General features: G+C 42.0%; 2 protein-coding genes across 8 annotated transcripts; one reads left to right on the plus strand and one right to left on the minus strand.

The window, feature by feature from the left end:
* Window positions 1–1,862: 1,862 nt before the first annotated feature.
* Window positions 1,863–22,074, plus strand: HCFC2 (host cell factor C2). 5 transcript variants are annotated; one of them, XM_082309416.1, is made up of 16 exons: window positions 1,863–2,062; window positions 4,252–4,400; window positions 4,781–4,941; window positions 5,989–6,197; window positions 6,598–6,682; window positions 7,758–7,861; window positions 8,429–8,617; window positions 9,870–10,055; window positions 10,481–10,584; window positions 11,636–11,798; window positions 12,818–13,018; window positions 14,266–14,336; window positions 15,576–15,713; window positions 17,058–17,243; window positions 17,765–18,050; window positions 19,119–22,074. In XM_082309416.1, the coding sequence occupies exons 1-16, from the start codon at window positions 1,897–1,899 to the stop codon at window positions 19,142–19,144; spliced, it is 2,424 nt and encodes an 807-aa protein (XP_082165542.1). In that variant the 5' UTR covers window positions 1,863–1,896; the 3' UTR covers window positions 19,145–22,074. The 5 variants fall into 5 exon arrangements, with proteins under 5 accessions (XP_082165542.1, XP_082165541.1, XP_082165543.1 ...); XM_082309415.1 differs by having other exon boundaries at window positions 17,765–22,074; XM_082309417.1 differs by lacking the exon at window positions 19,119–22,074 and having other exon boundaries at window positions 17,058–17,256; window positions 17,765–18,020.
* Window positions 22,075–28,912: 6,838 nt separating this feature from the next.
* NFYB (nuclear transcription factor Y subunit beta) lies at window positions 28,913–48,639 on the minus strand. 3 transcript variants are annotated; one of them, XM_082308082.1, is made up of 7 exons: window positions 48,482–48,639; window positions 38,757–38,850; window positions 38,137–38,267; window positions 36,084–36,281; window positions 33,980–34,061; window positions 30,785–30,864; window positions 28,921–30,573 (listed from the first exon to the last, which is right to left on the minus strand). In XM_082308082.1, exons 2-7 carry the CDS (start codon window positions 38,848–38,850, stop codon window positions 30,541–30,543), a joined length of 618 nt encoding a protein of 205 aa, XP_082164208.1. In that variant the 5' UTR covers window positions 48,482–48,639; the 3' UTR covers window positions 28,921–30,540. The 3 variants fall into 3 exon arrangements, with proteins under 3 accessions (XP_082164209.1, XP_082164208.1, XP_082164207.1); XM_082308081.1 differs by having other exon boundaries at window positions 28,922–30,573; window positions 48,510–48,639; XM_082308083.1 differs by lacking the exons at window positions 38,137–38,267; window positions 48,482–48,639 and having other exon boundaries at window positions 28,913–30,573; window positions 38,757–38,844.
* Window positions 48,640–55,369: the final 6,730 nt, after the last annotated feature.

Raw genomic sequence — 55,369 nt, forward strand, 5'->3', positions numbered from 1 at the left:
TTTTGCAGTTTTATTTCTACACCACTTTTATTCAAATTCTCTCCCTCCCTTCTATATGACAAAACACTGTTTTGTCACAAGACTTTCACAAGTATGGAAGGGAATAGTAATAATAATCTTCAGTTCGAAACTATTTTTCATATTTTTAGCATGAGGCAGTACAAAACTTGTGAGTATTCAGTCAGGGTCTTAAATATCCTAAGTGTTTTAAAGGAAGATTGTTGTTCCACTTGCAGGAACTGAAAAAGTGGGGTTTCAACTGTATGTCTCAAAACACGCCGAAACTGTATTATGTGTCTGATTTTGTACAGAAATCCATCTTTTGCAGAGCTGCTTGAAGGAAAAAGAAATGAAGAGCTATACATACAGTTATGCGCTTCACACAGATGGCCACTACTTTTTCTGTACTATGGGTTTTTTTTTAAGCAGTATTAAGCTCATGTTGATGCTCGTCGTTTCTGCAACTTTTTTTTTTTTTTTCCCAGGAGGAGGTAGTTGGCCTCCTGCCCAACCCCCATGACTCGGAGAGCCAGTGGTTTTTCTGTCAGGGTGGCCTTCCCTTAGGCTGCGTTGGTTCGCAGCACCTTCTTCAATTTTATCTGGTGCACCCTCCAGAGAGGGATCCCCTATCCACCACCCAGGGGACGCGCCTTCTAGCCGTGCGGCCCCAGCCGAAGGAGGAGGAGGAGATGGAACTGGATTGGTCATGTCCTGAGGAAAAAAACAACAGAAGACTGCGCTGTGGCCCTTGGACTCCAGAGCACGCAGCCGCAGACCGATCGAAGTGGAAGAACGATGTTCGCGCCTTGTGTGCCTCCTGGCACTGAGAGAATTCAGATTCAGATTAAGCTCATGTTCATCAAAATCCATCCGTGTTCTTTTCATCTCCCTTCCATTTCTGTGTGCATCCTGAACAGATCTGAGAAGCACGCAGCTGTACGAGCCCGCAGCATTGGGACCATCTGCTTCACCTGGCAGCAACCCCTGCATTACTGGCAAGCCAGCAGCACCTTCTCTGCATTTCCCTCAGCCTCACGTGTTTATAGTCTCACTTAACACCCCCCTCACACAGGAAAGGCAGCAGCCTCTGTCCTGCAGCATGAGATCTTCGGGTTTACTCAGAACACCCGCTGTTAGCTGCAGACCTGAAACCCGCGTCTCTAATCTCAACCTTCGGGGTTTAAACAGCAACTCATTTCTTTCTCAGGTGCATACCTCGCAGGCAGCACACCTCGCCTACCACTAGCAAGTTAAAAAAGAAAAAAAAAATAAAAAAAAGGAAAAAACCCAAACCCGCTACACGTCTCTGAGGGCCTAAACGCAGAGCTGGGTGCTCTCAGCTGAACAGCGCACCCCACACCCGCGGTGGCCCGAGCCCCGCGGCGGCCCAGGGCGGCGGGCAGCAGCCCCCCGCAGCCGGGGCGCGGTGCGGGCAGGCTCGCCGCCGCCAGGCGCCCCTGACAGGACTCCCGCCGAAGCAAGGCCGAGACCGGGGCTCCTGGGGGGCGGAGGGAGCCGTGCGGAGAGAGGCCTGCGCCAGAGGCGGCCGTGGCACGGCCCAGGGGGTGCGCCCGGGGCCGCCGAGACGGCGGCCTCCGAGTCCCCGCCCTGGCCGGGGACAAGACGCGGCTCCCTCGCTGCGTCTCTACGGCCGGGCCCCGCCACCGAAGGGGAGCCGGCCAGCACCCAGCAGGCGACCGCCGCCTCCCCCGGCCGCCGCCCGGAGGAGACCGGCGGAGGGAACCGCCCGTCAGGGAGGAGGGGTAACCGGTACTGCGGGGCACGGGCCCGCGCTGCGCCGCCGCCGCCACGTGACCCGCGGCGGCGCCCCGCCGCTGCCCCTTCCCCCGCCGGCCTGCCCCGGCCGCGCGGTGCATTGTGGGAGTGGCGGTAAAGATGGCGGCGGCCGCCGCTGGCCTGAGCTGGAGGCGGGTGTCTTCCTTCACGGGGCCGGTGCCGCGCTCCCGCCACGGGCACCGCGCGGTCGCCATCCGCGAGCTGGTCATCATCTTCGGGGGCGGCAACGAGGGCATCGCCGATGAGCTGCACGTCTACAACACGGGTGCGCGGGGCGGGGCGGCGGGCGCGGCCCGCCGCGGGCGGGCGAGGGAGGGGGCGCGTAGGGCGGGGCCGGGCCGGGGCGGGGGCGACCGGGGCTGTGAGGCGGGGGGGGGGGGGGGGGGGGGGGGCGCGGTGGCGGGGCTGTCATGTCGCCAGCCGCCGGTGGCACCAGCCAGCCACTGCTGGGTACCGGCCTCCTCACGGTGAGCCCCCCGCCCGAGCCTCCTGCCCTCCCCCGGGGCTGCCCGCGGGGGGCTCGGCCGAGCCGCTGGCGCTGGGGGGGGGGGGAGCGGGCCGTCCCCCGGCTGAAAGGAGCCGAAATGGGGACGGGGGGCGGGGAATAAGCCTGGTCGAGGGCTCCCCCCGGGGCTGTGCTGCGCCCTGGCTGGTGTTGCGGGGTTAACGCTCCTCTGCGGGGAAAAAGGAACCTGGAAAATCCCCTTGTGCGCCTGGCGTCTGCCCGGCTTTCCCAGCCCCTCGTCCTGGGGTGCGGGGTCCCCCCCGGCAGGTCTGGGCTGAGCGGCTGCGGGCCGGGTTACCCCCCTCCAGCGTCCGCATCCCCCCGCTTCCCTCTGGCGGCGGCTCCCGGGAGCTGAGCGCGCCCAGGCAGAGGTCTCCGCTAGAAAAGTGAGCGTGCTGGCACTGGGAGCTTTTCCAAACAGGAAGCTGCCCAAGACCGGTTTTATTCGTGAAAGATTAGATGCCTGAAGAGTTACTGTACGGGATGCTGCGTGAGGCTGGGAAACTTCTCTGTAATTTCAGAGCTTGGGCTGAGGCGGGGGGGTGCGGGTGACTGCTCTGTGCTGCTCGCTCGGCCGCTGCTGGCTGCTTGTGCAACATAGCAGAGGCATGGAAGTGAGAGCGTGTTGACTAGCCGTTTAACTTGCCAACTTTTAAGAATAATTCAAAAATTATTCTTATCGTGCCCTGCCCCTCCCCGCCCCAAAAGGTGATGGTATTTTTGCAGAGTGTTTTTGAGATAAAATCTGGGAGCACAAACATGTTTTGGAGGTTTGGGGAGTTTATTAAGAGGAAAATGCTTACTGTTAGAGTTCTTCCAAGCAGATTTTTCCATGGTAGCTTAAAGATCTGCTGTACTCAATCACATTTATTGGGGGGGGGGGGGAATATCTCTTAACCGTTCTGTTTTGGTGAGTAATCTAAAGAAAGATTTTTGGTTAGTACAGTTATACTATCTTTCAGAACAGAGGTTCTGATGGGTGCCTTTTGAGTGAGTCTTAACATCACTTTTTTTTTATTTTTCTGCCCAGCGTTCCTGCTAAAGGTGTTTACCCTTTGCAGCAGTGACAAAAAGGATCACAACTCAGTTGTTCCAGTTCCCAGATGGGTGTTTGGCCCAAACCGACCTTTCTTTTTTTCTGGGGACTATGATGCAGGGTTGTGACCTGGGCTGCCTGAGTTTGGGATGTCAACCATTGCTCTTGCTATGAGTGTGATGACTTCTGAGGAGCTGGAACACAGTGAGGGCATCTTAATCTCCTGCAGCAACATTGACGTGAAGCTTCTAATTTCACACTTTTCATGCTCATGAAAAAAGCTTAGGAAAAAGGAGACGATATCTCCTGTAATTCTTTCAGTCCAGAACAGCTTAAACACCAATATGCTGCTGCAGGATCAGGCAGTCTCAGTTGCTTTTTCTTGCCTCTGTGCCTCTCCTCTCCCATGTATTAGTGCAGCGCTCTGTAGATATTAACATTGGTCCCAGAACAGCGTAATTAGTTTTTCAATAGGGCTATTAAGTCCAGGCACACTGCCATGCTGCTGTAGCTCTAATAATTCTGTTTCTAGGGCTAGCTCCCTCTGAGTTAACGTAGTTCTCTCTTTTGTGTGGAACTGCACTTATGTTCCTCATTAGCCTCTTTTTTTGGCAAGTCTATTAAATTGCTGAGTGACCCTTGGTAACTGACTTAGTTACAGTGACCTCATGTGCTCATTCATATATTGAGTAACATTGGTTTGATAGAGGTGTTTGCTTTTCTTTTTATTAAAAAAAAAGTTTAAGTTCAATGAAAACTTCATGTTAAACAAACAGCCCATTCACAGTTATCTACAGGTAAAAGGTAATTCTTTAGAAAGCAGAGGTGTTTAAAAATACAATTTCCTTCTCAGTGTTTGAAATATCTCTTTTTTTTTTTTTTTTTTTTTTTTCTTCCCCTTCCCCCCCCATAGCTACAAATCAGTGGTTCCTTCCTGCTGTAAGGGGAGATATTCCTCCAGGCTGTGCAGCACATGGATTTGTTTGTGATGGTACCAGAATACTAGTTTTTGGAGGAATGGTTGAATATGGAAGATACAGTAATGATTTATATGAATTACAGGTAGGAAATGTATCAAGATGTTTCAGTTTTGAGGACTACTTTATTTATCTATTTATGAGCAAACACATTTTATATTATTGACTGCAGAGGAAAGTTAGATGAGCTTTGCTCTGCTCCAGGAAAAATAAACTCTTTAAATAGATTCTGAAGATGGAGAAAATCTAAATAACTTTGAAAAAGATACTTCCATCTAGTGTAAATAAAATGTAAAATATTTAATGTTTTATGAAGGTTAGCTCTTACGTGTCCCTTTTAATGTATTTCCTAAGAAAAGCCCAGCATACCCTTAAAAATAATTCAGAAAATATACGAGTTAATTCTATTGACTATGAACAACTATAAATGAATATATTTCTGAATATATATTTCTTGTCTTTAAGGCAAGTCGATGGCTCTGGAAAAAAGTAAAACCTCAAGCTCCTTCCACTGGATCACCACCTTGTCCTCGACTTGGTCACAGCTTTTCTTTATATGGTAACAAGTGCTATTTATTTGGTGGCCTGGCAAATGAAAGTGAGGATTCAAATAATAACATTCCCAGGTATGCTGATTTGGTTTGAATTCAATGTCTTTAAAAAGAAATTAGATATGACAGCTTTGAAGAGGAACATTCTAGGGAGGCTGTCCTGCATACCAAGTACTCACATATGGATTATTTGTGCAGTGGAGGGGTTACAGGCTAAGAAGCTTAAATATTTCTTCCGCTAATCCCACAATATGTAACACTGACTGACAGCTCTAACACTTTTGGAGGGAAACCTGAGTAGACTTTGGTATTATCCTAGTATTTTGGATGATGTTTTTAAGAATGGCTTGTTTGTTAGAATTACTTAAATCAGCAAAGTTTCACGAGTCATTGGGGAATTCACAATGGAAGTTTCCTCTATAATGCTATGGAAAACAGTTATGAATTCATCTGGATATTTTTTAAAGTAACAGCTGAAGTTGTCTTTATTATCGGCAAGCAGTGCTATAATGCTGAAATTTTATACCCACATTCACCTGCAGTTCAGAGCACTTCTATCCACTGAGCTGTAAACTGGCTGTAAATTTTAAGCTCAGTAAAGAGGTATCTGGTGTGAATTCAAAGACCGTTATCTAAAAATAACTTGCCAATAGATTAAGCAACAAGTGGCTTAATTGTCTGTTGGTCAGCCAGGAGACATCAGAAAAGAAACAGCTTCTTTTCACCTTTGTTGCCTTAGAGTTGCAGAAATTCATCTCTAATGTCCCATGTCATCGTGTATTTCTCACAACTTTGCAGTTTATTCCAAGTTTGTCCATATGTAGAAATTTCTGCCAAGAATGTTGTTTACCAATTGTCAGTGTTTCTTTCATGTAATATAGTGTATCAAGTATGATATGAAAGCATGTTTCCTTAGAGGCAACAAGTTACAATAGTTCATTTTTTGTTTTAAATCCATTTAGTTTTGGTACTCTCCACAATGCCATCAAATGGTTTGGGATTTTAAAATTCTGCACTCTTTCAAGACAGAAGTCTGTAATACTTGGAAGTGGTCAGGGTTTAAAGCTCCCTTGTAATCTTCCTTATAAGCAAATTTTTCATACTTTGTCAATAATACCGTAGATATTTAAATGATTTCTATGAACTGGAGCTGCAACACGGTTCTGGAGTTGTCGGCTGGAGTATTCCTGTGACCAAAGGGATCTTGCCGTCTCCCCGAGAATCTCACACAGCCATCGTATACTGCAGAAAAGATTTGGGAAGTCCAAAGATGTATATTTTTGGAGGGATGTGTGGCTGTCGGCTTAATGATCTCTGGGAACTTGACATAGGTGAGTTGATTTGCCGGAAAAAGTCAGTGCAGAGGCCTCACTGAATTAAATAGATACATCATTGTTTGCATATATTATCCTCACTGATTTTGGTTACACTGTGAGGTTGTTTCTTTAGAGTGGTTTAAAGACTGTCAAAATGATAACCAAGTTGAATAACTATAATGAAACCATGATATATCTTTTTGATAAACTGATAAACATTTAGTTTGTCAGTACTTCCTGTGAATTTTAAAAGAAGCTTTAAGTGCCTGTTATTGTACCTTCTTTCTTAAAGTGGCCATCTTAAAAAGGTGAAATTCTGTTTTGTTGAATGTTAGAGGTATGTTCCCTCCTAAAATCCAGGTAGTGAAATACACAGTAATAAGTTGCTTAAGGGTTTTTGTTCTTTTTCTTTTAGAAACCATGACCTGGTCAAGACCAGAAACTAAAGGGACAGTACCACTTCCTCGCAGTCTCCATACGGCCAATGTAATAGGAAACAAGTATGTCTGTTGTTAAAAGCTCAACTCTAGAAAGGTACACCTAGTAGGAGAATGATGATGCTTGTCCACTACTGCTCAGTATAAACCCTCAGCCCTGTAGAGTACTTTTCTGCTTCTGTTACCCTACCTCAGTGGAAATTAAAAAGTACCATTGTTAATTTAAGGGTATCAAACTCTCAGTGTTTCCATCCAGCAGGACAATCTGCCCAACCCACGAGCAGCTTTCCAGGCTTCTTAATGCACCTTGTACATTCTGGGGCGGTCTCAGCGGGACCTGAGCTGGCTCTGTCAGGAGCCAACTTGAGTGCCTCTGTGTCTGTGACACAACGAACTAGCTACACAAAGAAACTGCCCAAAGAGTAGAACTAGTTCTAGGCAAAACCATTCCACATTTTTGTGGTCCAGTGTTTCTGTAGTCTGTTCCTCATTACTTTGCTTCTTGCCAGTATGATTTGTTTTGGCAGATAGCATTGATAAAACGGACTTTTAAACATGGGTTTCAGTCCATTTTATATCCGTTTATAAGCTGGCGTGAGAAGAAAGAGGCAAGGGGGGAAAGAAGTGTGAAAGCTTTGTATCTTATGATCCAAGAGCTTAGCTTTTTATTATTTACATAAAATAGTATTAGTTTGTAGTCTGCATTATGCTTTTAAATTTTGATATCTGACTTAGATACCAGTCTTCTAATTTTAGAATGGTTTATTGAGAGGTCTGCAGTAAAGGGCTGTAGAAATTCTGTGCAAGTGTGTGATTTCTGGAGAGTATTAGCAGATTGGCTGTTTGTAAAAAGACACATTATTAACTTCTGTTCTGGGAAGTTGTTTGAGGAGTTTGGGGGGGGGTTTGTTTGTTTGTTTTTTTAATCAGTTAACTTACTAAAAAAATTCAGAAGGTAGAGGTCTGCAACAATACTTTCTAAAGAGACTAGACACAAATAAAATCTGTTGTAAGCCAGAACTGTAAAGCACTGGAAATTTTCTGTTTTGTCCTAGTTTGAGACAGCACATGCAGCAGATCTGGATGTTAATTGGCTTTTCTTTTCTTTTTCCCTCTTCCCTCTTTTCCTGTATTTCAGAATGTATGTTTTTGGTGGATGGGTTCCACAGTCAGCAGGAGGTGAAATTTCTGCTCATGATGGTGAATGGAAATGTACCGGTTCATTTTCTTATCTTAATTTGGGTCAGTGTTTCTGCCTTTATGGGAGCGGGCATTTTGAATTAATACTTTCGTAACAGAGTAGAATAAATATTTTGAAGACCCTGAGAAAAGTTGTAGGATACTCAGTTGTAATCCTAGCTGACTAAAGAAGATGGCAGTTTTTTACATCTTTCTTAAGAGTGATTTTTTTATTATTATTTTCTTTGAACATTCAGCAGGTTTGCTGATGCAAATCTTTGTTCATACAACTTTAATGCTAAGTAACATAGATACTCCTTCTTCATTTATAGTAGAACACGAGACAGATCCTGAAATGATTTTTTTTCTAAATGTGATAGTACTATCCCTCAATCTTGTATTTGCCTGAGAGAGAAAACCAGAGGCCAGAAAATTCATCCTGTATTAATTGATCGTATCTTGTAAACTAATTGGAAATCAACCTTCTCTTTGTAATATTGCAAATTTAAATGCAATTGTCTATAAAAACAGAGGTGATGCATTTTCTCTGAGCAGTAAAGTGTATTAACATCTGTATTGCTTGTTTTGGAAAACATCTAGAAACTAAATTTTTTGAGTTTCATTTACTAGATACCACAGAATGGATAGGTCTGATCTCAGATTGCCAGGAGGACAAAAGTAACTTGTTACCAGGGCCAAGAGCAGGACACTGTGCTGTAGCAGTTGGCACTCGTCTCTATATCTGGAGTGGTAGAGATGGTTACAGGAAAGCTTGGAACAATCAAGTTTGCTGCAAAGATCTTTGGTACCTTGATACTGGTGAGTCAGAAATAAATAAGAGACTTGTACTATGTTCCGTATTTTATTAACATATGGGAAGCTGGCATCATTGATGATCAGAACATCTGAAGCTGTAGCAAACTCCAAGATTATTTAAATTTTAAAGCTTATTTAAATAAACCACACTTCACTGTTGCTTGTTTGAAGGCTACAGCTGTAACTTAAACTGAAAAAAATTAGGAAGGCTTGTTTAAAGCCTCTGAAAGAACTTTGTGGCTAGATTTTTGCATTGCATGACATAGTCAGTAGATACAAGGTGCTAAAGGGTGTTGTACCTAAACCCAAGGTTCCTGGCCTCTCTTCTCAGTGATCTTTTCTGCTGCTACTTACTCTTTTTTACCAACCCCCTCCTTCTCCTGGGATCATTGCTGCTGCTGCTTCCTCATCTCTTGGACTGCAAAAAGATACTGTTGAATCTGAGAAGGGACCAAATTGTTCCTGGGGCTGAAGGGAATTCTGGAGCACTAATCACTCATTAGTAGCTGCCTTGATGGCAGGACACCGAGATGGTATTGGGAGAGAGGGAACTAGAATAGTACTTTTGGGAGGGAGTTGTTGCCCGCTCAAGCGGAAGTGTGAGAATGATTACTGGAGATTGTGAAATGTTTAGGAGATCATGTTTTCCCTTTTTTTTTTTTCCCCTCCCCCTTCCTCTAGGAAGGTCAGAAGATGAAAAAAGAGTAGCGGGGGAGGGATGTGCTTGAGAGTGCAGGCTGGTCAGGCATCAAGGCAAGTGGGAGGAGCAGGTCATTGGCATTGAGTCATGCCTAGGCTTCAGCCTCTGCAGAGTAAGTGTGAGGGAAAGCTCACTTCAGCTACAGAGAGCAAGCAAATAGGAAACACAATCTTCTGTGAATCCTTTCCAGGAGTACGTAAGGCTTTAGGAGCCAAAGAGCTGCGTGCAGCTTTTTAGGAAAGGAAGAGGATCTCTTATCTCTGTAATCCCTAGAATGATACATATGCAAGCCAAAGACTTACTGGCAGCAGAAGAGCCATTAAAAACCAAAGAAAGCATCAAAACTTCAGCATTTTTGAACACTCTAGAATGACGCTTTATAATTCTCTGACTTGACTTGCCACCTTTGACAACTGTTTCTTGTTGAGTCTGGTATATATTGTACATAAGTGGAAAAGGAGCTATTGAGTTTGCTTGCATTATATAGATATTTCTTAAACTGATAAAGGAGGGCAATTTCAAACATGCCATCTGTGTTTTATTGGTTTCTTGTAGAGAAACCTCCAGCACCATCACAGGTACAGCTGATTAGAGCTACAACCAACTCTTTTCAAGTGAAATGGGATGAAGTACCTACAGTTGAAGGATATCTTCTTCAATTACATGCTGACTCACCAGTGCCGTCAGTGGCTGGAATACCTGGTACTGGGATTCCTGAGACATCAGTGCTGAGTTCACAAGGTAGTAGTCAGATCGCATTACGCTAATGTTTGTACAAAGATAGAGTAGAGGATTGCATAAGTAATTACTATGAGTTTGGTTTTTTTAAAAAAAGTCATTTTGAGAGAGAGACCCTATTTCTTTGGTTATTCCCAAAATGTGTGCATCATAATTAAGGAAAACTCAGCTCTAACTTGTCTCTGTCAGTTTTGGCCAGCTGTTTGAATGCGAAGATATTCGTACAGTGCTGGGCACGATTTGAGAAAAGAAACGATGAGGAAGGGATTTTATCTGACACTTCAGCCGTGCAGTTTCATTTCAGTCTTACAACCAAGTCTTCCTTCAGGCAACTTTGGGTCTCCCTCTTGCTTACTGGAATAGATTCCAACCAACATAATACTAAGTTTTATGTAACTGATTGGAATTTGCTTTTGTTTACCTGAAAGGTGGCTCTTCTCTACATCAAAGTCCACAATCATTGCCTAGTGTCCCTTATCCAGAAATGAAGGTGGATCATCCCAGCCAAACAAATAATGTCATTCCTAATAACGTAAGTGTAAACTGAAAAATGCCTAAGTGGCAAAGTAGTGTGGGAAGCGAGAGAACTGCCAAAACACTTTCTCAGTTTTAAAAGTCCCTGCATACTTTTTAGGCCTTAGAAAAAAAATGCAAAATCAAGCAAAAAAAAAAAATTTTTTTTTTTACACCTGCTGAAGTAGTTTTGTCTGTTTTCTTACATCCTTCTTACTTTTACAATTGACAGACAGTCTTTAAAGTGCTCTTCCTGGTAATGCAGAAAGGAAACTGCAACTGTATTGACTTCCAGAACGCTGACTGGGAGCCTGATACTAGTAGAAATAACTATTAATCCTCAAAATGGTGGTGAAATTAATGTGGGAGGCAAAAAGGATAAGGCATATTTCCTTCTTTGTTAGTGTTTTTGCGCTAGTCTGCTTAGTTGTAGGTTGCTACTACAGTATAAACCCAATTATTGTCTGTTCTGGTTGTGCAGTTGTACGTGTTCCACTGTTTTGCCAATTTAAAGGAAAGAGGGAAGAAAAACTCTGGCTAAAGGATCACACTTTTAGAAATTTAGACCTTTTCTTAATTGTGTCAGGCCTCAGGTCTGTATAGGATCCCATAAAGTATTCTTGCAGAAAACACATGTGGAAGTACTATGAATTTTACTAAGAGTAGAAATATCTTGGGTATGTGCCAGGAAAGCAAAGGCTGAAAGTCACTGTAATTGTGATTTTTTTTTTTTTTTTTTTTTCCCCCCATCCCCTCAAGTCCCCCCAGTAGACTAAATATATGCGTCAATGAACTTCCATGTAATAACATAAGAACATGAGCTCACTGTCAGATAAAGTTTAGTATGTGTCAGGGACACTTCCAAGTCAACTTAGAGTTTCAGTCTTTGTTTTATAATGGCTAATACAAGGTGGATTGTGAGGTTGGCTTCTTGTTTTAATTTAAAATGCTACGGGGTTTGTTGGAGGATTTTTGTTTGTTGTTTTTGAGCAAGCATTTTCCTGCCGTGTTTGCAACTGACATTTCTGAACTTTGCAGTTAAACATTAACAAATGTATTGTTTTGGTTAGGTCCAAGTTTCCCTTTCATCCAACTCATTATTAAAAGTAGAAGGAAAAGAAAAGGTTGCAGCACCTGAAAACAAGATTACACAGGAGACTATGAAAAACCATGCAGATGCTACAGGATTCAAAGAATCAAATGCCCCTTCTCTTTTGCCTGTTTGTTCTTCAAGTAAGATGACAATAGAATAAAAATTAATTAAAAAGTGAGAGTTAAAATTCATCTCATAAAAATAAAGTAAGGTTATTTCTGTCTTGCAATTTAAAATTATTTTAGAGGTCTTTGTAGTTGAAAAACAACCAACTTGTGCTAGTTATTACTGTACCTATTTTTAGAAGATACAAGGAAAAAATGAAATGTTAAGTTGTTTGAAGTGTTGCAAGGGACATGAAATTCTCAATATATTCATTGTTATGATGGCAAATGTGTCTCTGTAAACATAAGTAGCCCTTTTTAACATCAAAGAACAGACTGACAGGACAAGATTCATTTTACAACGTTAAGGTGATAGTAACTCCAGGCTCTCTTTGACACTACTTCTGTCTGTTAATAGTGAAAAGGTATTAGCTGATGTAAAATTTTAGGCGACGTAGAGAGGAGCATATTTCTCTCTGACTGTAGAGGAAATAGAAGATGACTCGGCACTGATTTAGGCATTTCACTGAAGTGCCTGAAGTTCAGTGTGGTGAATCCAGGCTCAATCACCTGATCTGTTTATATTTGACTTTCATGTAATTTATAGGTTGTTGGATTTTCATTTTTTTCACAGTGTAATTTAAGTATTGTGTGGAAATTTTGGATCTTAGCGCTAAGTGAGAAACAGACTCCCACAGTGGTTAATCTTGATTGTTACAAATCTGTGAAACTGATTTGTGTAGGTACATTATATTAGGATTTTTTTCCAAATTAATCCTTTCGTAGCCAAATAGATATAGAATAGCAAGCTTAAAACAAATGAAATTCCCTTTTTAATATAACTGTTTACATATATCTATTTATAACTATGCAGACAGACTCTTGTTAAGTTATATATACCTGAAGAAAGCATTAGCAATTAATATAATGAGATCTATTCTAACCTAAATCTGAGCTAAACTCTGGTTTTATATGAAAGTAAAGCCATTAGACCAAGTTGAGATTTGTTAGGTGTTATCAATATTGAATTCTGGTTAATATTTTCTTTTTTTAAGGTCCTCAGTCTTCAGCAAATGTAGGTGAATTACATGACTTGGACAAACGAACTGTAAATCCTGATGCTTCTGTATCCAGTACTGTCTCCAGCACACAAACTATGGTAACCCAGCAGGCTGTTAAAACTGAATCATCAAGTACAAATGGGGCAGTTGTTAAAGATGAAACTTCACTAACAACATTCAATTCAAAATCTGAAGGTTTGAAATGTGTTTCACATACTGTATTTTGAGCCATATATATCTAAGGCCATCTGAGTTCCTCTAGTGTGGTGGGATTCCCATCTTGACTAGTGCCTGGGATTGAGATAGGGCTTTGGGCATTGAGGACCTTGGGCGGCCTGGATGATCTCTGCTATGATTTAAACATCTTTTAAAATCAGGATATTCCTTTTATACGTTTGTAAACCACTTTGTTTTCCTGTAAGTGAAAGGTCCTTTAAATCTTCATTTATGCAGAAGCTCGTTTTCTAAATAGCAGTGGCAGCCAGTTTTGGTGCCCATAGCGCATTTGCTTTCATTCAGTGATTGTCTGTTTATTTAGTCAGCAAAAGACTACAAATAGTAACCTTAGATGGGTTTGATTTTAAACAATTGACCTCCGTAACAAATACGGCCAGTTCGTGTGGGTAGCTCACTGCTGGTCAAATGTGGTGACCTCTTCACAGTCTGCTTGAAATAACTTAAATAAGCAGCAGTGCAGAAACCGAACATATCAGTAGTTTTCCAAGTTTTGTTTTTCATGAATATCAGCAGGCTGTGTTTGCTCTTGTTTTGAGTGTTAACTAAAGAACTGTATTCTCTTATTGATGCAGTGTGAGTAGTGTAATTTTTACCAAACAATATTTTATTTTAAAAGCAAACCCCAGACACACAAGTATAGAATACTAATATTCCCTTGTGTTGCTCATGTGCTTAGTGCTTCTGTGCTTTAATTTATCTTGGTCTTTTTTTTTTTAAAGATCCCATTTTAAATTTAATAAATGTTCTTTTCCCATTTGTTAGGATTGTTTAAAGATTAACTGCTCATGTTCAGAATTCGGACTGTATTAATGTGAGAAACAATGCATTCAAATTAAGATTTCATGCTTAGAGTATTCATATAATGTCATCAGTATGTGCCTCAATCTGGTATTTAGATTATTTGTTCACAAATATTTCGTATCGATTTCGTAATTCTGTCACTTAGGATTTGGAGTCCTGCCTTCTGTCTGTATTGTCTGTAGCAGCCTGCAACGCTAGGCTCTTACAATTGTTCTGTGAATATGATGCAAGCCAAAATTAGTTGTTCGTGTTATAAATAGAACTGCATGCAAAAGAAGTCTCAGACATACTTTTGCAACAAATACTTGTAAATGGCTATTGAGGTCAACTTGCATACTCTGAGGACTTTGTGTTAAATTTTTCATATCACTGAAGCTTTTTAAAGTTAACTTTTTTGTTTCTAGCTGCTGAAACGGCTTATATCATGCCTTCGACAAGGGTCAGTACTGGACAGACAAATGATTCACACTCCTCTGTAAGTCTGAAAAAGTATAATCAAATTGCTGTATTTATTGTTATGTTGATTAGTTGTGAGGGCTCTTCTGTTTTCCTTTAATTATATTGCTGAAAGAAAAGCAATGTATATTTAGGGCTTGAAGTGAATAATACAGGGGTAAACATTTCTGTTGTAAAACTAATTGCATCGTGTGGGTTTGATTTGAGTCTAAGTAGCAGTTGTGTAGTTGGGAGGAGATCCAAGTATGTGTTTCCACTATTGAATCATTTTTATCGACTGGCACAGTGGAATGGTCTCCGCTGCATGATGTGCAAATGTAAAATGTTTTTCTGTATACACAACTGGATTTTAAATGAAGTATGTATTAGATCAGACTAGTGTTAGCTGCTGATCTATAGGTTTGAAACGTAACTAAACTGACATCTTGATGTTTTTCCCTAGAGGAGATGGGGACTGGCTATGCAAGCTGTAAAAACTGCCTGAAAAAGTAAATGCTTCCTATTTCACCTGCTTACAACTTAATACACAAAACCAAGGTGCCACTGTTGCCACCAAAAGAGAGGAGCTAAGGATGGGAAGAAGCAGCTGCTACTAAAGGGCTGGGGTGCTTTTGCCAATAGCAGCTGCCACTCCTGCCCCCTTTCCATGCTAGCAGGATCATGGCCTGTCTGTGCTGGGCACCCTGACCACGCAGGCACCCTCCCTGGTGCCTGGAGGCAAGCGAGAAAGACGGTTAACTGTCTCCTGTGCCCTCCACCACCATCGCCCCATGCCACAGCAGGGGCCCTGTTCTCAGCTGCGAGTTCAGCAGCAGCTTGAAAGAGAGTATGTTTGGGGCTGAGGTATAGCTGAATCCCAGGTAGAGCTACTGATGTTGGACCATGTTGTGAAACTTCTTGACCTCTGAGTGAAATTTACTCGCAACTACATGCTGCTACAGACACCTAGTTCTACAGCTTTAAACTTCTTCCCCTCGGGTTTAAACTAGAATGTCAGAGGTGACATCCCAACTGTTTGGGTTTTGGTTTTGGTTTGGCGTTTTTTTTTTTTTGAAATTATGGACTGTGTCTAAATCAATGTACAAGAACCAGTTGGTTTTGAACAGTATTTTAGCAATATGTGCATATTCCTTTGAAGTATAAGAAAATAACACTGGTATGAAAGGGGGTTCTCTCTTACATATACTAGAGTCTTAACATTTTTTTTACATTACGTTGATGTATGGGTAGTCTACATAACGTGTTCTTCAAATACTAGAAAACTCCACAAAGACAAATGGCACCAGTGAAAACAAGAGACCGGCAGTGGTATGATGTTGGAATTTTTAAGAACAACAGCGCTGTGGTGAGCCAGTTCTACTTGCTGCCAGAGGAAACACTCAGCATCTCTAACAAGGTAGCTGCTAATTCTTCTCTGACATACTTGTACATATGTATTTTGGAGTCTGTTGCTCATATGGTTGACAACAAAATGTGGGATTTTCTGATACTGCAGCAGGATCTGGTGCTTATAAGAGTTTTATGTTTTGTGACCATGCAGTTCCTTCCGTATTTTGCTCACCTTTTTTTACTATTTCTTAAGCCAGGTTAATTTTCTTCTGTTGTTCTTGTATGATAATATGGAATGTCTTATTGTGCTATTGGTAATTCTTCCTGTATTTCTAGCCTTAGGAAAGAATTTTAAACTTAGTGAACTTTCAAACCAGTAAAAATTCTTAAAAATTAAAAAACCCCACCTTTTTAATACGTTATTTCAGTACAGCATTGAAATGTTTTGATCAAAGTTTCTTCTCTGTTTCCAGAATCTTTGCTTACAAAGTGTTAAAGATACTAATAAGACATATGCTAGGCTGTTTAAAAAGACCAGATATGGAAGTGTAGAGGGTTTTGTATTAGATTTCTCTAACTTAATGTTGTTGCACATGTAAGTTTATATATGAAGATGCTGTGTGTGTGAAACTTGCAAAAAATGTTGCAGTTTTGATGGTGAAAGTGTAAATTAATTGTGTCCTAGTGAACTAAAAACAAAAACGATGGGTATATGTTTTCTTGAGACGGAAACAAAAGAACACTTTCTAAGAAAGCACTTCACTATAAATATTGCACATCTTGATTTTAAAGAGTGTAGTACATTTTACAGTGTTTACATTGATTGTGATTTCTTCTACATTATTCAGAAGGAAAAGAGTTCCACTGAAAGCTTCAAGGATGCATCAATGAATATTTTAAACATGGAAGTACAGTAGCACATAATGTTTCAGAAACCTATTTGTTAGTAACTTACAGTGCCTTTCTTTAAAAACATTTTGATTACCTACTCATCAAATTGCAACTCCTAACTATAGGCATAACTGATTTTGAAGGAGAAGTATTTTTAGGACAGAAGAGTATGCTAATTAAATCATAAGCTATGCTGTTGGAAATGCTACTTTGCTTTTACTTTCCCAAGCAAAAATGACCAAGAGGTGCAGTTCAATTTAAATGACTGAAAAATGGTTGTTTTTTTTTTCATTAGAGAGGTAGTGTCATATTGCTTCTCAGATCAGCTGTTTTAAGGTGAGCTAGTGCCTCAGTCAGAACCTTTTTGTAAATTCTGATTTAAGTACAAAATTGTTAGATCGATTTTCAGTTTCAGTTAAACTTCTTAATCTCAGTTTATCGCTATCCATGTCATATTTTTTTATGGCTAATTGTGTTTAGAATATTTAAAAAATTAACACAAATGTTTCTTTGTTTTCAGATGGAAAGTGCAGATGTACCAGACTACAGATTACTTAAGAAACAGGATCTTTTTCCAGGCACAGTGTACAGGTTCCGAGTTGCTGCAATTAATGGCTGCGGTGTTGGGCCTTTCAGTAAAGTCAGTGAATTCAAGACTTGCATTCCAGGTTTTCCTGGAGCTCCTTCAACAGTCAAAATCACCAAGGTGAGAAATACAGGTAATTCTAGTTCTGATGTATAAAATTCTGGTCACAAGTTTAATCTCAGAACTCTTGTTTTTAGTTGGTTTGTTGGGGTTTTTTTCCAAGTTAAAATTGGCATATAGAATAGTGTCAAATGCTTAATTGGTTAATTCAGCTCAATGTAGTATTCTTTAAGAAATTTGCTACAAAGAATTATTTTAAGACTTAATGATCATGTTACCAGATACACATCTTAATCATCTGATAGTTTCCCCATGATTTTTTCTTTCTGCATCCTTGAATCTATAAGGGTTTACCATGCTTTTTTTTTAAAAAAAAAAAAAAAAAAAAAAAGTCAAGAGACACATCTTTATCTCCAAAGAGTGATGATATTAGATTAGAATTTTCAGATTATCTTTAGAGGTTTTTTATATTTTTGTGTGTGTGTGTGTATATATATGTGTGGGTGTGTGGGTGTGTATATATATATTTGAGTATCTAATGGTTACCTACATACTATGACATTTTCTCCCTTTTTCTTCAGAGTGTAGACTGTATTCATCTTTCTTGGGAGCCTCCTGCTTCACCCTCTGGAAATATTTTAGAATATTCTGCCTACTTAGCAATCCGTTCCACACAATTACAGGAAAATCCAAGTCAGCTTGTATTTATGAGAATATACTGTGGTCTTAAAACATCATGTATAGTGACTGCTGCCCAGCTTTCAAATGCTCATGTTGATTACACTTCTCGACCTGCAATAGTGTTCAGAATTTCTGCAAAGAATGAGAGAGGATACGGACCAGCCACGCAAGTTCGATGGCTTCAAGGTAAAGTCAGTGTCAGACGCAGCATTTAAACGGGCTGTAGCTGTGGCGGAGAAAATGGCCTGTTGTGTCTCTAGAACCAAGACTTTTCTCAGCAGTGCATGTGAAGTTCTTGAAATGTTGTTTTGTTCCTTACAGAAGTTTTAAGAAAATTTAGTTGTTGAATTTGGCATAACGTTTAAAAATTTTTTTTATATTTGTTCACAAGCAAAGACAAGCAAATACTGAAACGTTGGTTATTGAGTCTTACCTAGTCCCTCAAATAATAAAAGCCTAGTAAGCTTCTGATTTCCCTGGGCTTCACTTCAGCTCAAAAGTTTTTCATTCTAACAAGTAATCCAATTGCGTGCATGGGTGTAATCAGGTTTTTTTCAATCTTTTCCCCCTCTTTATTAGAAAAAATGTTCATAAGGTGCATTTTTGTGACGCTTACACACTTTAAAGTCCGTATTACAGCAAGAAGAGGTTTTGACCTCTTGTCCCTGCACTTGAATTTGTACAGGTTCATGATGAGTTCGGGATGGGAATGTATCCACCGAAAATAAAGATTAGGTTTTGGCCTGATCAGTTCTGGCTCACCTTTTAAGTAAGCCAAGTCAGGGGCTCAAAAGAAGAAGTTTTGCTGGCTTCTCCTCTCATCGCACTCCTTCCCCGTTCTGGCTTAGCTTTCTGCTAGTTGGGAGCTGGCTTTGCTCAGCAAGAGGCCCTGTGAGCATGGAGGAAGGTTAGGAGCGGCAGGGCACGGGGAGTGTGCCCGCCCCCTCGGGGAGCAGTGGGCTGTTGCACCAGCGTAGTTGTGGGCTGTTTCCACAGGGGGTGGTTGAAAGCGAACTGTTGAATACACAACTGCTGCTTTTTTAACATGCGTTTTCCTAAGATGGAGAGCAACAGTGAAGAAGTTTGTCTTCCGTAATGTTTAGCATTCTGATGCTGTTTTAACCCTTCAACTGGCAAGGGTTTTGACCATGATCTGTATCCCAGAACTCTGAAACGGTAGTTGTTTGAAAGTCTTTGACCATGTACACGATGTGAAATTATGAAACGTTTAACAATGTCTCCTTCTTTTTGCAGATATGAAAACATCAAGCTCAAAGTAGAAACAACATAATAAATCTCAAGTTTTGAATGTAGTGTTTAATGTAACTCTTGTACTATTTGTAAATGCTACAAATATTTTATTTTTGCATTGTTTTTATCTTAAAAATATATAACCTTTTTTACGTTTGAAACATCAGCGTTATACAGCCTTGCTCAGGTATGAGTACCATGTAGACATTATATTGAAGATAGTGGGATGGAGGACCATACTCTATCCAGTAGCTCTTTTTGGTAGTGATAGTTGAAATGTAAAAAATACACCGTTTTAAATTGAAAATAGATAAATAAAAAATTGGCACATGCAGTAGTATTTGAGGTAGAGTCCCCATGATTGCTACAGACCTTGCATAGATAATTCGTAAGATTTGGTATACGAGCAAATTCTGTTTGGTTTCAGTTCCTTATACCACATTCTTCATTGTGGTGCCTGAGTACAAGGAAAAAATTTCCAGTTATTATATAGTAACTTAAAATGTATAAATATTTTAATATATACTTTTTTGTAAAGAAATGATTTTTCTACTATTTGTAACAAATATCTTAATCTTGAAAGATATCCCCTGAAGATTTAAAAGGAAAAAGATAAACTTAATCATTTCTCTTATTACAAAAAAAAACTTAAATTCATTGTAAATGCACTACTAATATTTAGAATTATCCTTTTGTAGTTGTAAAAATCTTAAACTTGTAAATACCAATGTTTACAGGAGACCTTTTTGGTCTTGTATTAAAACTTCCATGAGATTCATTCTCTTTTTTTTTTTTTTTTTTTTTTTAAATCCATATGCTTTGCTTTTAGCATATGCTTGCTTTTTGCACTAATAATAACTTACCTCATTCCTGTGTTTGTAATCACTTGTGTTGCTTCCATAATGTTTCTGTAAAACTTCAATCTGAAAATTTTAACCAAAGTTTAGAATACATGGTAAGCAATTTTGCACATATCGTATGGCAACTTTCAACATATTTATTCCAGTTAATCTTCTTAAGTGCTTGTTTGCTTTACCAGTATATTCTACCAATCAAGTTCAGTATCTCCCTTTTACTATGCATCATTTTACATTAACTAGCTAGCTGATAAATTCAACAAGCATTACTTCTAGGAATAGGTTGATCCATTCCTATGCTAAAAGAAAAGATTTGTTCACAGTAGTGAAATAAAGGTAAACATTTTAAATGCTATTTATGTATCTATATATAAACCTATGTTTACCAAAGTGTAGAGGAAAATGGCTGAGTTGGACATGGTCACTAGGTGAATAGATTGAGGCACCTAAATGAGATTTATTTTAAAATATAATCTAAATTATTTACTGTGCAATGAAGTTTATACTTTGCACTTTAATTTTGCCCCAAATGCCAAAAGACTGTACATCAAGGTAGAATTTCTTGCCTCTGCCAGTTAAATTTGTCTTAAGAACATTTGTAAATATATAAACTAAAAGAAAAGATGTGCCTGGTTTGGTGGGAGAAGTATCACGAAAATATTAAGATATTTAACAGCTCAAGTATGTCAGAGCAGATTTAATAGCCAAGTTTTAGCTACCCTGAAAATCAGGGTTGTAATGGAAGTGCTGATACAGCCTTAATTATCGCAACACATCACATGCTATCAGAGCATATAAAAAGTGCTGGGGACCATAAATCGCTATAATAGTGTTAATTGTGGCACAGGAGTAATACGCGTGGTTTTACCCCAGAGAAGAATCTTGTGTTTATGACAATGACAGATGTCCCAGATTCACTTTAAACAGTGTTTATAGTATGAATGTATAGGACTCTTCCTGAAGTTAACTGGCTTTAAGATACTTGTGTTTTAATGGTCCATTTCATCAGGTATGATCTCACTACCAATACTGTCTGATAACTAAAATACCGTACACATGAGCGGTTAACTAGAAGAATAGAACTTGGTTTTTCTTATTAGTACTGTGAAAGAAGCCTTTAGAGAAAACACTTGTGGCTTTGATTTTGTTGGTTGATAGCTGTGATTGTAGAGTTGTTATTTAAGAATAAAATCTGTTGGGTATGTCTGGGTGGAGTTTTTTTGCACTTGGTTTCACATGCTTTGCACAATTTCTTTTTCAGTGGGTATGTCACAACTACCAAAGGGTAAAACTGTGGCTTTTTCGATGAAAGTATAATTTCCTTGTAAGTGTGCTTTGTTCAGCTGACTTGACATAAGATGTCACTTTCTCTTCTTTGTCCAAGTTGGGTGATGTTGAATAGTGATCATATGCAAATCTTCAGTTCCTCACAGTTTTACTTTAAAATGAAATTGTGGTACACGCTGTAAAATACACTTTGTGGTCTGTTTTTAGAACTGTATTTATAACGTCTAAATCCCACCTGTTTGCCTATCAACTAGATATCAGACAAATATTGATTGTTTGATTTTTAAATTCGTTTGGAAGACTGTTGACATCGGCTCTTTGAGAATCTGTGTTATCCATTTATTTCATGTATCGCTAAAGGACATGTAACAGAAGCTGAAATCTGTCAGATGACAGCATCCATATTGTAGAAACGCCTAGGTTTACTAAACTCCTTAGGGAAGTTGTGACTGTGTAAGTGTAGGACAGCCGCGGCGGTTACGGCAGACGCTGCTGCAGCTTCACCTTGAGAACGTTCTTGTGGAAGTGGAAATGAAGCGAACAATAACCTACACTTTGTGTTTTCAAAGTAATTATAGCAATATCTTTTGAATGTAGTTTGGAGTAGAGCACATGATCATGCCATAAACTCTGAAGCTATAATAAGTATTACTGTTGTTATCTGATATTTCAGGATAGCGAATTTGACGTGAACTTAGTCTTACAGCCTGTTACTTAATGACCTCTACAAGGAAACTGACATTTTGTACAATTCAAGTTGATCAGTCTTATTTCGAAGCATTGTTTGTTCTTTGTAATAAAGTGGTTGTCCTATCAAACGCACTGTAAACACTGAAGCGTATGTCTGTTTTCTCAAAGGAGTGCGTGTGCAAACTTCTGCCCTTCTTTAGAAAAGGCGATGATTCAGAGAAGAGAGTGAGTATATTTGTCTTGAGGGGGGAGAGGAAGGGTTTTTAATGATAAGCATTGTAACGGAGTGTTACTCTTCCATAAAAAGTATTTCCCAGGTTGTTCCTTGGTTACCTCGGAGTTTTTTTCTTAGTTGAGGTTCCCCCATTTCCCCTGCGGTTGCTGTGCTCTCGCCATTCCTCTGCCCCCTGCCAGGCCTTTGTGCCGTGCCGCTTGCTGGCTGCGGCCTCTGAAATGAAATTTTGAAACGGCTTCCCCCGCCTGTACGCCAGCTGCGTTGCTGCCGTTCAAAACAAGCGGCAAAGAGTTCGGTATTGCTTTGTTACGGTTTGTTAAAAGGATGGGATAGGAGCGAGCGCTTACCGTGCTCAGGCGGCTTCTAGTAAGGATACGAATTGGGCGCACGTCCAACTCTGCTCAGAGTGTCACAGTCCTAGGGCAAGTTGCCAAACTTTTATGGCAATTGACTATGGGCAACTCCTGGGGAAATAAGTAATACATGTCTGTAGAAGCAGGGGAGCGGAGAGGTGTGAGTGAACCGAAAGGTCTATGGTATTGTTTCTAGACCTCTTTAAGAGACTTCACATAAGAAACTGCTAAAAGCTGTCTGCCTCAAATTGATTCCTTCCTTGTGTTCCTAGCTATTACAATAGTGTAACTGTTACTGCCTTATTTTCAGTTATTTGTGATCCTTGCATTAGTGGAAAACAAATGGGAAAACCTAAAAAAAAACAGTGAAGAATTCCCCTCATTGTGCTTTTTTCTTTCTGTTAGTAAGATTCTTGGAGTAGGAGTTATTTTCTCTTTAAGGCAGACTTGAATTTGCTGTATGAAATTATCTTAAAAACAACTCAGAATTATTATTTTTTTTTCTTTATAGTGTTAGCTGGTTCCTGGTGTATTTTTATAACATTTTCTAGCAAGCTAAAGGCCAGGGCTTTTATTCCGTGGCTTCCAGTTCTGACGCTGAAGCATTTCCAGATTCCTGAGGCAGGGGTGGAGCATTAACTGCTGGCCTTGCGTTAGCAGCTGATGTGTTCCTCCTCCTGTTAGCAGTTGTGAAAAACTTCATTTTGGTGCGGTTTCCATTGATCAGAAGCTAAGTGGAGATCACTTTTATTAGAATTTCTATAAGTTAGTTGAAAATAGCAGGAAAATCAGCTTAAAATGGATCTTCTTGCTCCTTGAATGAGTCTTTAGGATACTGCACCTCCAACGCTTCCTCCAGACGGAGGAAATCCCCACGGCGTGCCGTGGGGCAGGTGGGGGTAGGCTGGGCACGCAGCTGGATCCCAGCGTGAACGAACAGTGCCGGGTCTCGGCCAGAGAATTTCCCCCGCTGTGGCCTTACGCAGGCCTGGTTTGGGAAATACCGCTAGGATAAAAACCACGAGCCAAGCCCAGGTGTGTTGCCGGGCCCCGAGGACAAGCGACAGGGCAGGGTCCGTGAGGCTGAGTCTTCCAGTCTTCCCCAAACCAAGGGGCGGTGGTTGAATCCCCTTAGAAACAGTCTCTGGTCCAAACACCGGCCCCCGGTGGGGGTCTGGGGGGAGCCCCGGCTGGGAACAGCCCGGGTGCCCAGGGCGGCGGGGCTCGGTGCGGGAGACACAGCCCCTTTGCCCCCTCCTCCCTTGCCCTCACGTTCCCCAGTCAAGCGCAACAGCCGTCGTCTGGCCCCGCCGCTGTTGACGGCAGCGGGAATTGCTGCGCAGAGAAAAAGAACGGGTAACAGGAGGCTGGTGCCTGGAGAGAGCGGGATGCTGACGTGGTTTAGGCACCCAGTTTGATTTGAAATTGTACGAGATGGTACGAGTTTGCTCTCCTGAGCTCCTCAGCTCAGCAAAGAGGCAGAAGCAGCGGAGCAAAGGAAGGGGGGGGGGGGGCTGCGTGGGTGGGAGAGGGGGAAGGACGAGGAGGGCTAGGTTGGGAGGAAGGCCCAAGAGATCTCTGTGAGCTACTGGATCTGTTTGTCTAACTCCATCTACGTGTGCTTAACATCAGGTTGTGACAATCTGGCATCTAAAATGGACTCCGTAAGCGGCTCCTTGGTCTGTTCCCAAAATCCTTCAAAAGCCTGAAGTACTTCACATAACTTGTTGAACTTACAGCCCTGCCAATAACAAAAAACAAAACCAAAACCCAACCCACCAAATTGGGGCTGGGTTTGGTTTGCTGTCATTGTTTTATTGAGGAGGTTCTTGCCTCTCGCAAGCATCTGCTTTTAATATATGACATAATTGCTAAGTTGGTACAGCAGCTCCTTAAAATGAAAATTAAGGCTCAGATATGGTATCTTCAAAGAGAAAAAGAGACGAAGCATTTCAGTGTATCCCAAATGGTAAGTAGTGTTCAGAGAGTTAGTTATTTCTGTAGCTGATGAAATTATAAAACAGTTATCCACACATGGAAGTTATCGATATACAATTATTTCCAAGTGATTCTTAAAAGAGGCACACTGGGTATGTGCCGTCTTAGGAGGTTCAAAGCCACCGGTTCCTTGGTTTTGTTTGCATCATAGTCTTTTTGTTTGCATTCTCTCATTTAAATGGTTTTTGCCTTTTAGGATAACCATCTCTCTCTTAGAGGCAGTGCTCATAATTCTCCTTTAACAAAAAGCTATTAGGTACAAGTAGTAGCTCGTAACTTTGAGCAGCATTAAGAAGTACCCCAATTTTTTTCTTTTTAGTAGCAGCTTTGTAATTATTTCTTCATTGGACTTCGCCTGAGCAGGGAGGAGACTTCTTTTATGTGTTGACTTTCTATACTGTCTGCTCTGGAAGGAAAATGTTCGGAGCCTCGGAGCAACTCTCTGAGTCTTGGAAAAAAAGACTTGAAATTTCAATCTAACAGTTTGAGGTTTCGCCTACTTACGTTACAGCATAAATGTTTAAGTATAAATGCAGACTGTTTGTGTAGTTTCTCTTCAAAGATCAGTTACTGAGATCCATTATTTCTTGTATTTGTGCTGCTGTTAGAAGGTCAGGAAGATGAAGTTGCTGTAGAAAGGTGCTGCTGAGCCATCTGAAACAACACGGGAGCTGTCAAGCCAGACAATGCAGAAGTGCCAGTTATTGTCAATATTTCTTTTTCTGGTGGGTACAGAACTTGATCTCGCTGCATCCACTCAAGACAAACTTTGGACAGGTTCCAGCTGCTTGGCTTGTAAAACATGGCTCTGGCTGCTGGTTTTGAATAGAGGAAGAGCGGACCCATCCTCTGACGGAGCACTCCCCAGGCCCCGCAGCCTCCGCGTTCCCATCCCAAAGTGACGGAGCCTCTTTCCCCGTTGCAGAAATGCTTTCCAGCTGGCTAGAGGTGAGATTTCGGATCCTTTCCTTTCTCCCCCAGTGCCTGGCTTTTCCTGCCGGCTGGCTCCAGGCAGCTTCCTGCTCGCCCCGTCGCTTCTCCCGGTGTGCGACCTTACACACGGGGAGCTCGGGCACCTGGGTGGGTTTGGATTTCACGGCCGGGGCCAAGGAGTTGGACGCTGCAGAAACCAACCTGTGCGTCCTGCAGCTGGGGGGGAGATACCCTCGTCATCGCAGTCGTGTCATTTCAGACAGATTCCCTGCCCTTATTTACTGAATTATTTTGTTGAATTTAAAAAAAGAGTCTTCTCTAATTTTGCCTCTCTTGTTCCTGTCATGCTAAAGACACACCTGAAGCAAATACAGCTAAGAAATTAGTTTTCTGCTGTACTTGTCACTGGGCAAGCTATGACCAGTGGCTAGGTCCGTGCCCCCCCCTCAGTTTGGGGAGAGCTGCGTACTGAGGCAGGGCAGGGAACCACTTTGAGTTGGAAACAACTCTTTTTCGTTCTTTTATTGGGCACAGAGAAGACGCACAGTGACCACAGTTTAGGAGCAGCAGGAAAGTGCTTTAGTCACTGTTAGCCCAAGGGCAGGGGAGGAGTCAGGCTGCGCCCAGTGGTTTCTGGAGAAAAGCGGTCTGCACCTCTAACAAACAGGATCACAAACCTGGGCTGATTCTGACCAGGAATAAATTGCTGCTAAAACTTTGTTCGCAATGCGCTGCCGTTGCTGTGCCTTCTACGGGTGAGCACTGAGCCTCGTATCACTGTCGTTTGTTAGCCAGAAACCAAACCCTTTCTGAAGGCAGCTCTGTCCTAAAAGTCAGCTGCCGACTCTGATGCTGTATGGGCTGGGCCAGATTAAATATTCGGCACACACAGATTAGATTAGCAGCCTGAAGGATGCTCCTCTGCCCAGCAGATTTACACCCTCAATAGTTTTCTTTCATACAAAAGCAAATCGGGTGCTGTTGCTCCTGATGAACGGATCTCCTGGCCCAGTGTGCTGCACTAAGATACTCCAGGAAACAACCCTGGCAACTTGCCTGGAAGATTTCCTAGCCAGCGTAGCCAACACCCTCGGAGCTGCTGTGCACTGCCTCACATCTCTCACTGCCCCCACAGCCATACTGGGAGGCTGCAATTTAATAAACGTGGTGCAGCTGGCACCAAGTTGGAAACTTATTGTGCATAGGAGCAAACTGCCCTCACTCCCAAGAGCATTTGGCCGTGGATGTCCGCGCAGGGTCAGAGGTGACACTGCAGTCCATTATCATGCCAATTTCACAAATCAATAGGTAAACAGATCGATATTCGGTTGCTTCAGTATATTTTTTCAGCCTTTTAAAGGGTGGGAGCGTGAATGATTATGCCAGAACAACATCTCTTATTTTCAAAGAGGAGAAAGTGGTCTGTGTTTTCAACGAGGTACATGTACTAACCTGTACCGCAGCCAAAAGGCATCTGTCCACCACTGCTCTTTTCACCAAACCAATTTGAAAGGGGAATACAAGAGTAACCATTGTCCACGTTACCAATATTTAACTTCTTCCTACAGGACTGCTTGGGCCCTGTATAAAATATAGTTTCCCTATAGCATTATTCACTTAGAATCTACACACAGGTTCGGATTTTTTTTTTCCCCTCTGTAAGCATAAGAAAATTAACTTCAAATTTAAGTGAAAAACTTCCTTTCTTCTACTTTACTCAGTACAAATCAAAACTGAAAAACAGCCTAGACTGCACCATTTGGGAATGCAGTGACTTAAAAGCAAGTTGTCTTATCACTGCAAATATAACTGAAGCAGAGAATCTATGTGACTTAACTAGAACATTAATCAAATTCAAAGTTCTTCAAAATGAAGAATTTTATAGCTGAGCAAGGCTGTTGCCAGCTTTTATGACTGCTGGGGAAAACACTAGCCCTTGCCTCTCTGCTGTCTCGCTTTGCATTGAGGAACCTCCTGTGCGTGTGCAGTTGCCCATATGCTTCCCCTCCTGCCGAAGGCAAGAGAGAAATCATCTATATATGCTTACAACACGTTAATGAGCATCATCTTGAAACTCTGCAATAGGGACTATCTACTAATCTGACGTGATTCACAGTGTATCCAGGGTGCAGTTCAAGGAAGACGGCTATTTCAAGTATAGCCCACCTAATTCAGACTGATTTTTAGCTACAAGCAGATAAGCATGGGTCAGTAGATATTTAGGATGCATCGCCTCATGCCAAGACTCCCTCTGTGTTATGGCTACACCCCCCAGCCACGTATTTTAGTGTTCAGTAGAGATCAGAACAGAGGAATAAATAAAATAAAGACGCATACATACATCAGCAAGACTGGTAAAGGCAGAGCCTCTGCTCCCATTAAGCCTGTAATGAAAATGGGATGTAGCAGAACGCTATCTAAATTAGCTTTTCTCATAACTGCATTTTGACTAGAGATAACAGTATTTCTGTGCTTTTAAAGACACCACAAGCACTCTAGAAAGAAAGATCAGAAGGATCAAGTCACACAAAAATTCATTAAAAAAAAATTAATGTAGTAAAATTTGCTTGTGTCATGGAAAGACACCTAAAAAAAAGTCACTGTGCTTGGAAAAAGATCTTTGAACACCACCTCTATTTCAAGCAGCCTTTCTCCAAGTTTTAGCGTAGGCTGCCACAGCTGCCTCAAGCTCAATTTGGGGTTACGTTAGTTCACACAAAACATTCAGAGGACCACAGACAGCAGTTTTGTAGAAGCAGATGGGATACAGCAGCAATGGTCGCTCTTGGTTTGGGTCTAAGCTACTTTTACACTTTGAGTACTTACAAACAGAAAGGTGAGAACACATAACAGTTTGTTTAACAAAAATAAAGACTCCGCAGTCGTTGTGCTACTACTGATACAAATTAGGCACGCGTTTCCTCAGACCACGTTTGTTTTACCAGCACTACAGTACCCTGCAAACTTTATTAGCTGAATGGTTTCAGAGAGAGATGAAACAAAGCATTGCACTATTACTTCTACCTGTGTATTTTCGGGAAGTGAATGAGCAAGCTGGTTTGCAGTTTTGTCCCTGGACCTCGGGGAGTGAGGGGGAGAAGAAAGAAAAACAAAGCAGCATCAGCTCCTTTGCTCACATGATAGTGAGTAAACCACAAACTCCAACCACTTTAACCTAAACTCACAGAAGAGACAGCAGACTGAAAAATGTAGCTGGTTTCAAGCAAATGTGATGGATGACCTCAGCCCCTTTTCTGCACATCCAACTGCCAAACCTCTCCTAGCTTCTCCTTAGCTGAGATCACAGCTTTTTCCATTGCAAATCTGGGAACATGAAGAACAGGGTACGATGGCCTGAAATAAACAGAATACAAACAGAAGGGGCTCGTGTAGCGATTGTGTTATTCATTTGTACATTTAATGAAAAACTCCATTTGTTCAGCAAGAGCTGCTGAAGATTGACAGACTGCCACAAAACCCAGAACATCTGCCCAGATCGCCACAAAATATACTGGATCGCCTCCCGAGGCTCTGCCAGCATGATGCTGATTTGTAAGAAACACTGTTCAAACCTGCACATACATAAAATATTTGTTTAGCAAAGAATTGGCTATTTCAGACTTCTGGGATGTCTTAGTTTAAACTATTTTCCCAATATTAAATTGTTACTTTAAAAAAAAAAAAAAAGAAAAAGACAAAACCAGCAAGAAGTTATATGGCAACAGGTTCAAGGTGTGGTTTGCTTAAATTAATGACAGGTATGTGGAAAGATAATTATTATATTACATTTCAGTCCACTGCAAACAGTAAAAATATCAAATGTCCCAAAATTCAGTCTCAATAAGATACATTGCTAAACCCACCACCCCTATCCTAACGGGCTAAGACATTGCATCTAACAAAATTACCCACCCAATTATTAAAGAAACAGCAATGCTACTAAGAACAGCTCACTAAATATACAGAACTACATTATCTAGGTAGAGTTTATTGCAAAACCAGGAAAGAGAGAGCAAACTAGAAGTCTGTCTTCCATTTCAGATTTATATCACTGGTTCCAAGTTTCAATCACACACACACACACACACACACACACACACGCAGCCTGTACACAGAAAGTCGCTAACACATTTGAGTTCCCACAGTCTCACAAGAAACCTTAAAACATTTCAGTAAAAAGTTAAAATGAGATCTTTTACCACAAGGACTATAAAATCCACCCCCCACTACCCTTGAATGTCTAAGTTTTGGATTCTAAAAACTATACATAAAAAGGAAGAATTATTTCAGTAGCACAAAGACTACCTTAAATATATCAAAGTAAGTCTAAGGAGAATTAATGCAAATAAAAAAAAAATGAAATGAAGACCTGTATCGCACACAGGCACTGTTTTCATCAACACTACTGATAAGCTCTAAGCCTCTAAATGTAGTAGAGCATTGGTTGTTTTTGATTAACTTTTTAATTCTGAAGTTACATAAAAAACAGTTGTAGCAATTCTTTTGAGCTTCTAGTTTCATGAGGAAAAAGTCCCTTTCAAAATTTCAATAAATATGCTGACATGTAAAGTTAGTTGAGGCTGTCATGCAAGACAAGTTATATAACCAAGACCAACTCAATCTTTATAATAAAGGCAACTTGCATTCAAAAATGAACTTTACCCTTACAATTTTATTCAAAGGGTAAACATGAATTAACCCAGCTGTTTACCTGAATTACAAAAGTAACATGATTCAATATGAAAATAAGAAACTGTCTACAAATCTCTGACAGTAATAAATTGCAATATACAATGCATACAGGAGTTATACAGAGCAACAAACTCTTGTACAAAACAAAAATACTTTAATACCTTTAAAATCCAATTTTTTTTTTCTTTTTTTTTTTAAAATCATCATGAAAAAGATTTGAGTCAGAACTCACACCTCAATTAGTCAAGCTTCAGGTAGCTACATTACAGCTATTTAATATACAAAGAGATAAGTCTCTTCACCAGTCATTAAAACTGCCTCTTCGTTAGAGTTGCACAGCTTTTCTGTCTTGTGTTCCCAGATACAAAGTTTTCTTCAAATCATGAGAACTGAATTTGTTGAACACCAGAGATCTAGGGAAAGAAAACACAAGCTTACATTCAAAGGCATCTTTTCTGAAACTGAATTGCAGCTAGCAGCCTTGAATTGTCACAGTGTTGGAATGTCGTGACAACCACCACCAAAGGACTAAATAAAATCAGTTCCCATCTTTCAGAACAGGGCAGCTGAATTAGTGTTTGAATTTTAGCAGCAGAAGGGAGAGTAGGGGACGGGATACAGTACCTGTTGATATGATGTTGTATAGACCATAACATTCTGCTGTTGGCCATCTGTAGTTATTAAGCCTGCTGGCAACTGGTTAGCTGAAAGAAAGAGCATGTTAAGAAAGTTAGATGGGAACTGCAGGATACCCAGAGCCGTGTTTGATGTGTCTGTCACCATTAAATAACCTTTAATTGGGGTCCACTCCAGGCATATGGAACCATCCCTCACCTGGCAGCTACCATCCTACACTGCATATAGACACGCTTGTTACTGTTAAAAGTAAACAAGTTTATTCCCATTAAGAAGAAACACTTAAAATTCAACTTAATTTTGCATCAGGTAATCTAAAAGTAAGACTCCACCCTGTTCTTCCCCTGTGCACGTATGAAACAGAACATACACAGCTGTACGCTGGCAAATGGAGTTTGCCATCCTGATCACTGAAAAAGCAATCTCCGGCATTCAATATCCCAAGAAACCTGGAGATGTCTAAACAAACCAAACTGAAATAAGGTTAGCATTTGAGCATACAGATGTGTGAAGAACTCAAATCATTGTGCTTCTTTATAAAACCTTCTTTATAAATCCTGATGGATCCTCATCAGGACTCCGTAATGTGGAAGCCCCATGGAAGGCGGCAGAGACGAACAGAGACAGGTAATGACAAAAAAAAAAAAAAAAAAAAAAAGGCACTAAGGCACTGCCAGAGCCTGACATTACACTGGTTGACTTCAGCATGCCTTCAGGGTACGCATAAGAGCTCTGAATTTCATAGAGGAGAGATGAGGCCAATGAACGGAGTAAAAAGTACTTCTGAGATTTAGGAAGAAAATGCAGGGAGTGATGCTCTAAGAGAAACCTTCACAATAACACGTACGTTGAGCTCTGTGACATTCAGAGCAGGCATGTTACAACTGCTCCTTGGTAGCAAAGCAGCAAAACTCTTAAGTTGTAAGTTAAGTCACTGTAGCATAACATTCTCTGCTAGGAGACAAACAATGGGGCTTTCTTCTTTCTGAAGTATGGCTGTTACTATCTATAAATAAGATCTATAACCCATAAAAAAAAAAATCTGAAAACACAGTATAATCCTAACAGCTTTCATTTGAAAGCTGACGCTTGGGGGTTTTTTAATTGGGTCTTTAGTTGGGTCTTTTTTTCCCCTGCCTTCATTGTACCAGTTTTCAAATACTTAAGTTGCGAGTTACGAGATGCATTAAGATCACACTGAGAAGTGGCTCTGGCAGGTCCAAAATTTTACGGCCCTTCGATGCTCGTGCTCCACATCCAACACAGTTTAATGCCAAGCCTCTGACCCAGCCCTGGTATTAGGCTAAGACAAAGAGCTAAGCATTATGCTACAGTAGCACAGCTATTACTGCTACTCCTGCAGTGAGACCATTCTTGTGAACAGATCTCTAGCTGCCCCTATGGAGAGAAATACCTGCAGCACTTGACACGATCAGTTATTTTACAGAACATTTTTTTTCCTCCTTCTACTACTGCAACATCTGCTTTACATCCTGCCAAGACTTAATATTCACTTCCAAAGTTGCTCTTTTCAAATGGTAGCAAATTAAGGTTTATTTCATAGAGCACATTGAGGCTCCCAGGCCTGAGATATTTGAACAAGCGACTAGTAGCAGATCTTCAGCCTTCTGCCATTTAACAGGGACCATATCGGATTTGGGAAGGGGACAGAGGATCCACAGATGTAGGGGGATTTCTTTTTTCTGGTTTTCATTTTCTGGTGGGCATTGCACTCAGGCTAAGCAGAGCACGAGCATCCAGAGCACAAACTTTTTGTGAATTTGCCTCTTTGCCCAAACAAAACAAGATATGGGACACAGACACAATCAGAAGTTTCCAACTATATACTCTCCCTCAACTCTTGAGCTGCAGTTTAAATGCTTGAAGTGCAAATCAGAATATATACAAAATAAAGCTTTTATTTAATATATTGATTTGACAAGCTTCCAAGCTGGACAGACTCCCAACAGCTGCAATCCAGAAGTCATCAGCAACACACCCAAGGTAAGTAAGTTGGGCCTACAGTTGTGCTAGTGTCTTACTACTTCTGAACCAAAGCTATTACATGTGAGTGAGTATGGATAAGACTATTTGCATTCCCTAATCTTTAATTATAAAATTAAAATAGTCGTACTAAAAAAAAAATAAAGCTTTCTGTAAGTCCCCTGCAATATTTAGGTTTAGATTCTTAATTTCCAGCCAGTTTTATGAGCTTATCTTCCAGACTAGCAGAGACCCAAAGAGTCTGTACTGTTTTATACAGCCAAAGTCATCATACTGGGAGCAAAGTGTGTGTCAGACCCTGAATAGGTCATTTCAGTCCTCAGGCTTTGAATTTTTGCTAGATCAGTAATTTACCAGTGATTTTAAACAGAAGGTTTATCAGATACTTGAAAAACTAAATCTCATCAGTAGATATGACTAGAGCTGCGCCTCCTAATTCTTCTTGTATCAGCTTCAAGATCACCATCCCGTAACATTTAAAAGCCAAGGTGAAGACTACATGCAAGAATCCAGCATCAACAAAACCAACACAAAGTCCCAACAAGTGTCAGGCTTTAATTCACAGTATAAGGAAGAAAAACTACAGTGAACGCGTATGACGCTCCTTGCCCTACACATTTTAGTTGCCAGTCTGTGCATTCATTTGAATATAAGAAATACTAAGTGTTTTAGAATTATACAAAGATGATGTTCTTCTCTGGCTCATTTCTCAAAGACGAGCTCCTCAAGTCATCAAGTGGAGTTAATTTTACTTTTTCCCCAACACTCTTGCAAGTAGAATGAATGTGGCCTAAATATGTAGCTACTGGGGACAGGGGGCGAAAAGAAAAAAAAAAAGTTTACACCTTTCATTACAATCTGTGTTTAAGTGTAGAGAAAAAATACTGGCACTAATGTATGCATTTAAAAATCTTCCAGAGTTGACATCAGCTATTATGAGAGTGTCACCATTTATCACTATATTACTTCATTCTGACCCTAAATTCTACTGACTGGGAGGAGTTTATCTGAGCACAGGTTATCCTCCAGACATCTCAAATGAAAATCTCAATGGATCACAGGTGTAACATGTGGCCAGTCCAGGATGTATTCCTCAAGTAAGAATTCTGATGTCTAAAGGAAGTGCTGTTTTTAGAAAAGCCACAGTAATAATACAATAAATTAAAGAGTATTACTTACTAAATGCTTCCTCTGTGAGCTCCTCACTTAGACCATCTCCAGTTGTAACTGTTCCCCCAATTCCCTTTTCTCCTTTCATTGCCTGGAGAGGTGGGGGAAAAAAAGAAAAAAAAGAAAGAAAGAAATGTATTAGAGTACAGCTGGCTTGAGATTGTTTCAAACCCCAAGAGCTCTAGCCAAGGTTTGGAACTTGCAGAAGAGTCACTGATTTCAAACTCCAACTGCTGCACAAAGACCTGTAAAACTATTGGATTTAAGAATGCGCACAATACAAGAATATATGAAGGGTGTTTTTCATCGTAGCCATACTCCTCAGAAACAAACACTCTGCAAACTAGGATTGTGTAGTTCTAAGAAAGGCTTTCACCTTCTGCAGAAAATCAAAGATCTGCAGTAATCCAGAAGGAGCAGTTAAGAGCATTTACAAGAAATCACAGAATCTGAGAGCTACCGAGAATGTGCAACATTTGCTTACCAACCACAAGCAAGCGGCATCATCATACAACTAAGAGTTGACATTTAAAACCAAGATATTGGATTTCTTTCCCCACATCAAGGACTGCAGCCAGAAAGGATATCAGCACAGAAAGCCAAGGCTCCCAGTCATCTGCATGCAGTTTTACAAGTATGAAGTTTGATGCTCTATGCTATTACATAAGAACATCTAAGAAAATAATATGGGTATAAAAAGTATTCTCTGCAACTGTGTGATGCAGACTAAATACTAAGCTACAAACCAGAAATATTTCACTATACACAGTACCCTGAAGACAGAACTAGCTGGAATGAAGGTTTAAAACTGATGAGCAAAACCATCCAATCCATCCATCCATCCAATTAAAACCCAATCCCACTACTCTGCTACCACAGCATATGTATGTGCAAAAATGGTCACTTCAGAATGTAAGTAGCATAGACGCACTTCAGACTTCTCCAGAAGTACTGAAACTAGTTAGGCACTACTTGCATTCTTAATTAAAGCACATAGAGCACTTTGACAGCACATGCAACTGCTGCACAGAACTGGAAAAAGATAGCACACAGCACTACTTCAATTTTTAGATTACACCTCCTGTTACTCAGTTATCACAGCAAATGACCTTCTGGGAAGGGGAAGCTTCAAGTGCTATCAGCAAATTAAATATCACTAGCGAGTCTGACCCCATTAATTAAAAAAACTTAGGTTTACAGAACAAAGAAGGTCTGAAGAGCATCTCTATCTACAGCACTGCCAATTTAGACATACCTGCTTCACTTTTTTTTCCCCGGATCATTTTAACCCTGAACAACTTCTTCATTCAGTACTACGAGGAAGAGAGGTCACTGGATAAAAATACCTTTGATTTGTTTTGTTAAATCTGGTATTCTGACATAAAAACACCAAAGTAAAGAAGGAAGCAAGCGTAATTCTCTTTGGTCATCAGACAGGAGGCAGGGGAACGGGGGACCAGAACAAAAAAGCCAAGCAGAAGCAACTTCTTTTTCAAAAGTTTTTTTTTTTTTTTTCTCCTTGCAGCAATTTGAAAAGTCACTTTCTGCTACAGAAGGGATAAATTAAACTGCTTGGATCACATGCCTAGCACGTACTATGTATCAAAAGCAAACTGAGGGACAGGCTAAAAACCAGATTTAAAAAAAAAAAAAAAAAAAAAAAATCAAAGCTAGCCTTCCATGTAAATCATTATTCCAACATGAGAAAACAAACTTTTTCTTTTGCAGATCTGAAGCCCAGACAAACAATAGGCATTAGACTAGCTCCTCAGAGGATGCAGTCTAGTACAGTTTTATTGATTGAACTCAAAGATCGAATTAAGTATTCTTAATAGGCACCTTTAAAGAACAGAGTGATTTACTACCAGCAATACATTAGAGAATTTATTCAGTTGAAAGCTTTAACTACTTTGAATCAGCAAGTCTAATCAAAATGCTTACTTACTCCTTTTTCTCTTGATATCCTCTGGAATGCTTTTAAACATTACATTAGTCCCTGACAATAGCTGTGAGATACTGTGCAAGTTAGCCAGTATACAATTACAATGACAGGGAGCTAAGGATAAACACAACCAGGTTAAGTAAGCGAGGAAACACTGAAGTATACACCAACCTCTCTGAATTTTTGGAGGTATAACTTCAAAGGTTCAACATAGCTATCAAACCCCAAGGTAGACATGGCAAAGAGAATATCCTCTCCATTTATGGTCTTTCTTTTCTCTTGGTGACACCTCTCACTTGCTTCTGACGTTATAAAGCTGATGAATTCACTTACACACTCTTGCACACATTCCTTTGCATCCTTAGCAATCTAGTAAGGAAAAAGTATAATAAAATGATTAATAAAGACACAAGAAGATTAAAAAAAAAAAACAAACAAAAGAATACACTAGATAATAAAGGCAACATCCCAAAACCTGATAATACCCACTTCGGCAACACCTGTATGTGAGGGAACCACTGGATGTCGTCACTGCTCTATGTAAGCACAGCTGCAACATGATTTTAACGCAAGTTTTACTATTTCAAGCAACACAGCGAACTGCTGGGATCTCCTGAAGTCATAACTATGTTCTGTACAAGCTTTTACATATAGATGCATCTCAGTATTGCTTACTTTGCTTACCTACGCCTTCTCTTTAAACTCGTTCATTATAATGTCGTAGCCCGCTTCCATCTTCCTTTTAACAGACCCAGCAGTTCCAACTCCACTGCAGTGCATTCCCACAGATTCGGCAAGGACAAGTATTTTTATCCTGACCGGATTCAGGGACTAGAATATATGCCTAGTAGGAAGCCTCTCTAACGCTTTATTATTCTGGTATAAATTTCCCAAATGAGAATTCAAATGAAGAAATATATGCCCCTGGCAAGAATGCAATAAGCAAATTTGATTATGGTTTTCAGCTGGACAAAAGTAATTTACCTGACTTAAAATAACAGCAAGCATTACTCATGATTATTTGGGAAGCTGACAGGAACCAACTGAAAGATTACAATAATTAAGATTCTTACGCTTTACATGAGAAGAACCTATTTGTATTAAAAAAAAAAAAATGAAGCTGTAACTGTATGTAGAATCTTCACTAGTTCCTCTGGTATTTTCAGACACATAGGGCAAGATTTTCAGAAGTACTCATCACCCAGCAGCTTCCCCTGCAGTTTTTCACAAAAACCTCCCTGATTTTTCAAGATAGCTTGACATCCCATATGCTAAATTCTTCAGAAAAATCTCATCTTGATCTCTAAAAATTTATGACAATATGGACTAGTGAAGAGATTTTTGCAGCAAAGATATAAATGTAACACCCAGATCTCCAGAAAGCCTTGAACACTATGAAAGTACAAGCAGATGCAAGTAAATTATGTCTTGCTTCTATTTAGAGAGATCTCAAAAAAGAAAAAAAAAAAAAATCAGCTTTAGCTAGAGGAAATGTTACTGGGGCAGGAATTGTAGTGGAATACAATAGAGAAACAACAAGTAATAGGAGCCCTGCAAAAGTTTAAGATAAACAGGTAGAACGGTCAAATGCTTATACAATCACCAGCTCCGCAGAATTTATTAAAAAGTCTATTCTGAGAAGTAAGAAATAAAATAAGTCTTTCAATATCTGGCCTTATCTGCTACATGGTATAAAGCAGACTTCTTCGGTCATTTTGGCATTTGGACATGTAAAGATTCGTGAAATGGAAGACTAACCAGGATGAGGAATGGATTTTTATTTAATTCAAAATGGTTCACTTATTCCAAATTTTATACACCTCAAGAAAAGCAGATTAAATTTCATAAGAGAGAATCATATAGAAAATATTCTTACTGATATGGGATTGTCACCAAGTCTGACCCGTTATGACAATTTCAGAGAACACATCTTAGAAAAAGAAAGCTCTTGAAAGCCCTATGAAGAGCACTGCTGTGGATACTCTAATTACAGCAGTTACTAAAAGCTTTCAGAAACCCAAGAGAAATGGACTTGGTCTCAACCACCTCCTGCCCAGGTTTTTTTGCCCTTTTTTTTTTTGTTTGTTTGCTTTGGTTTTTTAGAAGGCTTTTCTCCAATAAACCAGGATCACTTGGAAAAATGTATTGTTCTACCAGCTCAGGTTCACTCAGAGAAAAGAATAAAACTCATTAATATGCTTTCTTTACCAGACAAGGGTATTACCTTTCCTGTTTGGGGTATGGCATTTTTCATTATCCTTGCCACATTTGCAATTGGAAGATATATGTCTTGTTCTCTAAAACTCTCTTTTGAGCCATTTGTATCTTCGTGATCATTCATGCTGTCCTCTGTGTCTAATGAAATAAAGAAAAGTTAACAGAAATTCTATTTGATAGACAGCAGGCAATAATTAAGTTTAAAATCTTACACTGAAGGATGAAGAACTTTTGAAAGCCCAGTGTATTAACACTGTAGAAATAATTAAATAAATAGATGTAACACCACGGTACCTTTATGGGTGTTCAATATCATCTTTATATTATGCACAGAGATGTATGTGGCTGCTGAACACCAAGCATTCTTAATGTCATGTCAAAATACAAATTGTTTCCTAGAACATTTTTTTTTTGCCATCACCCCAAAGGACTCAGTGTCAACATTGAAAAATCCAAACCCCACCTTCAGACCAATAAAAAAATGCTTTATACAGTGAGGTATTATGAATACAAATAATTGCAAATTCTTAGCTTGAGAGAAGATAGCAGAGAATTATACAAGAACTGGAAGGAAACAGATATACATATACACACAGAAATCGTAGTACTTTCTGTAACATTTCTTACCATCATGCGGCTGTATCACATAGTGACTGCCACCAATGTAATCTCCAGAAATTCCTAACTGAGAAGCATCCGTTGTGGAGCTATCACCATCCATCTGTAACGAGAAGAAGGAAACCTTTCAGGTATGTTTGTTATACCGTGAAGTGCAGCGTCTGCTGAAACCCAGCACTTCAACCAACTTAGAACTATGAGACCAATTTATACAAAGTACAAGTATTTTGTCATTTGAGAGCAGTATCCCCTCCCTCGTTACTGAGCTTTACTGACAGTGGAAACAGTGAAACTGTTTTGTGAAGCTTCGCCAAAAATTCAGCCGGAGGCACAGGCCGCGCACAGAAACGTGTGGTTCATGCGGCACATAGGTAGCAACCTTGTGTCATTCCCATGACAGTCTGACCAGAACAGGTCAGGGCATCTGTTTCTCTGAACAACCCTCAAAACCCAACACCAGCCCACTGCTCACTGCACACTTTACCTACAATCATTACACACAGCGCACCCTCCACTCACCATTACCCTCCACCCAAACAGCTTTTGTCAAGCCCACTGGCCAACTTCTCCTAGCCGGACCTCAGGACCGACCCTGCATCCTCATCCTCCCCAAGGCACCAGTCGCTCCCGGGTGCCTTCTGAGTCGTGTTTTCCTTTGCTTTCCCTGGTCCTGCCCTGCCTCGCTCCTCTGGGCATCCTTCAGTGCTCCTCTCACAATGTTCCTGTGTGGTGCCCAACAAGAAGTCTTCTCCTTGGGGCTTTAGAGGCAGGGTGACAGCTTAATAAGTCATTTGAATGCCAGGAGAAAGAGAGAAGCCAAAAGAGCCAGCACTTCCCTCCCTGGCTAGGGACCTTTGTCCCGGGAGGCACTGACCGTGTTTCAGCTGGAGGGGCCTGGGAGAAGCCTGCCTTTCCTGCCTTCCCCCTTCCAACGGGGTCAAAACTACCGAGATCAGCAGCGGCCATTTGGTGGTAAGTCTCAACGTGTGCTAGAAAATCTACTTTGTGAATGAGTAAATAGGTCTCACCGCGCTGCTCGGAACAGAGGCTGTGGCTCAGAGACTCCTCAGCAGCCTGCTGTCTCACCACTCGGAGACATCGCACGTATTGCCCTTCCTCGCGCGGCAGAGGTGAAGGAGGTGAAGATGCCTCCTACGATCCTTGGAAGTTCACACCTCTTTAGCGAGGACTTGCCACAACAGCAACCCAACACATCACTGCCTTCTGCGCCCACGTTTTGCCTCCGTATACAACACGCAGATATACATGCATTCCTGCAATAGCAAATGCTCCAGCCTGTGTAACCTGTTACCATATTACATTTTGCCTTCTTACAGGAATAACGAATTTCCTTAAACACTATCACCAGGTGCTCAGTAGAAAGCTCAGATCTATATAGAATCATGGTAGACAACAGTTTCACTTTCAAAGGGTCTATTTTAGCAGTGCCAAACCTAAGTTTGCATTTAAGTCTCCAGCTTTTAAAAACTTTTGGACAATCTTGACTTTTTTCCAGTTGCAGGTGTCTTGAAAATTAGTCTATCAAAAATAAACTTTCACAGAACATTTAGCTCCCATGCTTCTAAAACGTCATCGTCGTGTTGTCGTCGCCCGCCCCCCCGCCAAAGTTGTATTTTTGCAGTCATGTGCTTTAATAATGCTTCTTTTGCAAAGAGGAAACAATGCAAAAATGAGGGAGGGAGAAGGGGTTCCCAGCACATGCACAGTCTTTCAACACTGGTGCACAAATCCAAAGATTTTTTTAAACACATTTAGATGCACAGCACCAGATTCGCCTTTGCCCCAAATTTTTTTGGCTACGTTTAACATCAAACAGCTCTGTTAGCATCTGCTTATTTACCTGTTTGCTAGAAAATTGGCTCTTCCCTTCCCAATCTACACTTCATGCAGCTCCTTCTCTGGACCAGCACTTCCCATCCTTCCCCCTTCCCAGCCCAGCTGTCTCGGACCCAAGCAGCCAGCCTTCCTGACGAGATACACAGCCCCGCAGGAGGCAGAACCCAGCTGGATTCGCTCCCTGACCTACACCAGCTGCACAGGCACCCAGGTGTCTTTGGAAAACGACCTCTGCCCCAAAGGGTCGCGCGGTCATTGCCGGTGAGACCGTGCAGCTCACTGCTTTCCAGAACCATCAGCCTGAAGAGGGAGAGGGAGGGAGAAGCGATCTTGCGCTATTCTTATGCCTACCCAGAAATATGAGCAATTTAACCTCTCTCTAATCTGCACTTTGCCTGTGGCCACAGGGCTGGGTTTTGCTTTCAAACCTTCAGGCAACATCCGGTGCTACGCTTGGCCACAGACGCACACATAACCTGAGCGCCGCTCACATTCAAGGCAATACTACAAACAGCTGGATGCAGCCTTAGGAGCTGTTCAAGAGGGAAAAAAAAAAACAACCAAACCTCTTCCACCTCTTCTTCATCGTACAGAACATTACACACACACACTGCTTTTTTTTAAAGCACTTCTGGTCCCTTTTGATGGGCTTTTGTAAAGCAATTTCAGTTCTTAACACTGCAGCTCTGCCCAAAGGAAGGGTAGCGTTTTAAGCATTAGCCTTCCACGTGCCAACTTTCACATAAATTTGCTTTGTCTGCATTTTGCAGACTCTTTGTTGGGAGATTTAACTTTGCTTTTCAATTTTCCAAAGGGTCTACAGTTTGCTTACTCAGCTCGCTGTAATGACAATGCAAGGATATCACAATCCTGCATGTCAAGTCACCAAAACTGACATCACCCATCATTAAGAGTCGTGTCTCTCTTTTCCTTCTGCAATTTGAAGCAATTAATGTTCTGCAGTCTGGTAAATCCCAAAAGCTACCTTCAAAATTAAATTAGGATTTTCTGGCAGTCTTGTTCCCAGTTTTGGCTCTCTGATCCCTACTAAAATTTAGCTCAGAATTGGGGTCTCCACAAACTTCAAGCGTTAAGTTTACTCAGCCTCAGCAGTATTTTAAATGCCTTGATGTTTCTTCCCCTCTCCTTTTTCAGTCTTCTGTGAAACACATCTTCTAAGATGTTTCCTTCTTTCAAGATTGCAATAGTCTTCAAATTTCTGCAGTGATGTTGTAATTCACATGTTTCTGCTCACCCATCCTGCAGGCTGCCCCATCTGAATCTTTATTGCCGAGACCAAGCAATATTACTTAAGAAACCATCTTGCTTTCATTAGCCCAGCTCACCTTCAAAAGACAATTCCTGCTTGAACCAATTTTAAACCCCTGCGGCATCTGTAGACAGTTTTGGCCATATTGGACTAATGCATCCTCCAGATACTATCTTTGCTTTTATTCTTTTCCGTGTGCACACTTCCATAGCTACTTACAGTATGTATTATTTCACAATTGGTGGGAATTTGAGTGGAAGCTTATCAACATTATGAATCTAAAATAGCGATTAGCAAAATTGACAGGAAAAGGCTTGCAAAAGAAAAAAGCAGATCTGTCTCAGATAAAGAAAACAGGCACTGAGAGCTTAGCACTAACTGAAATTACTTCTGTGGATGTTACTTTAAGAGAGATTTTTAGCTGCCAGGACAACCTTGGGACAGGGGATTATGGACAGCGTAACACCCTTCTGCATAGCATTTAGCGTAACCAGGTCCTAATCCAGGATCACAAGATAACTCAGGTTGGAAGGGGCCGCAGGAGGTTTCTAGTCCAACCCCTGCCCAAAGCAAGGTCAGCTCTGAGCTCAGAGCAGGTCCCTCAGGACTTTATACAGCCATGTCTTGAAGACCTCCATGGACAGAGCCTGCCCAGCCACCCTACTTGGCTAGCCTTGTGGTGAGAAAAGGAAAGGCATCTCTACACACTACTTCGATCCAAGTAAGTTTGATGGAAGAATTTCAATCAGATTTAATTTTGTCATTTAATTCAAATCTAGATCTAGGCATCTGAGCATAGCAACTGTAATTAATATACCATCTAGTCATTCTACTAGTATTTCTTTGAGCCTGATGGATGACACAAACATGACCCTGCTGAAAAGTGTGGCCACTGCTATCCTAGTCATCTCATAATGATGACTACACATCACATTCAAGTGTTACTGTTTTAATTTCAGATGTTCAAAACTCAAGTCAATCACCACATATCTGATTGTCAGCTCAGCACAAGGTCTGTAATACATACAACACAATACAATGCTCAGAAAATGAGAAAACACTGCTCTGGATACACTGTTGCTAATTAATCCCTCCTTTAAACAAACAAAAAAAACCAAACAAAAACCATAAGCAGAAAACAAAACAAACTTTCAGCGCCCCTGAAGCTACTCTAAAAAGGCAGCAGTCCAACGTAGCATAGAAACAACACCCTGCCCACAGTAACTGCAGTCGCTGGGAGACTGAAAGGACAACAGGTCTTACGCTGGCACGTTTAGTAGGAAGAGCTACTTCTTTGGATGCAAGTAGATGCTAAATTTCATGAACAGTCAGAATCCTGGAAGATCTAATCCTAAAAGGCCCAGATGGGCAAAACCTCTCCTCTCAGATTTTGCTTCAGCCCCTGGAGCCATTACAACTTTCTTTAAAGAGAAGTACCTATTTGCAGATTATATATCCCATTTGCATGGCAGTTTTAACACGCAGATGTTGCAATGGCTCTTGATATACAAGGCTCCTACAGCTGTGCGGCTACCAAACTGCATGAGGGAGGAGGGCTTCCAACACATTGGTCTAGTAGCACATACTGCACACATCTGCAAGAAGCACTTACTGCATGTTGTACACTACCCTTAGCCTTTAGCACTAAGAAAACACTAAAGCTCCTCCATGCATACACATATTGACTGAACCAAGACGAAGAGCTAAGCATATCAGAAGCGACAACAGGTCAGTCTCTAAAGTGACCATGCCACCATCTGATTTTTATCAACGAGGGAGAGAAACAAAGTAAGTAGCAGACACTCAACCCAAATATTCAGTGATACACTGCAAAAAGCATCTGAATACAGAGCAGCAGCACAAAGTTTTCTGGTAGTGGTTTTCTGTTTGGGTGGGGTTTTTTTATGTGGTGTTTGTTTGGTTTTGTTTGTTTTTCTGTTTTTTTTTTACTCTAATGAAAATAAGTATTACTAGGAAGATACAAACTAATGGATACAGGGAAATTAACCCAAGAAATACGTTCAAAGGGAAACAGTTCAGATCAGCGGCATCAAAGAAAACCCAATGATAAGCTGCAATTGAATGAACATACACTGACATCTGGTATAAAATTTTCTGGGGGATGCTTAAAAAAAAATGCTTCTGCCAGCTGCCCACAACTCAGACTGTTCCTACAATACATCTATACTGCAGTAATAAAACCTCAGTATCTGAAAGTAAATCTTGCATCCTGTTTAATCTTAAGAGCTCTCTTCAGAGAGCAGTATCAGTGGCTCAGCTAAATGATAACTAAAGAAGAATACAAGCCCAGACCTGTTAGCACTGAGGAAAGGACGGGTCTAAAACTTAGATCAGTATAAAAGGAAAAAATAGAATCAAAGAAACAAGGTTTTGTCTTCAGAATGGGGAACTTATCTGGCAATTATTTGCAAAACTGGTCTCTTGAGGGGAAACCAAAGGCCTCTTGTGATTTAAATGCTTCACATGGTATTTATCCACTCTGTCTCCCAAAATCACTACCCTACAAGAGGGACAGCAGAATATGACGTGCAATGAACTGAAGCACTTGGTACACTTTCCACACAGTTGTCCCTGCCACAGACGCAGGACAGAAATGATAATTAAAGCTGTAGGTAGTAACTGCATCAGTTATCATAGATTAATTTTCCACCACACCTTATCACAAGAGATGTAAAGCAGTACATAACAGCAGAGACAACAAAGTTTTATTTGAGCTTTCTGCACCCTCACTTGCTGCTCCTAAACGGAAATACAAAAATACAGATTTTAAATTGAAAATACAATTTTCATTTCCTTTTATTTTTCAATGACTTCTGGAAAGCCTAATTTCCCACTGAATTCTCAACCTGGGAGCAAAGCAGTGTCTCCTGCAGCAAGAAACACCGACTGGTACATGCATTCTCGGGACATCATTCCAGCAGATCCACAAAAACGTAAAGTTAAAACCCCTTAGCATGCGCCTAGAACACAAACAGATGCTGCACTGTCTCTTTCCACCTCAGGCTCCTCTAATCTCTCACATTCAGTGTTCTCCCCCACAGCAGAATGACATTAGGAGAAGCAGACTGATGCTGAGAGGACCTGACAGCATCACTACGGCTCGTTAGCATCTAGGCTGTACCAGGCTCCTTCCCCTGGACCACGGGGAGGAAACCTTTCCCTTATGAAATTCAAAGAGGGACTTTTCACCCTTCCACCTTCTCCCTCCACATACCAATCAACTTTATGGCACGTTTTACGAGTCACTGGCCACGACTCCCCTCCGCATGGATCCAGCTGTGCTGGAGCACGCGGTGGCTCCTTACTAGGCTGGCTAACCATTCACAAGCATGGTTAGCTGCATATATACGGGTGGACTACCAGTGCATACGTTTTTACATCAAGTAGGAGCGGATCCGTGATACGAAGCAAGCAGGAGAAACTGAGATTCCATGCTGTTTCTTTTTTAGCAGTAAAAGAGAGAAGCTGGAGGGGAAAAAACGAGAGGAACGGAGGCAGTTTTGTTGCTTCTGCAGAAGCTGGAAGAAGGCAGCAGTGCTGAACAGACTGCACCAGCACCTCCTTCCCCCTGCAACACTGACTGAAAGCCCCATATTACCTTTCCATATTAAGTTTTTGATGCTTTTCTAGCATTTTTTGTGAAGAACTAAGCTTATCTGTTTATTAAAGCACCAATCCATAAATCCTGCCCTTCTCTTTTATGTTTGATAACATTTGTAAGTTGGTTACGTTCTTCCTTCGTTGCAGTAGTACGTTAAGTGTGCCAAAAAGCTTATTCCCCTCAAGCAATAGGGCAAGTAAGAGATTTACAAAGCTAGTTCAGGACAGGCCAGTATTTTCAGTCAAAATTATCAAATTTGCTGACACTTCCTTTTATTCTACTGATGTTATTTACACGTTGTTTAGTATGCATATAGAGAGAGTCAGGTTTTGCACTTTTTACACGCATCCTGCACTAAAACATCAGTTTCCAAATGCTGTAGTACTATTCTTCTAAAGTACTGTTGCAAAACTCAGTACTGAAAAGCCAAGTTTCTTTCTAAGCAAAATTTTCAAAGTAAAGTGACATTAAAGATTTGCATTTGAAAGCACTGAAGGAAGAGCCTTGCAAGCCTTTTTAAAATGTTGACAAAACAAGATACCTGACTTTAAAAGTTTCAGTGTTTCATGTTTCATATCTTTACAGTACCTCGAACAATCTTTTTCATTCAATTTCTGTACACTGCCTCCCTTCATGTAATTATTACCACAAATAAGGTTGAACTGCTGTAATTGTCAAAGTCTAAAGAGTAATATCCAGTACTCTTGACTTCTTTCACATATAATTTCATAGCTGTAAATGCTAGCAGCCAAGACCATATATAATCACCCGCTCAATGCAGAGCACAAGCAACTCACAGATCTCATAAATAATGATTCAGATTAAACCATCTTGGGTCTCCCAGAGAATTACAGATGGATCCTCCCTGAACATTATAATTGTCATGCCATAGGCCACATAAGCAAAGGGAAAAAAAAAAAAAATTAATCACTAAGCTTATTGTTTAGGAACTCTATGCTAATGATTATGCACAAACACCGTTTCTCCATTCCTGAAAGCCAAAGCCAATTAAACCCAGACTGTGAATAATGTCCAAAGCGGCTCCTTCCATTTTGCTTTTTCCTACTATTTTGCCTGAGCTTCTTTGGAGAAAGCTGCAATTTTTTTTTTAATTGACAATAACTTCCATCTATCAGCAAGATAGGCAAAGATAAGAGAGCCCATGCATGGGCTGAAATCCGGATTTCTACGTCCCTCACTGCCTAGTAATGTTCGGGTCATTGTTATCAATTATTTTGCCCTCCCAAAAGCAATCCAAGCACGCTAGGTAGCTTTTACATGATAGTTCTTTGCAGAACAAAATCTTTTTGGTTAAACCTCGAAGAAATTGGTAAAGCTAGAAGTTGACCGATTTTCTATTGACGCAGTATTGCAGCAGGACCCAGGAAGGTTTCTTTAACCAGCATACCTTAATAGTTGCAGAATCATTACTAGAACACGATTTTTTTTATTTTCCAGTATGACTGCCTGTGAATAACCTACACAGAACTCTTCAGGATCACCAACTACCTCATTTCTGGATGGCGCAGCGGCTGGCACCCACAGGTATGCCCAAGAACACTTGCCGAACACAGAACAGTTGTGTAGCCATTGAGCATGGCAGCGTCCCGTCTCTCTCCCACCTGCCGTGCGTGCGCTGGGATAAGCCGTGGATGCTGCTCGGCCGTGCCAGCGGACCGAGCTCACTTCCCGATTTCGTGCCCGTCAATGATGCAACGGCAGCCAGCGAGGGGCACGAGGGGGAAACCTTCCTACTCACAGAGACAGCCTCAAAGTCCTCCTCGCACCTATCTCACCTGTGTTCGACAGATACCTCACCCATCGCCATTCCTCGTTTTCAAATTGAGCAAGACAAGCCGTCCTCAGTTATTTAGCAACTTTATTGTTAATCACCTTGGCTGCAATTTCCATGCCGATGGCGGCGGCCTCCCGCACCCGTGGGGAGGCGAGGCCGCACACCCGTACCTGCCGGCTGGCCGGGAGCTTTTGGCCGGAGCCCACCCGCAGACCCCTGCCCGTTACTCCCTCCCCGCAGCGCCGTGCCCGGCTGGGGCTGCCCGCACCGGTGCTCTGACCGCATCCCGGGGCCTCGCCCTGCGCTCCTGATCCCTGCGAAACGCCGCCAGAGCTTCAAGGAAATTTCGGTCTGAACAACAACGGCAGCGGCGGGGCCCGGGAGGCCGGGCCGCCCTCGCCCCGCTGCCCGGCTCCCGGCCGTGGGCGTGGTGGGGGCCCGCCAGCGGCGCGGCGGGGCCCCGGCCCCTCGCTCCCGCGGCGAGGGGAGGGGGCTCGGCGGGCCGCGGCGCTGGCCGGGCAAAAACAAAAGAGAGCGGAGCCCCCGCCGCCCGCGCACGGCGAGGCGCGGCCGCCACAAAGCCGCCCCCCGCCCGCCCGCCATGCCGCCGCCGCCGGGAAGAGGGGCCCGGGGGCAGCCCGAGCGCGGCCGGCGGGGAAGTCGCCGCTGAGGGGTGGCGGCGGCCGGCAGGAGGCCGTGCGCCCCGCCGCGACCTCAGCGGGCGGTCAAGGGTGCCGGGCGCCCCGCCTGCCCGCGCACCGGCGGCCGCGGCCCGGCCGCGGGGCAACCGCGCTCCCGTCTCCGCCTCCTACCCCCCCCCCCCCCCCGCCCCGCTGCCTAGGCCACAAAATGGAGCCGGAGCTGGGGGGGCACCTCCTCGCACCCGGCCCCGCGGAGAGAGGGGGACGGCGGCGGGGGCAGCCGCCCCGCCACCCCTGCCAAGACCCCCCCCCCCGCCGCCGCCTCCTCCTCGCCCGCGCTGCCGCCGCCGCCTCCCCGCCCGCCCGCTCCCCTTCCCCGGCCGCGCGGCCCCCGCGCCTCCGGTCGCACAAAGAGACGAGCGGCCGGCGGCGGGGCCCGGGGGCTGCCGCCCCCCACTTCCTGGTCCCCGCGGCGGCGGCGCGGCGGCAGCGCCGGGGCCCGGGGAGGGAGACGGACATTTCATTCGAGCCTGCAGTGGAACCGGTTACCAATCATTGGCCGGAGCCAGGCACAAACCTCCAGTGCGGCCCTGGTTGGCTCCCTCCGCAAATCGGCTGTTTGGTTGGACAGAAAATGGCTGCGAAGGAACCAGTCCCAGCGCGGAGCCCCGCTTCCCGCAGCCGGGCTGCCCTCCCTCCGCGCCGCCTCCCCGCCACGCGCGCCGGCTCTTCCCCTCAGCGGCCTCCCTCCCGCCGCCGCCCCGGCCCGGCCGGGCCCGGCCCTGCCCGCCTCCTTTATGCGGACGGAGGCGCCGGGCCCGGGGGCCGCCGGGCCCGCCTCCCCCGCGCCCAGGGGCGAAGGGGGCCCCGCGGCTGGGCTGAGGTAAAAGCGCCTGTCGGGGTGCGCCTCCCGGCTGCCGGCCTGCCAGGGAGGGCTGTCCCCTGCAAAAGGGCTCTCTGCCGTGGGGCGCAGGGCTGGCGGTGGCTGGGTCGCGGGGTCGCTGACCGGGTAGAGGAAACGCTGGCAGGTGGGGAACGGGGGAGCGAGTGGCCTTCCCGGCTGCGTCCCGCTGGCCTGGCCCCGTCCTCTCCCCCGGTCACGTCAGCGGCAGGGGTCGGCTGTCAGTAGGGCAGGCGCCGTTTTTATAGAGGGTCGAGAGGTCCCTCAGCTCTATTCAGAGCTGCCCTACACCAGTGTCTAGGTTCACCGGTTGAGAGCAAAACACATTACGTCCCCCAGAGACTTCCTAGGTCTCGCATAGACTGAGAAAGAAGAGGGTGCTGAAGAGGAGGTTGATGAAGGGAGGATGGCCCATGGGGCCTAGGTCCCAACCAGCCATTTGGTGGAACAGAACCTTGGGATCTGCGGTTCTGTGTTGCCCCTTCCCTCTATAGAAGCAAACCTGAAAGGATTGTTTCCTCCGGGTGACAGAGGGCCTAAAGAGCACGTTTTCCTTCCACTTTTAGGCTTTGTTCTGAAGAAATACGGGCTGCTGGGTGAAGAGGATAGCTGGACTGACTTCTCCGCTGAGATTTATAAACCTCCCTTACGAAGCATTTATATGAAACACTTCGTAATCCACCAATCCTGCCATTTACTAGAATCAGAGAGACGGATTTTTCTTCTAGGTGAAGGCAACCAAAGACATTGCACACATCTGCCATCAACACGTGTGTATGTGCAATCTCCACAACGGAGGTAACAAGAATAGTTTTTTGTGCGGTTCTTAATAACCTGTAGTCATTCTTCATTACTCAAGGGTCTTAAGTATTTTACCTAAACAGGTATGAAACTCATGTTTCACAATGGCCTCTGATAGCATTCTTCTTCTGGTTAATACCTGATAAATACAGTGTATTCCTCTCTTAGCTTTCTTCTGGCATTTGGTTTTAAACAAAGCAAAACTTAATAAACCTTACACATTTCCACTTGGTTTCACATAACAACATTAGTTTCATATGTTTTGATATATCCTAGAGATTCAGATTCACTCAAAATGTCCCTGTATTTGGATTGTTTTGAGTTTAAACTGAAACATCAAATGAGACAAATTTTGCATGGCCTCAGGTTTTTACTGTGAATGCAGCTTGATTCTGCCTCCTGGGTACTGTGAGCAGTAATTAGATATTTTTTTGAAAATGCTTGGAAGATGTAAAGTAATGCAAGAACATTCACTAACTTCGGGACCTTAGGGAATGCATTTTCCCCTTTACCTATTTTATAGCTTGTGTTCACTAAATATAGTACCATGACAATACTTAATCTCGCTGAGCAGTTTTGAGATCTTTGGATGGATTCTCTCATCTCAACCCAGAATTTCACAAGTGAGTAGATAGATGAATGCTGACCAGTGTGCGGGTTCTTCAGGGCACAGAGCAGACAATGCCCTTTTTTTGAGCAGCTAGTCGATAGTTTGGATCTTTCCTTGAAAGCATGGCCCTCCAATCTTTCTACTGTATATTTTTCAAACTTGAAACAAAAATATTGTTTCTTCTGTGGCCTTTTGTGCTGGCATTTATCAGTCTTGTGTTGATGGAAAAACTACTTATCCACTTACTTTACTCAACGCTTTTCCTTAGGATAGTGTAGTGGGAACAAGTGGTCACTGTTACTGGTGACAGAACAGCACTCAGTGGCTAAACTTTTCAGCCAACTGAAGCCAGGGGATCCAAACCAGCGTACCCCTTTACATACATTTTATCTTGTGTTCCTCCGTTAGTAGCAATTTCTGTCACACATTTATCATGCAGTTTTTAATTGGTTTATTATTTTATAAATATGCTAAGTACATTCTCCAGCTCCATATATTTGCAGCACCATGCGTCCTATTCATACCATATATCCAGAAAAGGTGTATTTCCACATGTCTGATCTGCATCTCCCCTCTGTACAACATCAGGGGCATCTTGTGTGAACATTGATAAATCAACTAGTATAATGCTTGTTGCTTTGTTATCTAGCTGCTTATCAGTTACAGTCTCAAGTTCCCCATCATGTCATTTAGATTTTATATTCTCCAGGCTCCTATATAATTTCTCCAGTCTGCAGTGTGTTCCTCATATTCTGTACCCAATCTGCCTCTCCTTTTAGATCAGCTCAAATTCTGTCTATACAAAAAAGAGGGGAAGAATGTTCAACAGCAGGTGGAGTTAACTACAGTGAGATATAAGAGAGTTCCGTGACGTTGTGATCACTTGGTGAGGTTGTCGTTTTGTGTCTGAAATTTTCAGTATGGAAATCAAAATCTTCAGATATCTTCTGTTCTACTTAGTAGGTGCTAGCTAAGAAAGCTGCCAAAGGTGAGCAAGTATACTTCTTTAAACCAGAACAGATATATCATCCTGCTCCAAAATGTGCCTTACTTGTGGTCTGGACTTTGTCATTTGGAAAAGTATGTGTTTGAAATAAGAAATCACAATTTTTATACAAATAGCACTGGATGGTAGTGGGGGGTTCATCTGACATTCTCCAGAGTTCTCATTACTGTGAAATTCTGAGCGTAACAGACTGGAAATAGGTCTGTTGTCAAACTATGAACTCCATGGTGCTTCAGGAATTTATTTTCATTCTTAACGGTGGTCTTTCTAATGCTCGTTATCTCTTTTTTTGTAGATTAGAGCATTCTTATTTGTATTAGACAATCCTAATTAAAAGATACTCAGAAGATGCTACAGAGCCAGGCAATGTTATGTGAAGAAAGACTGAATGCGGAAATCCAGAAGAAATTATCTACAGGTAATTAACCAAGTCACCGTAGGATGAGATCAGATGGAATTAATTGAAGTTCAGGACATTTTTCATTTTTCCAAGGATCAGTAGCTCTCACTTGGGTTGAAAAATTCTTTAGCTACCCAAGCGTACCTTGCTTTTAGATAGTATTGCCCCTTTAACAGTAAAATTTCCACTACGCTTGGAAGGAACGAGGTGCTCAGGTGGCCGTCATGCTGAGTGGTCCCACAGCTCTGAAAGGGAATCACGTATAGGGTCTGTACTGTGGCAGTGCGCCTGAGAGGCAAAGCTATAATAGTAGCCAGCTTTGACATCCACACCATGAGGACGAAAGGATGTGTTTATTCACAGCAGACTGGTATCCAGCCAGAGGGGGCTGGGCAGAGTGTGATTCTGAAATTACTACAGCTTATTTGGGAAGTACGGTCCAAAGAGCAAGGTGCAAGTTTGGATTCAATTTGCAGGTCTACTGCGCGCTTCTTGTCTGACCTTGGGCGAATTGCTGTATAGCCAGGCCATCAGATTTCAATTGAGAGGTGCGTAAATACCTTTGAAAGTCTGAATTTGAATCATATTGTGCCTCAGTTCCCCATCTGCTGAATCAGTAGTAGTATTACTTTACTGCTTTGAGCTGAACTGTGAATTGCTTAGGTACTAGGAGAACAGGAGAGGTAAGAGTACCACAGGCAACAAATGACAAGTGAAGCCATTTGCTGAAGACTGTTTGAGACTGAGCTCCTGTGTGCAATCTCTAATAAGAGCTGAACTCATTTTTGAGCCTTTTCCTCGCCACTGCTCAACTGCCTTTCTTTCACAAGACACACAGAAATGTACTATGTTGAGACATATTCCACTAAGTAAATTTGATTAAACCTGGCCAACATTTCAAAAGTTATTGGGGGAGCTAAGAAATATAGGCAGTGTATGAATGCCTAAGTCTTGTTCCCTTAGATAAAAGGAAAATCAACTTATTGTTTTCACCAGTGGAACAGGTAGTCAAGCAAGTAGATCCAAAGATACCACTTGAAGTTTAGATGTGCTAGTTAATCTCAGCCAGGTGGGGTTAAATGTGGCTAGCAGCAATCCCTTTGAAATGTACCTGGAGCAGAACTGACTTGTAATCAGGCAATGTATGTGTTAAAACACGTCTAAAACATCAAGTATAAACATTCCACAAGAGGAACAAAGAACTTCAAAGTACATGTGCAAGATGATGGTCCAGACAGAACCATTTGAAGGATTAGAAGAGATCTTGGCAGAAGCCTCTAACTTGTCCATGAATAATACAGCAACAGTTGGAGGTGAAACTGTAACAATATCTTCACTGCTTTGTTGAAAACAAAGTGCCACAGTTTTGAGATGCAATCTGACAGGAGCCTTGCTTTGCAATTGTGCCATTACAGCCTCTTGGATAAAAAATACTTGCATTGGTTTTGGCTCTTTTCAAAACGCAGGGGAAAAAAATCAATGCTCATTTTAAATAGAAAAGGATTAAATCATTTAGCTTTTTCAAACCTTATGACAAGTAATACAAAGTATAAAATGAAAAACTTAAGTAGATCTAGTAAAATTTTAACTTAATTTTTTGTAGCTAAATTTATGACACATTTGCAAGTGTCATTCACATGGGTTTATTTGTTATCATCTGCATTCAGCTGCATTCTGTGCTTATGTGTTTTGGGTTTTCTCCTATTATCAGCTACATGTGGGACTGAAATTTCTCAGTAGCATAAGTATGGTGAAAGATGTCTTATTTAATTCTGCTGTGCAAGAGGACAAGCAGCTGCTTAATGGCTGTGCAGCGAAACCCTACATGTCCCATGGGTGGGGAAGCTGGGTTCCGTTACAGCTCTGCTTTGGGTACTGCAGAGGGAGCACAGAAGGCAGGTCGGATGAAGATGGGAAGTGAGGAAATGTGGACTATTGCCCAGTTCAGTTCTGATTACAGAGTTACAGTTATGAAAGCCCTGAGGCTATCAGCGCTGATACACTGGCGTTATGGAGTAGGGGCTCCGGAGGACCACAGAACTAAGTTTCGCTCTGTATCATGAAAATTTTTTCATAAAGCCTGTGTTGTCACATTTTGTCCATATGGTTGAATTGCACAATAGTAACAGATTTGATCACTTAGTTTTGCTTGGCGTGACTGGAGGCATTCTCCTGGAAGTATCAGAGGTTTCCAGAGGCTGTGGCACTTGTCAATATTTGTAGTTTCCTTCCTGTAGAAGTGATTATATGGGATTCCAAACTGCACTGATTCGAAGGCCTGGGTACATTACCATTGTGTCAGCGGCATCACTAAAACAAAATTGTTCTCTTTGAGCCTGTTGCACTGGGTGGATCTTAACTGCGCCCCTTAACTGTCACTAAGATACTGAGAGACACTGTCACATTTGCAGTGTAGGCAGAGACATAGATTTCTTCTGTTAACTTAAACATGAAAGCTGGAATTCTTCTCACTTGAATTTGTCCAAACTAAGGGATAGGGATAGGCTCGCTCTTTAGAAGTGCCTGTCTTTCGAAGGATGAGTTACCATCTGGGCATGCCTGTCTTTCTCTGTTGGCTACAGAAGGAGCTTAGATTAAGAGCTTACACGAGGGGCCAAACTTTTAGGTGGCTGATGTAAGGTAAGATGAATCTAAGCTTGCAAAAATGACTGGTGGTATTTCGGTGACATTAATATTCTGAACGTGCAAGGACTGTGTCAGCTTTAATAATGCTAATAGTTAGGTGATTTTGCATTCAGCCCCAAAAATTCTGTACTTTATAAGAAGGTGGCACTGTGGGCTCTTCATTTACTGAGACAGCCTTCCTCCCGGTTTATATATAGAAGGAATATATAGAAATCGTTGTGGGAACAGAAATTCTAACATTATTTTAATGATCACTCTTATAATAGCCACAGGGAGCTGGGAATCAATTATCTCAGAAACAACTGAGGGACTGGTCCCATTGATGTACCGTTTAGATTATCTGAACTCTGTTACAGGGTTCTTCAGCAGCAACCATGCACCAAAGACTTTTGCTGTAAAAATATCTTTATCAAGATTTCAAGACAGAGTGAAACACCTTACATTTCATCTTTATAAAGAACATGATCAGTCAATATCTTAATGCAATTACTAGTTTTATTAATAATTCAAGTATTTTATAGACTTTTTACACATCGATTGAATTTATCACAGCTGATCTCTTAATCCCGACACTGGTAGCTTATGCAGTCTACGCCTTCTAATAGTCCAATATTGAAAACAGGACACAATGTGACAGATTTTCAAGACTTTCCTTTGTTCTACAGATATTTCTAATGAGACAGTCTTTGCTGTCCTGCCTCTTAACACAGCAGTTCTGAAGATCTGCACTAAATTTTCATGTAGAGGGAACTAACAGACAAACAGACAAACAAACGCAAAGCGTATTTAAATCAGTGCTTTGGAATCGGTCTGAGACAGGCTTTCAGTCTCCCAGTCACTTCAGTACACAGACTTATCTCTGACTCCAACAGGCGTTTCAGTTGGTGTCTGTATCAAGGAGATGTTACAGGATCCAGGGTGTCCTTCAAATTTATGATCCTGAAGACTGCTCTCCTATCTGTGTCCTTGCTACTGGAAAAGGACAACATGAAGATTATTTATGAGGAGGACAGCAGCAGAAATTGAAATGCCAAGCATTTTCTAAACACAGAGGAAGATAAAGTCTTTCTCCC

The sequence above is a fragment of the Platalea leucorodia genome (assembly GCF_965183815.1).
Source record: "Platalea leucorodia genome assembly, chromosome: 4".
Lineage (NCBI taxonomy): Eukaryota > Metazoa > Chordata > Aves > Pelecaniformes > Threskiornithidae > Platalea > Platalea leucorodia.

What these genes read in the sequence shown, in the direction of transcription:
- HCFC2 (XM_082309415.1), top strand. Translation starts at nt 1,897, where the DNA reads ATGGCGGCGGCCGCCGCTGGCCTGAGCTGGAGGCGGGTGTCTTCCTTC. An exon ending in GCTGCACGTCTACAACACGG is followed by an intron (nt 2,063 to 4,251) that starts GTGCGCGGGGCG and finishes CCCCCCCCATAG; the next exon opens with CTACAAATCAGTGGTTCCTT. An exon ending in CAAATGATTCACACTCCTCT is followed by an intron (nt 14,337 to 15,575) that starts GTAAGTCTGAAA and finishes TTCAAATACTAG; the next exon opens with AAAACTCCACAAAGACAAAT.
- NFYB (XM_082308082.1), bottom strand. Translation starts at nt 38,850, where the DNA reads ATGGATGGTGATAGCTCCACAACGGATGCTTCTCAGTTAGGAATTTCT. An exon ending in ACCTCCAAAAATTCAGAGAG is followed by an intron (nt 34,062 to 36,083) that starts GTTGGTGTATAC and finishes CCACCTCTCCAG; the next exon opens with GCAATGAAAGGAGAAAAGGG. An exon ending in ATACAACATCATATCAACAG is followed by an intron (nt 30,574 to 30,784) that starts GTACTGTATCCC and finishes TTCTTTCCCTAG; the next exon opens with ATCTCTGGTGTTCAACAAAT.